The 68,253-nt window shown below is 50.9% G+C and overlaps 5 protein-coding genes across 7 annotated transcripts; 2 read left to right on the top strand and 3 right to left on the bottom strand.

The window, feature by feature from the left end:
- The first annotated feature begins 9,963 nt into the window (after nt 1-9,963).
- Nucleotides 9,964-19,168, top strand: FBXO41 (F-box protein 41). Its single transcript, XM_068564922.1, has 12 exons — nt 9,964-10,862; nt 12,386-12,611; nt 13,120-13,193; nt 13,461-13,819; nt 14,602-14,843; nt 15,077-15,192; nt 15,313-15,465; nt 15,631-15,726; nt 17,150-17,268; nt 17,427-17,585; nt 18,859-18,974; nt 19,106-19,168. Exons 1-12 carry the CDS (start codon nt 9,964-9,966, stop codon nt 19,166-19,168), a joined length of 2,622 nt encoding a protein of 873 aa, XP_068421023.1.
- A 5,616-nt stretch (nt 19,169-24,784) lies between these two features.
- Nucleotides 24,785-41,556, bottom strand: CCT7 (chaperonin containing TCP1 subunit 7). The gene is made up of 12 exons (XM_068563940.1): nt 41,419-41,556; nt 36,418-36,571; nt 35,654-35,760; nt 34,153-34,278; nt 33,223-33,275; nt 32,381-32,552; nt 29,025-29,189; nt 28,013-28,201; nt 27,283-27,380; nt 26,763-26,895; nt 26,059-26,265; nt 24,785-25,147 (listed from the first exon to the last, which is right to left on the bottom strand). The coding sequence occupies exons 1-12, from the start codon at nt 41,422-41,424 to the stop codon at nt 24,926-24,928; spliced, it is 1,632 nt and encodes a 543-aa protein (XP_068420041.1). The 5' UTR covers nt 41,425-41,556; the 3' UTR covers nt 24,785-24,925.
- A 961-nt stretch (nt 41,557-42,517) lies between these two features.
- Nucleotides 42,518-46,594, top strand: PRADC1 (protease associated domain containing 1). The gene is made up of 5 exons (XM_068564072.1): nt 42,518-42,708; nt 44,652-44,752; nt 45,280-45,389; nt 45,670-45,837; nt 46,063-46,594. Exons 1-5 carry the CDS (start codon nt 42,642-42,644, stop codon nt 46,181-46,183), a joined length of 567 nt encoding a protein of 188 aa, XP_068420173.1. The 5' UTR covers nt 42,518-42,641; the 3' UTR covers nt 46,184-46,594.
- A 477-nt stretch (nt 46,595-47,071) lies between these two features.
- On the bottom strand, nt 47,072-58,860 carry SMYD5 (SMYD family member 5). Of its 3 annotated transcripts, XM_068564070.1 has the most exons (13): nt 58,741-58,860; nt 54,926-55,034; nt 54,013-54,152; nt 53,450-53,571; nt 52,998-53,067; nt 52,298-52,402; nt 51,408-51,470; nt 51,130-51,200; nt 50,708-50,814; nt 50,258-50,314; nt 49,309-49,403; nt 48,571-48,641; nt 47,072-48,468 (listed from the first exon to the last, which is right to left on the bottom strand). In XM_068564070.1, exons 1-13 carry the CDS (start codon nt 58,834-58,836, stop codon nt 48,321-48,323), a joined length of 1,254 nt encoding a protein of 417 aa, XP_068420171.1. In that variant the 5' UTR covers nt 58,837-58,860; the 3' UTR covers nt 47,072-48,320. The 3 variants fall into 3 exon arrangements, 2 of the variants coding, with proteins under 2 accessions (XP_068420171.1, XP_068420172.1); XM_068564071.1 differs by lacking the exon at nt 50,258-50,314; XR_011076487.1 differs by lacking the exons at nt 47,072-48,468; nt 48,571-48,641 and adding an exon at nt 49,733-49,868 and having other exon boundaries at nt 49,327-49,403.
- Nucleotides 58,861-61,017: 2,157 nt separating this feature from the next.
- NOTO (notochord homeobox) lies at nt 61,018-66,098 on the bottom strand. The gene is made up of 3 exons (XM_068564165.1): nt 65,666-66,098; nt 62,987-63,201; nt 61,018-61,176 (listed from the first exon to the last, which is right to left on the bottom strand). Exons 1-3 carry the CDS (start codon nt 66,096-66,098, stop codon nt 61,018-61,020), a joined length of 807 nt encoding a protein of 268 aa, XP_068420266.1.
- Between the last annotated feature and the right edge of the window lie 2,155 nt (nt 66,099-68,253).

Here is a 68,253-nt window from a genome sequence, read left to right as displayed (position 1 = left end):
CATGCAGCCTCCTTCCCTTCACAGCTGAGCTTCATGCGTCTACTCACATCCTCACCTCACTCTCTTCTCAACCCACAGCAGCCAGGCTCATCAAAGTGGCCCTCTCTAAAGTCACTAGTGGACCTTTTCCACCTCTGCTCTGACCTGAGTTGTCAACTCCTGTTGTTTACACTGTTTTCTATACTCCTTCCCACTCCTTCCATCCATGACATCCTCTCTTCCCTAAGGTTTCCTGCCAGAATAACCATTTCTGCTGCTGGTTCTTAGGAACTTCTTGGTTCTTCTCCCTCCTCTGTCTCTCTGAGGGTCCACCTTTCCCCCCCTGCTCTCCTCTCTCTGCACCCTCTCCGTGGTCCTGTTCATCCACTTTTGTTTTTATGCTTAAATTGCCAAAAATGTATTTTCAGCTCCATATTGCATATTGCAAACTATGTACCAAATATCTCTATTTCCAAGGCCCACTGGAACCTCAAACTCATGGAATCTACAACCAAACTCACTCTCTCTCCCCCAAACCTGCCCTCATTCATTTTCCCTCCTTACTGAGCCTCATCCCCATCTACATAGAAGCTCAAACTCCAAACCTGAGCCTGAGCCTTGACTCCTCCCTTTCGTACCCACCGCAGTCATTCTGTCACCAAGCCTTCTCCCCTCTCCTTTCTTAATTGTTCCCAGATCCATCCTTCTCCCAATTTGCACTTCTGCTACCTTGGCTAACAATTTCCGTGTTGTGTTCCTGTAGCCTTCTTCCTGACATTGGCCCTCTGTAGTCCATTCTCTAAACTACATCTGATTAAGTCCTTGCCATCCCTTCATTCCACAAACATTTACTGAGCACTTAGCGGGCACTATTGTTAAGTGCTGGGGAAACAGCAGTGATCGAGAAAGACAATGTCTCTACCCTCATGGAGTTTACATTTTCCTTCCCTGTGAGAGGTATACTCTTTCTCAGTTCCTTGCCTTTGTATGTGCTCTTTCTGCTGCTCAGGATTGTTTCTTCCCCTCCCCAACCTTATAATTGCCCTTCCTCACCTGACAACTCTATTTTGCTCTTCAAGAGTCAGCCTGCAGTGGAGGCTAACACAACATCGTAAAGCAACCATACTCCAATAAAAATTAATAATAAAGAAAGAGTCAGCCTAGATGCTACTACATCTAGGGGTTCCCCAACCCCCCCCCCCAGTTCCTCAAGCTAAGTGTAGAATTCTGTGCCAGTCTCTGGCATAACATTTATCTCATGACTACACCATCCAATCCCTTAGTCTGCCCCAGATCACAGGCTGCTTGAAGGCAAGGATTGGATCTTGTAGGTCTGTGTGTCCTCAACATCCCTAGCACAGCACCTGGTATAGTTCATGGCACAGAGCAGGTACTCAGTAAATGTACGTTGAATGAATTCATGTTGGAATAGTGTTTAGGAGAGAATTCTAGGTTTGAAATACAGATTTATAAGGGTATTAGTTAAGACTTTTGATTGCAAATGACAGAAATCCAACCCAACCCAAATTATTTTAAGCAAAAAAAGGATATGTACCAATTCATATAACTGGAAAAAAGAGGGATGAGTGGACCTTGGGCATAACTGTACGCAGGTTCTCAAAAGTGGGTGAAGGACTTCCCTGGTGGTGCAGTGGTTAAGAGTTCACCTGCCAATGCAGGTTCAAGCCCTGGTCTGGGAAGATCCCACATGCCACGAAGCAGCTAAGCCCATGCGCCACAACTACTGAGCCTGCACTCTAGAGCCCGCGGGCCACAACTGCTGAGCCCGCATGCCACAACTACTGAGCCTGCATGCCACAACTACTGAAAACCTGCATGCCTAGAGCCTGTGCTCCGCAACAAGAGAAGCCACCGCAATGAGAAGCCCGTGCACTGCAACAAAGAGTAGCCCCTGCTCACTGCAACTAGAGAAAGCCCATGTGCCGCAACGAAGACCCAATGTAGCCAAATAAATAAATAAGAAAAATATTAAAAAAAAAAAAAAAGTGGGTGACGACTCTCTAACTCTTGACTCGGCTCCACTCTGAGTGTTGCCACATTTTCTCCCCACCAGTCGTGGGTTTTCTCCATGTGATGGGTGGAGGTTGCAAAAGGCCATAGACAGCTTCATCATCCCTAGCATGTGATCCCAGAGAGTCAAGAGGACTCCTCAGTCTTTCATATAAATTCTCAGTGAAGGATTCAGTTGGCTCAGCCTGAGGAATCATTATGGCCAAGAAGATGGGGGTACAGTGATTGGTCAGGTCTGGGTCCACCCTACTGGGATTGGCAGCCCTGTCAGAACCACATGGAGTGGGGAGAGGCAGCTCACCGAAGAGAAGATGAGATTTGCTATTACCAGAAGGTGAAGAAGACTTGCTGAGCAGATAAAAATAATAATGTTCACTGCAGGAACTCTCAGTGACTACGTGGTAGTGGAGGCCATGAAAATGCAAGACTATCTGTGTTTCTGGCAGAGTCAACATGTGAAAATATGACAGTAGACTGGAGCCAGAGAAGACACACATCTTGACATGGTTGGTCTTATTTGAGGAGATGAAACTCACACACTGGAAAGCCTTAAAAAAAAAAAAAAAAAAAAAAAAAGCTAATGCTTCTGATTGAGTCTTCTACCCAAAGAAAACAACCTTGGGCTGGACTTAAAAAAAAGCAGACTTGGACTTCGCTAGTGGCTCAGTGGTTAAGAATCCCCCTGCCAATGCAGGGGACACAGGTTCCAGCCCTAGTCCGGGAAGATCCCACATGCCGCGGAGCAGCTAAGCCCGTGTGCCACAACTACTGAGCCTGCACTCCAGAGCCGCGAACCACAACTACTGAGCCTGCATGCCACAACTACTGAAGCCCGTGTGCCTAGAGCCCATGCTCTGCAACAAGAGAAGCCACCACAATGAGAAGCCCACGCACCCCAACGAAGAGTGGCTCCCACTCACCGCCACTAGAGAAAGCCCGCGCATAGCGACAAAGACCCAACGCAGCCAAAAACAAATAAATTAATAAATTAAAAAAAAATTAGGTATTAATAGTATTGACTGGGGACTGGAGTCCCTGGAATCCCCCTAGATTTAAAAAAAAAAAAAAAAAGAAAGTAGACTTGAGATAGACGTCTGAGATGGGGGAAGGAGATAACAAGTTCTGAGGATGGCAAGGAGGCAGGGCCAGGCTGAAAAAGGAGGCAGGTCTTAGGTCTGCAGAGGTTGCTGATTTGGGGAGACTAGAATGCAAAGGAAAATCTCTGACTGTTCTGTCAAGGTGATCACAGTACAGGATTGTGACGGAATTTGAATAGACAACACTTCTATTTTGCCCATTCCTTCTCTCCCCTCCTCCCTCCATCACCTTCTTGCTTGCGTTCAGGCAAAGCTTCATGCTTATGCTGAGGAGGTGGGTAGATCTAGGCAGAAATATTCCTAAGAATGATTCATAGCCATTCCTCAGCTCCAGCAGATGGAGGGAAACTGTGGGGTGGGCTGGCCTCAGGTGAAGAGCCACCTGGATCCCAGAAGCCCCTTCCTTCCTCTAGCTTGCACATCCACACTCAGGCCTATACCCCCACGCCTCCCCCTTCCCCTGCTCTTCTAGAAGCCTGGCTAGCAAGGTGCTGTGTAGGCAGATACCCCCACAGGAAGGACGAGCGCTTAGCTGAGATGGACAGGCACACACAGGCGCTCAGAAAGCCGGCTGAACACGCATGAAGAATAACCCTGTTCCTGAACAGTTGTGTGTGTATGAACCAAGTTCTCCTTATAATATACACCTGGTCACTTTGCCAACTTCCTCAGTTTTATCTATAGCCATTAGTCTATTCAGGTTTTTTATTTCTTCTTGAGTCAATTTTGATAATTCATATTTTCCTAGAAAAGCATTCAGTTCATCCAGATTTTCAAAAATTTGGGCCAGGGGTTGTAACTGGTAGCATTTCAGTAATTTAAAAGAAATCTCTGTGTCAGTGGTTATATCCCTCTTTTCATTATAGTGTTATGTATTTGTTTTCTATCTTTTTCTCTTTAAATAGATTTGCCAGAGGGCTATTTATTTTGTTGGTCTTTTCAGAGAACCATCTTTTGGATTTACCCCTCAAGGCTACTGTTTGAGGGGTTTTTTTCCTCTCGCTTTTTTTTTTTTTTAATTTTTATTGTAGTATAGTTGCGTTACGATATTGTGTTTCTTTTTTTTTTTTTAAACTTTTTTTAAAATAAATTTATTTATTTTTGGCTGCACTGGGTCTGTTGCTGCGCTCAGGCTTTCTCTAGTTGTGGCGAGCAGGGGCTGCTCTTTGTTGCGGTGCATGGACTTCTCATTGAGGTGGCTTCTCTTGTTGCGGAGCACAGGCTCTAGGCGCGCGGGCTTCAGTAGTTGTGGCACACAGGCTCAGTAGTTGTGGCTCGCGGGCTCTAGAGCGCAGGCTCAGTAGTTGTGGCACACGGGCTTAGTTGCTCCGTGGCATGTGGGATCTTCCCGGACCAGGGCTCGAACCCGTGTCCCCTGCCTTGGCAGGCGGATTCTTAACCACTGCGCCACCAGGGATGTCCCCGATATTGTGTTTCTACTGTACAGCAAAGTATATCGACTATATGTATACATGTATCCTCTCTTTTTTTGGATTTCCTTCCCATTTAGCTCACCACAGAACATTGAGTAGAGTTCCCTGAGCTATACAGTAGGTTCTCATTAGTTATCTATTTTATACATAGTATCAATAGTGTATATATGTCAATTCCAATCTCCCAATTCATCCCACCCTCCCCTTTCCCCATTGGTATCCATACGTTTGTTGTGTATGTCTATGTCTCTATTTCTGCTTTGTAAATAAGATCGTCTATACCAACTTTTTCAGATTCTTGAGTGTTAATATACCTAAAAGATGGTGATGTTAGAACAGTGACTAATATTTAGTTTTTAAAAAGAAATTTAAGTCCCTATCTTATACATACTAATGTACTTTTAGATGAAATGATACAATAACTTGGATTTGCTCAAAATTATCCAGTGGTGGAGGTGGAGGAGGTGTGAAGCCGGAGGACAGTGTACAGATGAAAAAAACTGGCCACGAGTTGATAATTTCTGAAGCTAGATGATGGGTACATAGGAGTTCATCATCATATTCTCTCTATTTTGGAATATGTGTGAAAATCTCCATAACAAAAAAGTTGGGTTTTTTAAAATCCTTGTCTCACCATGCATACCAAAAATTTCTAGATGGATGAAAAGTCCAGTGTATAAAGGAAACCACACAGCCTGAAGTATTTGCATGCTACCAGTCATTGTCAGTTATAATATTATGGTTATTTGTTTAAAGCCCTTAATTTAAAAAACGTTCTGGACTCTTTAAAAAAGGGAGATCACAAAGTACTAAAAGTTTATATAATCCTTGGATAGGGATGGACTTCCTAAGCATGACAACAAAATGAGAAATCCTAAAGATTTTACTGAAGGAAACTTTAAAGCTTTAGTATATCAATAAAGACTGTAAACAAAAGTAGAAACTAATCAACACACTCGAGAAAAATATTTGTAGTATATAAATGACAAAAGATCAATATTATAAATAAGACTTCAAAAATCAACCAGAAAAGATGTATGTTCAGTATAAAAATGAGCAAAGTAGTACATAGTCAAGGCACCAAAGAGATATAAATGACTGATAAATTGTGAAAAAATGTCCAGCCATTAGTCATCAAAAATATGCAAGTGAAACAGCCAGGACATTTTTCAAATTGGCAAGAGTACATCAAGGCCAAAGCATGAAGCTGTGGAGTTTGGCTGCAGCTGACAGGTGATCGGCATCATTGAAGGATCACGAGCAGGAGTTATCTCCAGTCAGAGGCATCTGGTGCCTTATATAGGATGGTAGAGAGCTGTAAGACCAAAGGCTGCACTAGCAGTCCAGGGGTGGGGGGAACCACAAAGCATGAGACGAGAACAGTTGCGTTGAGAGAATTCAAAGGAAAAATCAGCTGGTCTTGATGGCTAGCAGACAGCAAAATCAAGATGGCCAGGGCTGTGGGGTGCCTGGGAGGACAGTCAGGGAAGTCCAAGGTTTGTTTTTTGACGCTGTGGGTCATTGTGGTAGTTTAGAGCCTCATTACTGGCAACCAATTCAAATGATTTAATCTCCAAAAAAATTTGCCGCCTCACACAATTGACAAGTCCTGGGTTAAAGTTTTTGGCACATCTGGATCTGGGTGCTCAAGGGTTGTCATGAGGAGTCTTTTTCTTCTTCTTACCCAGAGAGAGGACAGAAAGGGCCACCAGCAGCTCCAGCCTCACACTGTGCCGGCTGAGCACAGGTCTAGAGTGGCTGTATTGGCCTGGCCTAGGAAACTCGCCCAGTACACAGTGATAACTGTGACTGATGAACAGGCCAAGGTCACGTGAGCTCCCCTGGAGCCTGGGGGTGGGGTCAGCCCTACCCAAACAACATCAACTCAGAGTGGGGGGGGGGGAACGGTTCTCCAAGGGAAAACTGGGGTGTCTACCTACAAAGGGGGACCGGAGTTGAACAGCAAAACCAATAAATGTCCACTACCTTCCACCTCTGTCCAAGATCTAGACAGATCCCCCTTCTCGTATAATTTAAAAATTTTCTCTGTTTATCATAATGCAACTGTCCCTCACAAAACTTAAAACACACTTGTCCCACCTCCGGAAGGAGACGTTCCAAGTTCTCACCACTTACCATGCCCAGCTCCAATTCAAGATCTTATCTGTCGTGGTACTGAGCTAGCCCCTCATGGTCTTTCAATTTATGGCCAAACTACAATGATGGAAGAAAAATTGGATAACTGAAAGAACAAAACCCTCCCAGTTGAAGAGGGGAGGTGAGGGAGAACACTCAGGGGTCACAAGTCCATAGCCCAGTCCACATGCTTGACCAGTCGGCGTGGATGAGGTTCCCTGGCCCACCTATCGGCTGCTCTGGTTCTGCTGTCTCGGAGAGCATCCCTTATCCTTCATGCTCTGTGGCCATGTGCAAAAGGGGCTTTGAGGGGTCACCTCCCATTGGTGCAGGTTTGGGGGTGGGAAACTTTAGGGGCTGAGTAATCCCTGGCCTTTGTTTTCCAGGTTTGTGGGGTTTTCCTGGCAATACAATCCCTTTAATGATTAGAAAGCTCTCAGTCAGTTCGTATTCAGCCATCCCCAGAGCTATTAACCAAACTAGAGACCCATTGAAAGTTATAATTCTTGAATCAAGTCCCTGGTGATGGTGCTGGGGGAGGAGGAGCAGTTATCTCTTAGCAACAGGGCCTGGTGCTCTGCCTGTCCCAGGAGCCCGTGGTTCTGTGGCTCTAGCTAGGCCTCTGCCGCAGGGCAATGCAAACTCCCAGTCTATGATGAGAGGCAGAGTTCGTTTGCCCCTTCTCCCTGAAGCTGCATCCCACTGGAAGGCTGCTTGTATTGGAAGCAACGGTTGCCTCTGTTGAGCTGGGAGGGCACAGCAGGAGGGGTTCAAGAGGGCCTGAGGAGTCAAGAGCCTATCAGGCCCCAGGTTTGTCTCCCTCTGTGTTTCCAGCCTGCCTGTCTTTGCTTGAGCTGACTTTAGCTAGAAGCGGAGAACTGGCTCTTAATTATCTGACTCTCAGCCATATTGAATTACTGGCCTCAGGCAGAAAGGGCCTCTCTGGGCAAAGGAGCGTTTTCTTCCTCTCTGCTTTCAGATGGGCCCCTTTTAGCCAGAGTGTGTCTCTTTCTTGTTGGACATTTTTCTACAAGTCCGCTAAAGTTCCAGCCTTGGTAGGAACATCTGAGCTCTAGAGGCCGTGGGAGAGTTTAATCAGCTGCTTTGCTGCTGTGTAGCAGGCTTCACCAACTTCTGAGCAGGGGAAGCGGTACTGTCCCTCTTAGTTCAGCTAATTCCTTCTAAAATTTTTTCCCAAAAAAATTTGACTTCTGATTCTAATTTCTGAGTTTGGAATTTTTTCTGGTGCAGATAACACAGACCCAACTCCAGCTGGCTAAAGCAAAAGGAATTGATTGGCTCACACAATTGAACAGACCAGGATCTCAAACAGTGTGAGGAATCTTTCTCCATCTCACTTCTACCTGTCTGTGTTGCCTTCATTCCCAGGTGGTTCCTCCCAAAGGAGGCAAAGATGGCCCTCACAGCTCTGGCCCTCCCCATCAGCTTTGAAACCTGAGCCCAAAGAGGATGCTTTCCCCAGTAATGCCAGAGAAGTCCCGGAGAAATGACTCATTGACTCAAGTTGGGTGATCTGTGCCCATCTCAGGACTCTGATTGGCCAGGCCTATATCACATTCTTACCCATGGAGCAAGGGTGAACCATCAACTGCCACCCAGACCACATGGACTGAGAAAGTGGGGAAGGAAGGATGGTTCCCCAAGGTCAAAGCAGGGTGCTGTTGCCAGGGGGACGACTGGGTGCTGGGCTGGCAAAGGGAACAGGCATCCACCCATACATCCATGTGGAAAGCCAGAAGGCAAACGGAACTCAAGAGTAGGTCAGGATGGAGAGGTAGAGCTGAGAGTCAAGGCTTAAAGATGTGAGTAAACCAGACTGTGGGAGTGAACCAGATAGAGGCAAAGGGGGCTTGAAGGCAGACCTCCAATCAGGAGATAGGAAGATTAGGAAGACAGCAAGAAGAAAAGGTCAGAGAACCCAAACGGGGCAGCTTCATGGCAGCCTATGAACGTGGAGCAGTCAGTAGTATTATCCAAGGGACGAAGTAGGTGAGGACCCTTGATGACAACTACATTGTCTGATTAGCTGGTGGTCTGTGACTTGGAAGAGCACAGTGATAGCAGAGGTGGTTGAAGCCTGGTCACAGCCAGTTAGGAAGAGGAGGGCAGTGAAGAATAGGGTAGGGATCCCACAAGGCAGGGGAAGGGTGACCGGAAGCCAGAGATGAGGGGGGATGGGCAGCAGGCGTTCAGGGTGACCAGGAGTGGGATGCCAGGAAGGGTGGTGACTTGTGCCAGAAGGAACCTGGAGAAGACAAGTATCATGGCCCTTGAAGCAAAGGGCAGAGCAGGGATGGGAGGGAGTGGGACAGAAGCAGGAACGGGAACAGTGACATACATAGGTATCATCAGGTGAGGTGACATCTTGGTCACTGCAACATGGTACCAATAGTCCAGCTGGTCTAATGAGTGTGGTTTGCAAGACACGAAATAAGCATTTTTTTTTTTTTGAGATGTAACAAGCTAGTACATATAGTACACTAATCGTAAGTGTACATATGTATAAACTGTATAACCTTACATATACACCTGTATAACCACCACTCATATCAAGATAGAGAACATTTTCAGCATTACATGAAGTTCCCTCCTGCCCCTTTCCAGTCTGTACAGGCCCCAGGGGTAAACTCTATTCTGACTTCTATCATCATCAATTTAGTCTGTTCTTGAACTCCATATGTGTGGAATCCAGCAGTATGCAATCTAGTCTGGCTTCTTTCATGCAGCATAATATTAAATGGATTCACCCATGTTGTTGCATGTACCAGTGGTTCCTTTTCTTATTGCTGGGTAACATCCCATTATGAATATAACACAATTTATCCATTCTACTGGTGATGGGCACTTCGGTTATGTCCGGGTTGTAACTATTATAAATAAAACTAATGCTGTTTTTTTTTTTTCTGTCTTAGAGAATTCTCATTCTTTCTCACTCTCATACATGCACAGCCCTCACACAGGTACTGGAGCAGGCCAGTCCCCTCTGGGAGGTCTGGCCATTGGTCTCCCCTCGCCTCTCTCTTCTGGGCACGTGTTTTCTGGGGAAGTCAATTTTGTCATGGGTGGGGGATATGGGTTGGAGGTGGGGACGGATACCACCCTCCTAAGGCTTGCTCCCTCTCTTCTAGCCTCCTTGCCCCTGGCCGCCAGCGCCCTGAGTCTGCCTGACCCCTCAGGGGGGCTCGCCCGCGGCCCCCCATGAGCGCGCCCGGCTGACCCGCAGGGCGGCCGCGGTGGAGCCCGGGCGCAGCGGGTACGGCGGGACCATGGCCTCGCTGGACCTGCCCTACCGCTGCCCCCGCTGCGGGGAGCACAAGCGCTTCCGGAGCCTGTCGTCGCTGCGCGCGCACCTGGAGTACAGCCACACGTACGAGACGCTCTACATCCTCTCCAAGACCAACAGCATTTGCGACGGCGCCGCGGCGGCCGCGGCTGCCGCCGCCGCCGCCGCCGCCTCCGGTTTCCCTCTGGCGCCTGAGCCTGCCGCCCTGCTGGCCGTGCCAGGCGCCCGGCGCGAGGTCTTCGAGAGCACGTCCTTCCAGGGCAAGGAGCAGGCGGCCGGGCCGTCCCCCGCGGCGCCACACCTGCTGCACCACCATCACCACCACGCACCCCTCGCCCACTTCCCTGGCGACCTGGTGCCCGCCAGCCTGCCCTGCGAGGAGCTGGCTGAGCCGGGCCTCGTGCCCGCCGCCGCCGCGCGCTACGCGCTCCGCGAGATCGAGATCCCGCTGGGGGAGCTATTCGCCCGCAAGTCCGTGGCCTCCTCGGCGTGCTCGACGCCGCCGCCCGGGCCTGGCCCCGGGCCCGCCTCTGCCTCGCCCGCGTCTCCCTCGCCCGCCGATGTGGCTTACGAAGAGGGCCTGGCTCGCCTCAAGATCCGCGCGCTGGAGAAGCTGGAGGTGGACCGACGGCTGGAGCGGCTGAGCGAGGAGGTGGAGCAGAAAATCGCGGGCCAGGTGGGCCGGCTTCAGGCCGAGCTGGAGCGCAAGGCGGCGGAGCTGGAGACTGCGCGGCAGGAGAGCGCGCGGCTGGGGCGCGAGAAGGAGGAGCTGGAGGAGCGCGCTTCCGAGCTCTCGCGCCAGGTGGACGTGAGTGTGGAGCTGCTGGCCTCGCTCAAGCAGGACCTGGTGCACAAGGAACAGGAGCTGAGCCGCAAGCAGCAGTGAGTGGCCCGAAGGGCCTTGTGGGTGGGTGTGTCCTCGAATGTTCCTGAGTAGGTGACCACGCGTGTCACTGTGCCGCCGCCACCACCGTGGGTGTGGCTATGTATGTGGCCAAATTATATGGGATCGGTGGCCACTAGCATGTAAAGGTGGTGCGCGTGTGGCCAAGAGTGTCATGAAGGTGTGTGTTTAGGACTCTGAGTCCATGGCAGTGTGACCGCGTGTGTAAAGACGGTTTCTCTTCCTTTTCTATCCTCCTACCAAGGCCAGTTCCTGATTGTGACACCAGATCGTCTTCCCTTTTGCCTACTCAAAGACATGGCTCAATTCTCCCCTCTCCCTTTGCCCCCGTCAGGTTTTCCCTATCTACTGTATCATTACTAAAAACATACAGACATACGGTCCTTTCTCCACTCTGCCTAACCCTATCTCCCCCTTAAGCTACCGCCCCTTCTCTCCTCCTTACAGAAAAACTCCTTGAAAATATTGTTTCTACTCCTCGTCTTCAATTTCTTTCCCCGCTTTCTCTCTTGAACCCACTGTGATCAGTTGTCCACCTCCATCACTATCCTCCATGTCATAAATGACCTTCATGTTACCGAGGCCAAGTCATCTTCTTACTTGGCCCATTGGCAGCATTTGACACTGCTGATCCTTGAAACACCTCTTTAACTTGGCTTCTAAGACACTCTCCTTGGAATTACCGTCTCTCTTTCTATTGGCTTCTTTTCAGTCTTCTTTGCTGGCTTCTCCTCATTCCTCTGGTCTTTCAGTGTAGAATTATGAAGTACACAGATGTTATTTATTCGTCCCCATTGTGATATAAGCTCCGTGGGGGGCAGGAAGTTTTCTCTGCTTTGTTCACTGCTGGACACCCCAACACCTAGAATGGTGCCTGGCACCTAGAGGGTGCCTGTAAATGGTGAATGGATGCATGAACAACTGTGAATGCACTCGAGAGTAAATACTCACATGACTCTTAAGTGTACTGTGTGTCCGTGCAACTCCTGGAGGTTGGTGCAACTATAAGTGTGCTTTTCTGAATCTGAGACTGTTTCTGAAAGTGTGTGTGTTTGAATGTGTTGGTAGGACTGTGCCTCAGACTGTGTGCCTGTGAATGAACGGGATATGAGTACGTGTACATGAGCGTGGGGGGCTGTCTGCTGGGCTATGTGGACTCTAAGTGTGTGCCCGTGAGTGTTTCTGGAGGGAGGAGATGGCTGTGTGTGACTGAGCACGCCTGTGAGTATCTCTGTGGGGAGCAGGGTGTCTGGTTGTGTGTTTAGGGCTGGGTTGGTGGGGTGTACGTGTATGACTCGGAGTGTGCGCTTGCGTTTCTGTGTGTGCCGTTGTGTTGTGTGGGGCAGTGTTCCTGGGTGTGGTCTGTGTGTGCCCACGTGACCACGAGCGGACACTGCGGCCAGCTGTGCCCGTGTCTCTCCCTGCCGCTCAGGGTCTCCTCCGGAGGGTGGGTGGGCAGCCAGGCCACGGCACTGGGGTAAAGAGACTGCTCCGGGCCCAGGGAGGTGGTGCAGATTGACCAGTTCCTGAAGGAGACGGCAGCGCGGGAGGCCAGCGCCAAGCTGCGGCTGCAGCAGTTCATCGAGGAGCTCCTCGAGCGGGCCGACCGCGCCGAGCGGCAGCTGCAGGTCATCAGCAGCAGCTGTGGCAGCACTCCCAGTGCCAGCCTGGGCCGCGGAGGTGGGGGAAGTGGTGCTGGGCCCAGTACCCGGGGCCCAGGCAGGACGGTGAGTGCCCACCTGCCTTCCCTCCTCCACCTGCACACCTGACCCCCTACAACCATGCCTCATACATGGCCTGACAACCCCCCGCCCCACGATGTTCCGTGCTTCCTTCTTTGGCTCTTCCCCATGAGCAGATTCCAGGCCTGAAGTTGGGGTCCAGGAATAGGGGAGCCCCTCTGACAGCAGAAGTGCCAGCCCTGAGGCTGTAGTGAAATACCATCCAGCAACCCCAGTCCTCAGGCAGGGGTTTGCCTCTGCCCGTCCCTGCAAATGAGAGCCCAGGAGCCACAAGCCGGGGTCTGGGGTGCTTGGTGGGCGTGGGGAGGGGGCTGGTGAGCCTGCCTCTCTGGGCTGTCTATCTGTCTACTTGTCCATCTTTCCCAACTGTTCTCCTTCTTCTCTCTTCTCCACCCCCCCTTCTCTCCATCTTGTACCCTGTTTCTCCTGTTCCTTCTCATCCTCTGGCCTCCTCTGCCCCCCTGCCCTTCCTTCCCTCTCTGGGGGCCCACAGCGAGAACACCACGCGGGCCTGGCCATGCCTAGCACATACGCGGTGTCACGGCATGGCTCCTCTCCCAGCACAGGGTAAGCCGCGGGCCTGGCCCGCCCCACACAGCCCACCCTCCCCCTGGAAAGATCCACTGGCCCGCTGGCTGGCTGGCCCATCTGGGCCGTGGCTTCTCCTCCTCCCCCCGTCCTCCTCGGGTCACCTCTGTCTGGCTTTCCACACTCAGAGGGGACTCTTGGAAAGTAAGGTGGGTGGGTTGCCCTTGGCCAGTGGTGGGGTGGCATGGGGAGTTCAGGCAGGCCTAGGACCCCTTGCTCCTCACCATCTGGTCCACCCTACCCCAGGGCCTGCAGTCGCATCCCAGCTGCATCCCAGAGCTCAGGCTGCTATGACAGTGACAGTCTGGAGCTGCCCCGGCCAGAAGAGGGGGCCCCTGAGGACAGTGGCCCCGGGGGCTTGGGCACACGGGTCCAGGCTGCCAACGGCGGCTTGGAGCGGGCCCAGCCCCCTCGCAGCTCAGGCCTGCGGCGCCAGGCCATCCAGAACTGGCAGCGCAGACCTCGCCGACACAGCACGGAGGGGGAGGAAGGTGACGTCTCGGATGTGGGCTCCCGAACCACCGAGTCAGAGGCTGAGGGCCCCTCGGATGCCCCCCGCCCTGGGCCTGCTATGGCTGGGCCGTTGAGCAGCTGCCGGCTCTCTGGTGAGTCTTGGGAGGGGGACTGAGAGGCCAGTCTTTCCATGGTGCCAGGCACTCTCAGGGGACACAGGGCCGAGGCAGTAAATCTCCTGGGCTCCTGCACCGCCTTTCGCCTTGCCCCAGACTTCCCACAATGAGAATGACAAACTGCCTCCCACGCAGGGCCCAGCAAGTTTGGAGCAGGAGCTGCTGGGACAGGACGCTGCTGTAGCACAGGGGCACTCAGGTTGGGTATTGCACAAGGATGCCACAGCTCAGGGGGTCCCTTCACATGACATTCACAGGAGAGGAGTTGAGTGTTCAAACTGAAGCCTGGGGACAGCAGGGCGAACCCTCTCCTGTATCCACACAAAGCCATGTGCATATGTGAGTGGGTCGGGGTCAGGAGGCTGGAGAGTTCGGGTCAGGGTGCATGGCTGTGCCCCGGTGACTGCTCTGGGCAACCTCTCACCTGCATTCTGTTCACAGATGCAGAGTTTCTATCCAAGCCCCTTCCTTCTCCAGCCTTGACTCAGTCACCTCATCTAGGGGATGACTTTGGACTATGTGATGATATACGACCTTAAAAAGAAAGTTCCCTTGAGGAAGGGCCACCTTTTTCTAATTTGCAAAACTAGGAATGAGGGTGATGCAGAGGAGGGGGAAGCAGAGGCCCTTTGTCCCTCCTCCCAAGTTGCTGGTCCCCTGGCATGGTTCTGTCATGCCCATTCCTCCTGCAGCTCCTACCCTACCCCAGCTCCCCACCTATACCCCACACTGACCTTTGACCCCGTGATATTGTGCAGCCCGCCCTGAGGGAGGCAGTGGGCGGGGTCGGCGAGCCGAGAGGGGCAGCCCCTCACGCTCCAATGAGGTCATCAGCCCGGAGATCCTCAAGATGCGAGCCGCCCTGTTCTGCATCTTCACCTACCTGGACACGCGCACACTGCTACATGCCGCCGAGGTCTGCCGGGACTGGCGCTTTGTGGCCCGCCACCCTGCCGTCTGGACACGGGTGCTGCTTGAGAACGCCCGCGTCTGTTCCAAGGTGCCTGTCCCTGCCTGCCGCCCTGCCCTCCCAATCACCCATGCTGTGAACCCTCCTTTTCCCTGGCAGAGTCTGGCCCCGCAAGGTCTGGTCCTTGCAGCCTTTTACAGCACCCCAGCTCCAACCTGACTCCCCGAAATGCTCTCGTGAGGCCTCCTATCCTGGGGCTGGTCCACTTCCAGCCAACCAAACCCAGATCCCCTCATCCCCAGGTAACCCCTCTCTCCCTGCAGTTCTTGGCAATGCTGGCTCAGTGGTGCACCCAGGCCCACTCGCTGACACTGCAGAACCTGAAGCCCCGGCAGCGGGGCAAGAAGGAGAGCAAAGAAGAGTATGCCCGGAGTACCCGGTGAGGCCACGGTGGGTGGGTGGGGGTTGCTTCTGAGCTGCAGACCCAGAGTGATGTCGGGAAGCTTCCCAGAGGAGGAGCTGGCCACAAACAGTGCCCTGACCTCTTGGCTATCCCCAGGGGCTGTCTGGAAGCAGGGCTAGAGTCTCTGCTGAAGGCGGCTGGGGGGAATCTGCTGATCCTGCGCATCTCCCACTGTCCCAACATCCTCACTGACCGTTCGCTCTGGCTGGCCAGCTGCTACTGCCGTGCCCTGCAGGCTGTCACCTACAGGTGGGTCCACACTGCAAGAAGCAAGGCCTCGGGCCCCAGGGATCCCTGGGCTCTGCATATCCTTCCCCCAGGGCTCTCAGGCAAAGGGACCCAAGAGCTCTGTGGCCCAAGGGAAAGGAGCAGAGGCCACCAGAGTCGGTGGCCCCAGCTTTGTCTTTTCAACAGAAGCGCCACAGACCCGGTGGGCCATGAGGTCATTTGGGCCCTGGGCGCAGGCTGCAGAGAGATTGTCTCCCTCCAGGTGGCGCCACTTCACCCCTGGTGAGCCCAGGCAGGGGTGCGGAAGGGCAGGGTTGGGGCTGGGTGTGGGGCTGAGGACTGAGCAAATCTGGGCCCATTCCATATGCAGTTTGGGGTGACAGATTCACATTCATCAGTCTGTGTCTTCAGGCAACAGGAGCAGGGCTTCAGAATCAGACTTGGGATCATGTCCTGGCCGGCTAGCAGTGTGACTTTGGGCTACCCACTCGTGCCTTAGTTTCTCAACTGTAAAGTGAAGGGGGTATTAGATCTGTCGATCTTATTAGGACTATAGCTGGCTCAAATGAGATGTGTGCATAAAGGCTGCAGAGGCCACAGTGGGCTATTTACCACACTAGCTGGAAATAGCCAGGTTTGTTTGGCACATGAAAGGCAGTTCAGGGAGGTCATTGTATAATGTACAAAAGAGCTGGTTTTCCGAGAATCCAGGGTGTGAGATCATTCATCGCTTTACTTGGAATTCCTCAAACATACCAGGCTTTTTCACTCCCTGCACCTGCCCTGCAAGCCCCTCTCCACATGACACCTCCTTCCGGGTCCCCCAGTGTCCTGTCACTAACACCCTGGTAGAATTTGTCACTGCTCCCCTGTCTCCATTCCTCTTGCACCTTGTCCTGGCCCCTGCTGTAGTCCATTTTGCAAAAATTTCTCTATATTTCAGTCTACACCAGACTCATGTTTCTCAGGGCAGAGGCTGTGAATGTCCATTTCTGTATCCCTGGTACTGAGCACGTGGCAGATGCTGGGCGATTATTAAGTGATGAAGTGTTCAGGGAAGGAGAAAGTGTGGTGTGAGTGGTGGGCAGGGCCCAGCGAGCAATGAGTGTGGAAAGGAAGGTTTGGGCCAAGGTCAGAAGGCCTTGCCTAAGGGGTTTTAGATGTTTGCATTTTGTCTAGAAAGCACTGGGAAGCCACTGGGGGATTTTAGATCTTAAAAAACGGGATTACATCAGACTAGGAATGTTCTGTGTCATCCCCCCCACTGCCCATCTCTTGGAGGCAGGGACCATGTCTCTATGTCGCCACTGTGTCCCCAGGGCCCAGCTCAATTGTTCTTGGTCATGACAGGCACTTGAGAAGCTTTTGTTGAATGACTGAGTGAAAGGATATGGGAGTGAGGGGCTGGCTGTCAGCAGCCGCTGGATGAACTGGCAGGGAGACTAGTTGTATAATCAGATGAATATGGATGGTGGTCTGAACTGTGGGTTGAAAGTTATTCAGGAATCAGAATCTGCAGGTCTTGGCAGGAGGTGAGGGAGGGAAGGTGAGGTGAGGTCAGGGAAGATCCCAGGTTTCTGACTTGAACAGCTGGGTGGTTGGTGGGGCCTCGCCTTTGAGAGGCAGGTCCTGACAGAGAAGCAGGCTTAGGGTATCATGCAGCCAGGGGCTTCCCTGACAGCCCTCCCTCCACCCTGTTCTCCAGCCAGCAGCCCACGCGCTTCAGTAACCGCTGCCTACAGATGATCGGTCGCTGTTGGCCCCACCTCCGGGCCCTGGGCGTCGGGGGTGCCGGCTGTGGGGTGCAGGGCCTGGCATCACTCGGTGAGTCTTTCCTTGGGACTGGGGTAGGGGGTGATGGGAAGCAGGCGTGGATGCAACACTGAAATCCCAGAGGGACTCAGGGCTGCAGCCTGGGTGGTGGCAGGAGGTGACCTGGGGTGTTTGTCAGCAGGACCTTGCCTCTTCTTCCCTCTTCCTAGCGAGAAACTGCATGCGACTGCAGGTCCTGGAGCTGGACCACGTGTCGGAGATCACCCAAGAGGTGGCGGCTGAGGTCTGCCGGGAAGGCCTGAAGGGACTGGAGATGTTGGTGCTCACGGCCACCCCTGTCACCCCCAAGGCCCTGCTGCATTTCAACAGTGAGTGATGGGGAGCGTGGGGTGGGGTCCCACTGTTGCCTCTTACCATGTCTTGTCAGCAAGTAGCATAACCGACTCCCTCTCGCTCCTAGTCAGCAAACACCAGCACTGGGGTCAGATTGACCAGCGTTCTAGTCCTGGCTTTGCCACCAGTGCCTTCTGAGGCCAGTGTGGCATTTAAGGCCTGCCAGCATCTGACCCAAATGGTTCAGTTCAGTGGATATGTATTGCCTTGTGCTCTGTCCACGTTGGAGGCAGGAGCTGTTCAGCACCATCTACCATCTACCCCCACACGAGCCTCCAGCCAAGGGCAAAGGCAGAACAGGTGGGTTCTGGAACTGGCTGACCTAGGTCTCAGTTCTGGCTCTACTGATTATTAGCTGTGTGACTTTGGGCAAATTACTGTACTTCTCTTGGGTTCTGTATCCCCATCTTTTAAGCTGACTTCTAAACCGAATGAGTGGGAAGATTAATGAGATAATGTGTGTGAGCCCCCTAGAACACTTCTCAGAGGGCTCACACACACGCCTCCGCTGGCCCCTGCCTCCCTCCAGCCCCCGCTCCCCTCCCAGTCATTCCTCCACCTTCATTAAGGACACAGGTGCCCAGCTGGGGCTGCACACGCGCAAGGGTAGAGCATCATCCGGGACCATTTGGCCCCTGGCAGGACCTCACGTCCTGAGCACTGAAGGTTCCTCGACCTTCTTGTCATCTCCAGGATCCTCTTCTTACCCCACTTCAGCCTCAGGGCCCCACCCTGGACTGACCACCAGAACTAACTGCTTGGCCTCCAAAATCATAACCTTTAGAATCCTCTCAGCCTCCTGACCTTCTTGCTCCTCCTCCCCTGACCTCATGGCAACGTCCAGTCCCTTAAGCCCTCTGCTCCCCGCTTATTTGTTCCCTGCCTCCCTGCCTCCAGTGCTCCAGCCGAGATCCGTCAGCCTAACCTCAGCCACTCCGTCCTTGTAACTCATTTCCACATGCCCAGACCAGAGCACAGCGGTCCCCTCTGCCAGGGAAGGTGCTAGAGCCCCTGCGCATCTGGCTGTCGTCCACTCGGTCCTCCCAGAGTCCCCCACAGCCACTGCTCTTTGACCTCACCCTCCACCTTCTCCCCTTGCCCGGTTGAGCCCGGGGCAGCGTGGATCTGCTCCCAGTGCCTGGCACACAACTGTCTCTCAGAGGGTTCTGATTCTGTTAGTTAGTAAGAGGAGGGAAGACAGCCCCATTGCCCAGATCAGACATGGGCCCCCACCTTACCTTTTCCCAGGCATCTGCCGGAACCTCAAGTCCATTGTGGTCCAGGTTGGGATTGCCGATTATTTCAAAGAGCCCAGCAGCCCTGAGGCCCAGAAGCTGTTTGAGGACATGGTGACAAAACTCCAGGTGAGCAGCTGTCTCTGAGGCTGCCCAAGACCCCCAGTGGCATCCCTAGGTTGGGGCTGGTGACCTGGGTGTTTGAAGGGAGGGCTCCACCTGTCTGCCCTGAGGGGAACTAACGCAGGTTTGGTCTGCAGGCCCTACGGCGGAGGCCCGGATTCTCTAAGATCCTGCACATCAAGGTGGAAGGCGGCTGCTAACCCGGGTGGGGGGCGGCAGGGCCCCTGCCAGCCCCACACCAGGGCACTCTCTTTGGACCTCCAGAGGGACCCTGATTTGTACTAGACCTTTGGAGGCCTAGTGTTATCCCTGGCTTCTGGGGAGGGGTTGTCAGTCTCCTGTCCTGCTGGGACAGTGGAGCAACAGGCCTGACCCTGAGCACTGCCTCTCCAGGGCAGGGGCTTGGACAGCCGTCCCCCGACTCCCACCCCAACCCCAGCTGGAGCAGCCTTCTGGGCCCAGTCAGCGAAGAGCTGAGTCCCACCAGCACTTGGTGTCATCGCCCTGAGGATCTGCAATAACCACCAGTGGCGCCTCGGCCGCTCGGGCTGCTGGGGCAGGTCTCCCCTTTGTGAGGCCCAGCCTCCTGGTCGGGAGCCTCTGTTAAGCTCCATGCCAGTGGGTTGCTCCACAAGGCAGCTCAGACTTGGCAAGGAGGGCTCTTCTCTTCCCCCTGCCCTGTCCCAGCCTTCTGTGGGGCACCCCCTCCAGGCAGCCCGCCGGGGCTCTGAGTCCGTATTTTCCAGGGATAACCCTAGCGGTCTGGGGATGTGGCCAGCCGAAAGTGAGAGGTAGGGGTGCAGCGAGGTAGTGGGGTGGGCGTGGAAGGGCAAGACGTTCGTCCAGAACTTCTCCCCAGGACATCGAGACCACCCCTCCCAAGGTAGAGAAAACTTCGAGTTTTTATTGCTGTAGAAAAGACAAGATCCCTCCCAGCCACCACATACCCACGACACACCAGAACTAAATTCAGAGCTAAAAGGTGCATGTTTCTATAACTTCCACCAATCCCGAGCCTCTGGGAAACGGTGTCAGCAGTGAGAAGCAGTTCCTGTCCTCAAGGAATGTACTTCTAATCCGGGTGCTTGGGCAGGAATCTGATGGTCTTTGGGTCCCCAAGGCTACGTGAGAGGGAATCACTAGGCTGCCCTCTGTGCTAGGGCCTGGAGGAGTCCGGAAGGAGGGTGGTTTAGTTTGCTTCCTCGTCTGGCTAGCTTGCTTGAAGATGTGGCTTTGGTAGGGAGCCAGACCCATGGGGCCAAGAATGAGGAAGAGCCCCCCCCTCATTGGACTTTTCCCCCTCCTCAATCTCCACTGGCCCCACAGGCTGAGGGCTGTGTTGGGGGTCTTCTGCCGGGGGCAGTGCTGGGACCTGAGCCAGAACCACTGGCTTAAAATGCAAATGGGGGCTTTCACCGACCCTTGCACGGTTCCCAGAGGGCTAGCTCCTGTCACTATGGCTCTAAAGACTCAGGTCTCCCCAGTTCCGCCTCTCAGGACTCCCACAGTGGCGCAAAGGCCGTGGGTCCTGCCAACCTTCATTTGGAAAGTTCTTTCAAACATTGATCTAGGTCCATCTTAGGGTTTCCTTCTCTCCTGTTACAGGGTGGGCTCTCAGTCCTAATCATTAGGCCACTGGTTCTGGCTGGGGCTGGGCTCCTCTAGTTTCTCAATCCTTTCCAGGAACCCAACTTTCTGCCGCAACCTGGCACGGACATCAGCCCCGCTCTGGGTTACCCTGCAAGGAGGCCTCCAGAGCTGGGACCCCCATAGGATCAGAAGTGTACCCAGCTCTCCTGGCTCCCCACTCAGCTGTGTCCTGGCTGTTTTCATTGTTGATTTTCCTCCCGTGGCTTGTTCTGGCCCTGCCCTTTGAAGACCCCAAATACCAAGGGTGGCACGTTGGCAACTCCCTGTCCAGTCCTGCACGAAGCCTTGGCTGTGTGGCATCCCCACCCCAGAGCAGCTGGTTCCATTGGCTCTTACCTCTCCAGCCCTGTCCCCAGGAGTCACGAAGGAGAAGCACAACTTTCCTCTGTCTGGGGCCTGGAAGGGAGGTGGAGGTCCACTCGGCCTGGTTGCCCTGGGTGTGTCTGTTCTGCTTTGCCAACTGCATCCTCCCTCCATAGCACCTGCTCCCTGTGACCCTCTGTCTCCTGGACAAAGCACAAAGGGATGCCCTGCTTGGCCTGAGCCTGTCCTACTGAGGGGCTTTTTCTGCCCTAGGTAGCCTCCATCCCTGAGTACAAGGCTTTGGGCAATTTCTCCCTGGGAAGATGCCCGCTGGAATGCCTGGCATCAGTTCTGGGAGAGGTCAGGGTGCACAGGCAGCAGGCTTGAGTGGGAGAAAGGTGGTGCTGAAAGGCCTGACGGTTGTCGTAGGTTCCTTCTGTGCAGTAGCGCCGAGCACCGCCAGCACTGGGGCAGCAGAGTGAACAAGACTCCCTTCTCCTGCTGGTGGGAAGTTTGCTTCTCAACAAGTTTGGCTGTTTCCAGGAAACCCGCCAAGCCCCCCGCCCTGTATTTTCCAGCTGAGTGTGTGAGGGATGTATGGGGTGCATATTGCACAGGTCCAAGCCTCTGCCCATGGGAACGATGGGTCACAGCCTGTACCGCTGCACACCTGGGGCTGACAGACTTGTGTGCCCTGGCCTTCATATCTGCCCTGAGAACTGGCGGGTTTGTGGGCTCCCCACCAGCTTGATGCTATTTTTGCCTCTCCCCAGGGGGATGAGCCCTGCTGCTGAGTGGAGAGCTTTTGTTTACTTGGTCACTTCTCTGGCAAGCACACAGCTAGGGCTGAGGAGGGCGAACAGGGACGGAGGGCCTGGCCATCCCTAGGAGCACCTTATCCTTCACTCACCCACAGGAGAGCCCTCTTGCACATCTCACACCTGATGAGATGCAAAAGAGGAGTATCTGTGAGAGCAAACCAACACAGGCCCTGCTCCAGGGGTCCCAGCATGTGTAGAGGCCCCATGGGTGATGGCCACTTGGTGTCCTTACCACCTCTCCTTGCCAGCCCAGCACCTGGGAGGCTTGGGGTACTTGGCTTGAGTATATCATGCTTTATTCAGGCTGCCTCCCCACAGCACTGGCAGAGAACAAAGGAGATGCTGTATCTGCATCCCTGAGGGACAGAAAGTGGGCTGCCCAGAACCATGGCTTTTCACTGGCCAGGAGACCACCTAAGGACCAAGGCAGCTCACGTTTTCCTAGTCCCATGAGAGTGGAGTTTGAGCCAGTCCCTCAGCAATTGCTGGGAAAAAAAAAAAAAAAAGCGCCACCTCCTTCCCAAGGCGTGCTGCTCCAAGGTTTGACTCTGTCCTTTGCCTTTGGGTCCCGCCTGTCCGCCTGGTCCTGGTCTCTAGTCCTCTGGGCTGCCGGTGGGGAGCTGCCCATGCCCCAGTCCCTCTTGGGCGCTAAGTTGAAGATCTTTCCAGAGGGACTATTGGTGCCAAAGACCCAGTTCCTGGTGGACTTGGGGTGAAAACGGGAGAGACAGTGACTGGGTGCAGGGCCCAAGTGCCCAGAGGAGTTAACTCATACCAATGGGATGTGTCCCAGCCCATCAGTCCCTGATGAGTGTAACTTCCCTCCCCCAGGGGCCTGGCACTTCTCTTTTTACCCCTGGTGGCTGTGCTTTCTCACCCAGCCTTGTCCCAGGCCCCATTTCTGTATATATTGCTGTGTATCATGTGTGTATTTATTCCCGGACAAGTGTGTTCATCTACAGCCTTGCCTGAGGATAAGGTTTAGGATTGGGTAAAGATCAGAATACCAGGCCCAACTAAGGCAACCAGCTCCTAGTCTGACCCCAACCCCTTGGGACCCTGGCCAGTCCCAAGACTGCCCCGACAATCAGCCAGGCTTCCCCGCCACAAGTCCGAGCCTTGTCTGCCACTGCTGGCAGGGCCCCAGGCCTCAGCTTTGCCCTGGCAGGGGTCTTGCATGCAGGGGCAGACTCGCCTCATGGCTGGTGCCAGTAGGCCTGGCTCTAGTGAGCCCTGCTGGCGGGGACCTCCACAACTGGCCCCAGGCCCTGCCTTCCCTGCACAGCCAGGCTGCAGTGGGCCTGAGCTGTGAGAAGGGAGCTTCCCTCACCCCAAGCACATCAGGCAGAGGGGTGGAGAGCATTTTTTGGTTTTGTTTCTGAAGTGGCGCCAGTACCTCCAGCCCCCAGGGGGCCTTCCCTGGCCCCACTTTTCTGCCCCACCCAGGCATCACCATCCCAGCACTTTGCTCCACATCACCCATAGATGCCCTTTGCTTAATGTACCTGAGCGTATGTATTTAAAAGGACTCAAATGGGCATCAGAATTTGTGGCTCTGTATCCAATAAAAGATGGTGAAACTGGAATCATATCTGCCTCAGGGAAGTAAATGGCAGGTGGCCACATCTGCCAGTCACCAAACATTCCTTCAGCTGAAATGCACTGAGGTAGGAAGGAGGTGGATGATCTGAATGGCATCAGTGAGGTGAACTGCAGCATTAGGAAGACCTGTCTCAGGACAGTAGACATCATTGCTGGAGGAAGGCCATGCAGGTTACTGACCGTGCCATAGCTTTCAATGTGTGCAGGCAGATAGAGAGCCTCAGGGTGTCCTTTCTGACTCTCAGCCAGGAGAAGCCATCTTTAAGGGCAACCCCAGCACAAATATAGCAGGAACAGCACACACTTGCCCATCCCCTCACTGGCTTGGTAACCTTAGGATGCTCTGGACAGCCAATCCAACTTTGGCCTGATGGAGACCAGTTCCCCATCACGGTCTGGCTCAACTTTCCCATTTTACAAAATGGGGTTGCCCCACAGATTTGATTACTCAGGTCTTGAAATATTTAAAATCACAGAAAAGAACAGGTGTTTAGGCTTAAACTGTGTGTGGCTCTAGCATCAAACAAGTAGACGAGCACTTATCCCCACAACGCTCGAGTCAGCTATTACCGTTTTACAGGTAGAACAGCTGAAAAAAATTTACTTACAGACCATCAAGTTAGGAGGGATGCCAAACTCCGAAGTCTGGACCTGCCACCACCCCCATTCTGCTTTTGAGTTCATCTGACTTGGCTGGAACTCAGATTTTTAAAAAAATCACTTCCCAGATTTAGGGAGCAGAAGCTTCCTATTAATTACAGGTAGCTGCAGGCCAACTCTCAGAACTAGCAATAAACAAGGAGGCAGTTAGACTGCTGATTTTATCTGTGCTGGCCGTTCTAAACTTCCACTGGTCAGAAGAAAGCAGAAAGGACCACTGGTGGCTGAACTGAGAAGACCACGGTGGCTCCTTCAGCCTCCTCCTCAATGGACTTACTTCTAAGAAGTCACAAGAGTTTAGAAAGGATCTGTCCTCTCTGAAAGATTCCTCCGAAAGCCCTCCACCTCAAGATCTTGAAAAAGAGGGATGAAAAGACTGAGCCAAAAGAATACGGAAGTAGAAGGGGTAGACGAGGTAATGTAATGCATTTAACTCAAACCCAGAGGAACCCTGGGAGCAGAGCCAGGCGAGGCCAGGGCTAAATAAGGTGATGTCAGAAGAAAGGAAGCAACTCCACACCTCCCAGCCACTGCTAGGACTGAGAAAGCAACCAAAGCTAAACTTCCAGACAGGGGCCACTCAGGTGGAGCTCCTCCCCTGGCAGAGTGGACCTACACTCTGCCTAACAATGACTAGAGGCTGTGAAGCACTCAGCCCAAGAAGGACGATGATTTTCTCTTTTCTACCTGTTGGGTGAGTACATATAAAGCTACAATTCTGAGCTGCAGTCAAGACATTTATGAGTAAAACTCCTGTGCCCAAATAATTTGCAAAATGAATTCTAAGTCTTTTAAGTTTTATTTAAATAACCTCCAGTGAGAACAGAGTGGGCCAAATACTACCCCTTCCTCGTAATACCATTTCACCAAGACAGAGTAAGCACAGCCTGCCAGCCACTCCTGTGAGAGCTGGGGTGCCTCTCAATGGGGGTGGCCACGACCTCGGCCCCGGCCAGCAGCTGGGGGGACATCCACTGTTGAGCGAGGGTTCTTGATGGTTTCATCTACGGACACGATAAGGCATGCAGCCTCAGAGGCTGCAGTCAGGGCATTGATCCGCACCATAGCTGGCTCCCACACGAAGGCCTCAAAGTTGTCAGCTATGTCCTCATTGTTGATGTCCACACCGTACCACATGCCCCCCTGAAAGAGCAGAAAAAGAGGGAAAGTGACGTGGAACTGCTCTCAAATTTCTTCTTGCACACCCTCTGAACGACTCGGATTGTTAGGAATCTTCAGGCTCTCTGAACCCGCTGGCATCTCCCTGAGGAAGGTGGCATCACAACAGGAGCCTGGAAGCCTCTTCCCGCCCCTCCCCCACCCCCAACCTGAGAAGTGCTGACCACAGAAGACCTCCGGGCCCTCTCCTAGGCAAGCTGCTGGCTTTTAGGGAGGCCCCATCCTCAGGTCACCTGAGGACTGCGTATGTCAAACCAGGCTTCTCAAGAGGAACACTTTCCAATCCCTTATCTCATTTCATCATCTCACTGCTTCCATTAGTCCTGATTTTACAGACAAGGAAATAGTCAAAGTGACTTACTTAAAGTTCTAACACAAGTCAGAAACTAAGTCACTCACTAAATGCTGCTGTCACCACACTGAGCATTTAACAGACAGCATTTAAGAAACATCTCTAAATGAGTATTTGCTAAACAGCAGATGAACAAATTAAATTCTCAGAGAGATCCCAACTTGGAGGTGGTAGAGCCATGGCCGGACTGCTGTCAGCAGGGCCCTGGAGTGCTTCACCACCAAGGAACCCAGTACACATGGTATGTGCTTCCAGGCAGGAGGCCACAGGGTTCCTTTGGTTCCTCTCACTGCACCGTGAGGAGTGATCAGACTCTTGGAAGAAGCACTGAACAAACCCTGGAACCACCAGTCCCAGCACTGGTCTTTCCTTCTGACCTCAGAGGAGGCAGGCAGTTGGTACTGGGTTTGGTTCCAGCACTATCACCTGGGCTGACCACACAGAGCTTGAGTAAGCACAACACACACTCAGAGTCTAGCCCCGTCCACCCAGTCCCTGGACACGGAGGAGAGGAATAACCCACCTGGGCATGCCGAGCCCGCAGCTTGTTGAGGATGTTTGTGGCATCAAAGCCAGCGTTGTCACACAGCTGGCGTGGGATAATTTCCAACGCCTTGGCATAGGCCCCAATCAATAGCTGCTGTTTTCCTGGAATGGTCCTTGAGTAATCTCGCAGGTACTTGGAGAGCTCCATCTCAATGGCACCGCCACCAGCCACCACTGAATCATTCTGCAGAGACCAGACCCACCACTAAATGCAAGGGGTCCCCCGGTCTAAGCTCCAGCCATGGCCAAATTGGGCCGTTCAGTCAATAGGCCCTCTAGCCCAGAAAGAGGGCTGGTTCCACATTCCCCCCCTCAGCCCAAGCCCCAGGAAGCCCAGACATGGACCGTGTCTAGCACATCCCAACTTCAATCTGGTGAACCTTATGGTTTCTGACCATCTTCAAGGTCACCTGTAGCTTGAGGGCACTGGCACAATCCCTGGGATGGCTGACTCCATCAGCTCCACAGCTGCTCACAAGAACAAGTCTTAGCTTTTAAGGCAGCATGACTTATTTTGAGAGACTGAGGCTGTTTCTTTATCATCTGTGAGACAAATCAGGGCCCACATGCCCCACATGGAAGGACAGGTTATACAGGGAAGGAATCACCACACAAATCCAGGGTCTCATCAGCTCAAGAGACAGAGTGAGCTGTGCAGGCTGGAAGCTCCCAGCCTAGTACCTTGATGGCCCTTCTGACAATCATGATGGCGTCGTGCAGGGACCGCTCTGTCTCCTCCATAAACTGCTCAGCGCCACCACGGAGGATGATAGTACAAGTCTTGGCCTTGGGGCAGCCTTTGAAGAAATTGTACCTACACCCAGGGTCAAATCATACTTGTGAACTCCTTTCTGCTGCCAACCCGCTGTGTTCTAACCTCACCAAGTCCTCCCAACACTCAGCAGCTGCTCTTCTGTTCCTCACTAAGGTTCTCCAAGCCCACCCTTAAAGACATGTTCTTGGGAAGGTCTAGGGCTGTACCACAGGGGCATAAAAGATTGTGGAATCAGACTTCAGACCCAACTTGATCTTCTTCCCTCCCAAATCACTCTATATATCTGAGCTCTTTATGCCCCAAGAGATATAAGACCTCAGAAGAGAAGAGCATGTGCTATACATACACCACAACCCAAAGATGGCAGAAGGCCATCAGGCAAGTCTCGTGAGCTAGGCACACAGGGAGCCCAGGCCTACTGCTCACCTCTCGCCTCCAATCTGGGTCTCTTCAAAGACCTGGCAGCGGCCCAGAACATCTGATGACAGAGCGTTCACACTGGTCTGGATGGAGCCTCCGCAAGCCTGAAGAACACAAGACAACATCATCTAGCAGTGAAGGCTCACACGAGGCCAGAAGTGAGCTTCCTGACCCTTAGTCTTAAAGCCAATTCCCATGTTAGACTGCCATGGTGCCCCGGAGCTCTCCTCACTGGATGACCCACTCTCACCCTTGACCTCCAGGCTCCCTCTGGAAGAGGAGAAAACAAAACAGAACTAAGACACACGAAGGGCAAACAAGCCTGGTTAAAAGGAGATGGTGACCCTTTGTTTCACCCAATACCTCCTCCCCTAAACTAGGGTGCTTTGGGCCCAGCGACTGAAGTCAGGATCAGTGCTTTAGACCTGAAGCATCTTTGGTGAGATGCTCAAGAAGAAAGGGAGGAAACCTGGCCGGAAGCATCCAGACTGGAGTTTAGCCAGCTAATCATAGCCCTACTGCTAGGTTTCCTTACAAATTAGCTTTCCTGACTTGTTTGGTTAGATTAACTCTTGTATACTGAGCATATACACACTGGAACTGGAGTGTTTCATGGCAAAAAGAGTTAAGAAGACAGGTCTAGATTCACATACCAACCACTCCGGTACACCAGGGGTAAGTGAAAACCCCCCTGGGGCCACAAAGACCAAGAAGCAGCCTGTGAAAGTTTGGTTACCATCATTGTCCTCTTCAGGTCCTCCTCCGGCACTCGGCCAGCACAGAACATGTCCCTGTCAGCAAAGTACTGGGTGGCCACGTCCCCAATGGGGAGTTTGGACAAGACGACTTTGGCTCCGGAGTGATGGATCCTCTCTAACTTGTCATAAAGAATGTTCCATTCAGCATCAACAATTGCCTGATAATCCTGAAGAGACCCAGAAAAGGATGAGGATGCTTTGGGATGGAGGTTAGCCTATATGGTATGTTAAAACATAACACACCCCCGCCAAATAAAATATACTGATTTATTTGGGAATTAACAGGGGTAAACAGAATAGCCTCCTCTCAGTCCAAATATACAAGGACCCTATAAGGTAACTTAGGAATCACCTAAAACTTTCAAGCACAAAGGCAGAAAGTAACCCCAGGACTGGGAGCTACTCCAGAGCTAGCACTTGCTACGGTGTGAGACATACTTTAGCCCGGCTAAGTTCTAGCTCCTCTGAGGCACTGCACCCATGGAGTTACCAATGACAAGACCCTTTCCCCCAAAGGCCATTCTGTGTTGGGGACACATTTTCCAAGAATACTTGCTTACAGATGGGTGACACTGCTACCTCCAGAGACAGCCTTGGTGATATCAATGTTGGGAGCACACCTGTCCTTGCAACACGGGACCCAGTATAGAAGGGGCAGAGTTCACATCTGCTCAAATAAGAGGAATCAAAATACTGGGCTCACTATATAGCTGAGAGGCCCCTGCAAGCCCCTTCCCTGGGGCCAGAGGATAATATTTCAGCATGTTTGCCCTATCCAAACCTCCTCAGGTCCAGGTCACTGAGAGAGAGCATAGAGTGAGAAAAGAAGTGGGCCCAGTATTTAGACATTAATATTTAGGGGGATAGGAGGAGAAAGGAGCCCATAAGGTACCTGAGAAACAAAGATAAGCCCAAGATGGCCACAAAGGCCCGAGGCTGTGGCCCAGAATGTTGCCCATCTCCATGCCACTGCCAGCTGGTAGGGCCTACCTCAACCGTGTGGACTCTGATTTCCGCATTATCCTTCTCAGCTTTCAGCTCGAGCTCAACATTTAAAAGGGCAATCATTGGATTATGGTACTTTTTGGGTTGCATTTCAAACCCAGCATAAGAGAAAGTCTTCTTGAATGCAACACCAGCTACAAGTTGGGACTCCTGTTTAAAAAAACAAACAGTTCAACAGTTCAGTACTGGCATGAAATGAAATCAAGTTAGTGGTGTGCTGGACTAATAATGCATGTCCATTTCTGTGAACCTGAAGGAGTTAACCATGTTTTTATTTCACTGTTGTAACAAAGTTTTTCCATCATCCTAAAAGCTAGGAAAAATACAGAACATATTTTGGTTGTGCCTTCCGTATAAGGAAAACCAGTTTGCTTGCAGAGACTAAGCATGGTAAAGGCCTGTTTGGGCTGTTCTCTAAAACTGACTTCCAAAGCAGGTGCCAAGGGATGCACTTTGATCCCAATTCCCCACCTCCCAGTCTTCTACACATACGTACACATACCCCTCCCTACCTGTACTGCACACGAGCACACACATACCTGTGAGCTGTAGCCTAGGTGCTTCCTCTTTCCAGATGAAAACAAAAGGTCCTAAGCGTCAGAAATTTCCTGCGGTTCCCAAGCTATCATTGTGGCTACTCCCATCTTGATCCCTCAAAATATGAACTACTACCACTTGTTCCATAACAGAGCTTGCTGTGGGGTGGATTTAACAGCAGGGCATAATAGAAAGCATGCTGCACTTGGGAGTGGCTTCAGCAGTATCAGAAGGCAGGTTCAAATCTCAGATCTCTTTCTTACTAAAAAACCTAGTCATTTCCCACTCCGTAAAGAAGGGTGTATTCAGTAAGTGAAGTAAGTCAGAAAGAGAAAGACAAATACCATATGATATCACTTACATGTGGAATCTAAAATATGACACAAACGAACTCATCTATGAAACAGAAACACTCACAGAAACAGACTTGTGGCTGCCAAGGGATGGGGGCGATGGACTGAGAATTTGGGATTAGCAGATGCAAACTATTATATATACAATGGATAAACAACAAGGTCCTACTATATAGCACAGGAAAAAATATCCAGTATCCCGTGGTAAACCATAACGGAAAAGAGTATGAAAAAGAATATATACATATATATGTATAACTGAATCACTTTGTTGTACAGCAGAAATTAACACAACACTGTAAATCAACTATACGTCAAAAAAATAAATCTTTTTAAATAGTGTATTCAGTTCAACGACCTATATGTTCTCTGCCACTGCTAATCTACAATCCTAGCCTATAATACTGTAGCCTATCGGTGAAACAAATTCCTACATCATTCAAATCCACAGCCTCCTAAAGGGGGTGATGCCTGAGCTGACTCAAGATGGATGAGCAGAAATTAGTCAAACAGAAAAAAGAAAGAGATGTTCCCAAGAGACAGAGGCAGTGTGGTGCAATCAGGGGATGAAAAGCTACCTGCAGTTGCTGGAATACAAAACAAGAGGGCAGGGACCAGTTTAGGAGAATCTTAAAGGCTCTGCTAAGGCCTGACTCTTATCCTGTACACAATGTGGAAGCCCAATATGCTTTACGCACAGAGTGTAAATTGGGGAACTTCACGCTGCAACAAAAAATAGAATGGACTTAGGGGATGCAAGACTGGAGGAAGAGTGACCACTACCAGGACAATGGTCTAGTAAAAGAGACAGACTTAAGAAACAACAAATTGGTAGGTAAAATGAAACAACAGTGATCAACAGGTTGTGGGGAATTGGAAATATTTTTAAGGATGACCGTAGGCTTCTGGGTTGAGTGACTGAATAGTGGTGGTGATACCAGCTATGTCAAGGGATACAGAAAATATTACAGGTCTGGAGGACAACATAATGAGTGCAGTAGCAGTGAGATCCAGGAATGTGAAGCTCGAGAGAGCTAAGGGCTGAAGATATAGATCAGGAAGTTTTCAGTTAATCCTGAGAATAAGTAAATAATTACTACCAACATTTACTGAATTGTGTGTGTCAAGTATTGTGTTAAGGGTTTTACATGCATTTAAGAGATGTGGGACAGTCTGAAGAACATATGTGTGGCCTGGAGCCCCTGGCTCTCTCGCCAGATAAGATTATTAGTTCTGATCCCTAGTTTAGTGAATGCCAATCTAATCTCAAGGGTTTACGGAAGTAGGAAGGCCCAGGAGAAAGTGGAATATTGCTACCAAAGCAGTGTGTAAAGACAAAGTCGGCAAGCCATGATGCAAAGAATGGGCGGAAACATGAGTGGTAGTGGGGGCTGAAGATGGGGAATAGCTCAGATGACCTCCAGATTCCTCACAGCTTTATTATATAAAAAGAACCTCATCCCACTGACATGTGCCATGACAGGAGGAAGAGGAGGGAGGTGGACAGAATGAAAATGCAATTTGGAGGGGTAGAAGTCCCTCCAAAGACTTCAAAGAACAAGGGCCAGGATATAATATTTCAAGCAGGTCTTGTCCTGTCCAAATCACCTCAGGCTGAGGTCACCAAGGAAGAGTAAAGTAAGAAGTAGAGCAGGCCAAAGACTAGAAAAGGTCCAACATGGAGACACCAACATCAAAGAAGGTTTCCAGACAGATACTTGGGTGTTAAAAAAGAACAAAGTTATAGTTATGCTGTGCAATATAGTGGCCACTAGCCAACATGTCTCTATTTAAATTTAAATAAGTGAAAAAATATGTTAAGTAGACAAAAGCAAGTTGCAGAACACTATGTATTACAACTGAGCATTTGTTTAAGAAAACAGTATTTACATTTGCACTTATAGATGCAGAGTACTTCTGGAAGGATGGGGACATGGACGGACGGGGACACACACACACACACACACACACACACACAACAGTGGCTGTATCCGGGGCAAGAGTGGTGTAGGGAACATTTGTTTTTTCCTTTAGGAATTCTATACAGTTTGAATTATGTATTATCTATTCAAAATAAATGAATAAAAGAAGGGAGAGGTTGGCCGTATCACTTGGAGAAGAATGGACTGAAATGTACTTCTCATATTTATTGAGGGTTTTAGACGATTTATCAGAGCTAGTCCTATCCCCCTCCCACATTAACAATGAGATTCTTAAAATCAGCCAGTTCAATCTTCCATTCTGCTGACAAGTAAATATAGGTCTGCAGAGGTTACAAAATGCACCTACAGGAGAAGCCTGTAGCAGCAGTATGGGGAACAGCTCCAGTCTGCCTTCCAGCCCAACATGCGTTCTCTCTGTTCCTGTACCGTGTGCTCTCCTCCTACACCAAGCTGTCTGAAGGGTCAATGCGAAAGCAAGAGCCTCCTAGGGAGGCCACGGCAGGCTCACCTCTAGGGCTCCACCCTGAACCTTCTTGATTCCAATCATCTTAAGCTGCAGCAAGTCATCGAGCATCATCACCGCATCCACCACCATCTTAGCGAAGAAGGCTTTCTGCTGGGAGATCAGCTTGGAGCTCAGAGCAGTCACGGCACATTTCTCTAGCAGCTTCCTCTGCTCCCTGGGACACAAGGGTGGGACTTGCATCAGGCCTTGAAAGCCCCTCTTACCTGACTCTACTGCAATGTGGAGATAGTTTCTGTTCTGGTCTCTAAACTCAGCCCTCAACAACTTCACCTTCTGTATCTTTAGGGCAGATTATCAGTGACAGGCGGTGACTGCAATCAAAGATGTTATGAGTGATAGCTTTTAAACTACAACCTACAGGGCTTCCCTGGTGGTGCAGTGGTTGGGAGTCTGCCTGCCAATGCAGGGGACGCGGGTTCGAGCCCTGGTCTGGGAGGATCCCGCATGCCACGGAGCAACTGGGCCCGTGAGCCACAATTGCTGAGCCTGCGCGTCTGGAGCCTGTGCTCCGCGACAAGAGAGGCCGCGATGGTGAGAGGCCCGCGCACCGCGATGAGGAGTGGTCCCCACTTGCCGCAACTGGAGAGGGCCCTCGCAGGGAAACGAGGACTCAACACAGTCATAAATAAATAAATAAAAGAACGCGAATTTCTTAAAAAAAAAAAACTACAACCTACAGCCTCTCTTGTAATGCATGGGCTGGGGCACAGCCAGAGGTCTAGCAAGAGCCAAACAGCCCCAGGCCATGCAGGGATTCCACATGCTTCTGCATTCAATTTGGTCAGGGGAAGTCAAGGTTCTGACAAAGCTCACTGCAAACTTACACTTTATCTTCCTTCTTCACAGTCACGGCGATCTCTTTGATCTTGTTAACTGCCTGCCAAGAACAGAAGCTGGGTGAGTATCTCAGGCTAAAAACAAACTGGAGAAGTGGATCCCAATAGCTCCTGCTAGCCCCTAATCTGTTTGCTCCCAAATCTCAAGCATTTCTACTCTACAGCTGAAACAACATTTCTAAGTCTTGTAGCTGCCCAGAAAAATATAAATCTCTATAGTTTAGAAAATGCCCAAAGTTAGAAATGTAGAGTAGGTATAGTTCTGAAGAATCATCAGGGTACATCAGGATTCAGCTCTGGATCTGCAGGTAACACACTAAAACAAATGAATGGAAACACACTATGACACTAAATTAGGCCAAATTTTCTGGCTTACAAACAGCACCTGTGACAACTTCTAGCACTTTATATATTAATTAGGTATGTTACATGATATACGATACACATATTTGTACGTTAAACATGGTATCTTTTCAAAGCCATCTTTTTCAAAAGATATCCGTTCATACTTACTTCTCATGTATGATTTCATTTTAATGCCACCACCCCAAAACAGAGAGAGTAAAGAGACAAAGTAAGGCACAGAGGAACTGACTTACCCCAGGTTACAGAATGAAAGTCAAAGGTCAATAAAAGCAAGGTCTCAAGATATGCCATGATGAAGTACTTGATAAAAACAAAAATAGCTCTCACCAAGAGCTTATTATCATAGTCTATCAGGAAAACTGAGGCTTAAAGAGATTAAGTAATATACCTAGTCAAAAGCTACTGAATGGTAGAACTGAGATTCCTAGGCAGTAGAATTCAGAAAATGTCCAAAGAACCTTGTTCCCAGTCCCTCCACACCCCAATAAAGATAGTATCCTAAGAGAAATACAAAGGTGCACAAAGCACCCAAGTTCACCAGCACTCCCATACCAACTGAGTGGCAGTGCGGAAAGCTCGGATGATGATCTGTGGGTGCAAACCTTCCTCCACATAGGGTTTCACCTGCTTCAGAAACTCTGCAGCCAGCAGGGTCACTGAGGTGGTGCCATCACCGACCTGGAAGAGGATGACAGTAAATTCACGTTTTCTCACGTTCAGGGATAAAGCCCCAAAACTCCACTTTTTAAGCAATCTACCCATTTAAACTGGGGACTGTTTAAATGGATATTAAGCCTTTTCTGGGAAGCACAGCTTTTTGCAACAAGTAGAAGAAAGGTGTTGGTGGATAGGTATTCATCCCATCTAATGGTCCTGGGCCACAGAATTAATTCCCCAGCCAGGCCATTCTCCAAAGAGGGCTGATTTGGACAAATTTCCCCAGACTATGAAATCATATATGTATATTAGCCAAGAACTTATTTATTACGGACAAGGTACTATGATAAGTAAGACAGTTCCAGAGATGCTTATAATACAATGCTCACATGTCACAAATAACCACAGTAGCAAGAGATATGAGATAAATATTCTTTAAGGAGCACAAAATACTACAGGAGTTTACAAAACAAACCTCTAAGGACCAGCTAAGGTCCTTTTTATTTTAAACACTATTTGGAATTAGCAGATCACTAGTCTGCTAATCTTTCTTACATGGCTATTTTCTATGATAGGATCTAAACCTTATTTTTAATGAAGGAGAAAAAGAATACGAGCTTTCTCTCTCTCTCTCTCTTTTTTAAGAATAAGAGCTTTTAAAAAAACTGGCTAACCTCTGATTTAGAAGATACTTATTTTTTACTCACTTATGTCCACTGTATAATATAAGGGACTTCAGGGAGAAAAAAAGGTTACTGTGGCGAAGGGTTTAAGCTGCCAAATTCCTGGACAGAAAGGTATTCCTTTGTTGAAAATATTAACCAATCAAATCTAGACTCTTCTCACTTTAATTTTATATAAGCCATACTGTTTTATAGGCTACTGGGTCCTAACAGACCTTTTGATATAACTTCAGGACATATCTGTAATACTCTGATATGCAAACTTGTCTCTCTCAACATTTATTATCAAGACTCCAGTGTCAGAAATGGTCTTTAAAAAGGCAGACGAGTTAATGTCACTGACTTGCACACATTAAGATGGTAAATTTTATGCTAAGTATATTTTACCATCATAAAAAAATTTTCTTTTAAAAAGAAAGGTAAACTGGAAACAGTCTCCAGCCCCATCTTATAACGCAACCAACAGATGAGAGGTTAAATTATTTACCGAGCAATTCAAATGAATGACAGCACACAGGCCTGATCTTAAGATCTCAGCCACACAGTGGAAGAGCAGGAATATTAAAAGACTATTAATTCCACCTAAATATTTTCCCAAGCAATTACTTGTGAAATTATAATTTTAGACATAAAATCAAAATTTTTAAAGAAAGGACAGCAAAGGAGCAAGCAGGCATGTGTTTCACTGAAACACATAGGCTTGATTTTCCTACCTCAGCATCTTGGGATTTGGCAATGTCCACTAAAGTCTTTGCTGCAGGATGGACAACATCAAGGAGTTTCAGAATTGTGGCCCCATCATTAGAAATTGTTGCTTTGCCTTAAAAGGAACAAACACAAAGTAAAAATGTAAAGCCCTTTTCTTAAATTCTGTCTTCTAGTTGGACTTGGAGCCCATATACACATTATTGGGATGGGACAGAGGGGCTCATGGTGGGAATGAACTGATCTTTTTACAGAGTTAGCTCTGTGCGAAAAGGGCCACCTAAAATCACACATTCCAAAGACCATGAACTCCTGATTTTCCTTGAAATGAACAAATGAGCAAATGTGCAAAGAGCACACCTCTACTGGATGTAGAAAACATTTTTAAAAATAAGAATAAATAATCATTTAGATATTCTTAACAGTTGATACCCTAGTATTTCACTTGTAAATTAATACACTAAAACATAAGGGGGAATTTGTCTTGGCAACATGATACAATGGAAGTGACCACAGGCAACTCCAGAAGGTTCTATAGTGTTTCTAGGCTAAATCTCTCTACAAAGCAACAGGCTCCTGAGCCGGGATTCTCCCACATATTCCCAGGGGGCTCAGCATTCAGGACAATGTCTGAAAAGAAACTGCTTCACAGTGAGCAATCCTTCAGAGATCTTCAGAGCACTGAGATTTCTAATGCCAACCTCTGCTAGCCCCAAACACTCTGGGGGAGCCTCCTCTTCTGCAACTGGCCTGAGGAACTCTGCAGACTTACCTCGGCCATCCACAATGAGCTTGTCCATACCACGGGGGCCCAGGGTAGTTCTTACAGCCTCAGCAATCACCTGGCAGGCACTGATGTTACTTACAAGCTGGGGGATGCCTTGGGAGCTATCAGTCCCCTCTTTCAACAGGATAACTGGTGTGGGCTAGAGAAGAAAGAGCAATTGAATGTTTTTTTTTTGTTTTTGAAAAATAATCATTCATTACATAAGACTTGAGGGAGAGGAAAAATGCTCTCATCTCCCCAGTAACAGAAATACCTGGAGGCCCTTTTAAACCACATTCCTCCAATGTCCATCCACTATATCCATTCCTTAAACTGCCTCTACCTCCAGAGATGGCATACTTGCAGGTGTGCCAGAAAATGGTTTGAGAAGCACTGATTTAGTCAAAAAGAACAAATCAAAGAATGTGTTCTCCAGTGCCCAAATGCATAAGCATAGCCCTTTCAACTGCTGACCTTATTCCCTGTTTTAAGGAATTAGGCCACGCTCAGTGTTCACCCTCCAGCAAACATCCATTTATCTGCATTAGAGCTTAATCGTAGAGAAGTATATGGGGCACTGATGCAAAACATAAGGTGCTAACAGCTTCAGATGTTGTCCTGGAGATGCCCAGGCAGACAGCTTTACCAATGATGTTTAGCTGGAGTGTAGAGAAATGGCTAGGCAGAGAAACAAATGGCACCTTTGTCCGCCTCACAAAATGACAACAAATCTAATTTGCACAGCAATGTTTCCCTCTCTCATGCTGGTTCCATAAAGCCTCCTTGTACCTAATCTCCAACCAGATACCCTAAACAAGTTTTTCTCTATTTTGCATTGGTCTCCAGAACAGTCACTGTTCTCGCAGAGGCTTAATCTGTGGAACTGCTTTAGAAACTCTGGGAAGACAGGGATATCTGCTTATTTTAAAGCGCCTGCTTAGGTACCTTTGCTCCAGTGACCATTAGCAGACAGTAATTCCTTACCTTAGCACACAAGACTGCTTTCTCTCTGCATCCAAGGCTGTGCCTTCAGAGATGAGCTCATGAACCAGGCCCAGTCTTCCCTGCATTTGTGACTTATTTTATGTGTGTAAAACAAATTAAGGATAAATACCGTTGCAACATTTTTGCTATGTTAGTTATGCGTGTGCTATTACGCTATGCTTTGAAATTTATTTTTTCCTGTGGATTGCAATATAAAGTTTGAAAATCACTGCCCATGTCCACTCCTAGGGGGTACTTCAGGTGTCCGAGCAGGGAAGGCATAGGAAAGCACAGGGCTTTCTCAGCCCAACAAAAAGGAACCAGGAATTCACACCCTACAAAGTCGAGCAACCCATGAGGCTGACTCCACATTAACTGAGCAGTTTCTTTAAAAATTCGACTCCTTTGGCCAGTGTAGCTGGAGGGTAGTGAGTAAGTGGAAGACTGGAATGAGGCTGAAGAAGCAGGCAGGAACCAGGTCACTACTCACTTATAGACTATCGTTAAGTTTAGATTTTAGTCCTACAAAGAAGGGAAGCCCTGGAAAGGCTTTTAGCAGAGGAATGGCATAGTCTAATTTACATTGGGAAAAACCCAAAAAACAACTATAGAAAATGGGTAAGAAGAGGCAAGATATAATGTGCAAATGCATAAAAACAGGCTGGAAAAATGTACAACAAACTCTAATGAGTAAGAGTGGTAAGTAAAGAAAGTTTTGACACTTGGATATTTTGTTTTGTTTCAACTTTTTCTAACAAACATATCACACATTACTTTTTTTTTAAAGAATACTGGAAGGAAAATTCCTTCCTTTTCATGGTAGTATCCCAGGTTTAGTGGCAAGAAATGGCTTCTCCATACTCTCAGCCTTCCTTCAGGTTCCTCACAAGGAAAGCTGTGTCCCCCAAAAGGCCCCACCTTCTCCCAGTCCTGCTAAATCATTCCTCAGGGCAACCTCAAGTCACCTCTGGTCCAACCCTGCCCCGGATGAAGCCTTAGGTTTTAAATCAAAAACCAACTTGAGTCTTAATCCCTTCCTATTTCCTTCGACAGATTCTTTCACCTCTCCAAGGCTAACTTATCCAATGTTTTTATAAACTTTTTCTCCCTCTACCTCCAAATTGTACCCCCACCAACAAGAGCCACACTGCCCTGTTCTACCAAAACCACTTTCTTTCCACTAGGCCAGCAACTCCTCAGAGCCTCCATTCTTCCAAGTTTTCTCAACAGCCGTTAACATGAGCATTGGGAACAGGGGATCCCAACACTCTCTCTGCTCCTTCTTGAGCATAACGTTTATATTGCCATCCATCTTAAAGTACAAGCTTCCCAATGGTAAGGAGTACACTAATCTCAATGTGCAGAATGCCTAGATTTGGTCACATACAAAGCAATATACAGAAGCTTTTGGTGCTGAAAATTGAACTGTTACATATCAATTGACCCTTGAAGAGCATGGGTTTGAACTGTGTGGCTCCATTTATACCTGGATGTTTTTTCAATAGTAAATACTACAGTGTTACACTATCTGAGGTTGGTTGAATCCTCGGATACAGAGGAACCCCGGATATGGAGGGCTGACTAAATCATATGCAAATTTCCAACTGAGCGGCGTCAGGTCCCCTAACCCCCGAGCTCTTCAAGGGTCAACTACACTTGAAAATGCTTTATACAAGCCGTGAAATAAGGTAGCAGTCAGTTATTTTTGGAAAAGCATCGGCAGCATGGTGATACTAAATTCACTGAAAATTCTTAAGTACAAAGCAAAGAGGGCTTGGAAGCAGCTCACCACGTTGTCCCCAAGTTCCCTACGCTTTAAAGGCCCTACAGAAATGGCAGGCTGGGTACAGAGATCATTTAAGGAGGGAAAGGTGGCAGGGCTGGATTGAGCCAAGCCAGGTCAATCAGGATGGGTCCTCTTCTATCCGTTTCAGGGGGGCAAGCACTACTATGGAAAGCCCAGCTTCTGTCCCTAAGTTACCTTCCAACCGCATTTTTACTCAAGTAAAGAAACAACAGCAGAATCCAGTAATCTGCCAAGGGTATCATGGAAGGCTTGGTAATTTCAGCTTAATAGTCTTCTTCTTCATCCTCCTTAAAAACTTTTATTAAGCATTATTAAGCTTGATGCTCTATAAAACAACAGGTGTTCATATGCTAAGGCATGTAGTTCTCAATACCACAAAGGCAAGCATACATTCTGTACGGCTGTACCAAAGACTGAGCTTTCTGGGGAACCCTTTTACCTCTCTTTCAATCACAGAAGGCTTCCAGAATATCAGGTACCAATTCAATAACAGCAAGGAGAATTCTTGGTGACTGAAGTTTCACACACCAAAAGGAGAGCTATAAATGGTCAATACAGCAAAGAAACAGAACAGACGTCAGTTCAGGAAAAACCCAAGGTGGTGGTCTGGAGCCTCTTGGCGAAGGGTTTTATCACCAGTCAGAAGAATCTTGGTTCTGATCCCCAGTTCTTTAAAGGCCAACCAAAACTCTTATGGTAGCCTTGGCAGGAAAGTGGATTACAAGGACGAAAGGGCAAGCAACCACCTAGCAGACTAGCTAACACGCTGAGTGTTACTACCTGATGGGCACTTCATACGTATTCATTCATTTAATCCTCTTTAACAGACTGAGGGCCAGAAATGTAACACCATGCTCAAAGTCACACACCTAGTAAGTGGCAGAGCTAGTTACGAACCTAGGCATTCAGTGTAGCTCCAGAGCCCTTACTCTCCACTGCTCTACTATGCTGCCTCTGCACACAAGATGAAGATGACTTCAGGAATAGTAACGTTGAAGATGGACTGAAAAAGGCGGTACTGGAGGCATGAAAGGGAGAGGGAATACAGATTAGTGCCAGGTTCCTTCTATCTTGGGTACAGGCGGGATTCACAGGGCATGTGGCCATAATGAACACCTCATAAGTGTCAGTTTGACATCTACTAGGTCAGCGATAAGCTGAGGAAGCAGGAAAAGAACAGAGAACTGAGTTGGACTGGTAGGCTAGAATGAACGAGTGAACTGCCAAGTGCACAGGGAGCAGTATCTTAGGGCTTTGCTTCAAACACTTAAAAGCTGACCCTGTTCAACAGCAACTCAGGAGACACCACCGAGGTGCTTTGGGACCCACGTAAGGTTTCTGCAGCTCTGAGATGGAAAAAGGGACGCCGTGAAGCGCGGAGGGGAGGAGGGCTACAGAGACACTCCAGGATTCACCAACCTCCCTAACTTAAGAAAACGAGAACCAGAGTTAGGTGGCCAACTAGAAAAGCCGCCTAATGTCACATCTGGAGGCGCAGACAGGGTCGGAGTCAGAGGCCGGGTCTTCCCACCTCTGATGCAGTGTCCCCATCTGCCCTACCTATTCTCCTGGCTGAAGAGTTGGACCTCCGACAACCAGCGGAGCCTGGTACGTTCAGGTACATTATTTAAACGTAATAAATATGTGTTTACTTTATGAACGAGTGAGTTAATTAAAGTACGAGCGGAGAGGTCTGTTTCCATTTACGCAGCAAGTGAGCGACCATAGTTGAGACCTTGGGCTCGGCCCAACATAAGGTCCCCATGCTGCCTCTGCAGGTTCTAGGAAGCACCCGCTTCACATCCGCATTTTCCAGGGCAGCCAGAGCTTCCAAGTCTGGCCCTCGACCGCGTATGCACGCTCAACCCGCAGTCATTTAACCCATGTCATGATTATGGGGGCTCAGAAAACCGGGTGGCCGACGCGGGTTCGCGGCCCCGAAGCACCCTGGGATTCGTAATCCCCAGCCGGCCAGACCAGAGCCTCCTCTTGAACCCCACACAACCCTCGCCGAGGGCCCCTGCTCCGTGCCCGGGCCCACCAGGCGGCGGCGGGCCGGGATCACCCACAGACAGGGCTCGGGGGAAGGACCGAGGCAGTAGGCTGGCGGCGGGTGGGGGGGGTGGGGGGGTCCTACTGTACCGGCCCCGGCCAGGCGGCGCCAGCTACCGACCAGATGGCAGCGGATGGAGCCAGATGCGCAAGACACCACTCACCATCATCTTGGAAGCCTATTCAGCGGCCCGCTACTCCTCTTCTCTGCGCCCGGGCCGCCCAGCAACCCCACAATGCTCCGCGCCAGAGAAACCCCCAGAAGCTTCGCCAAGTCTTTGGACCGGGAGAGGAAGGGGATGGGCCGCTTCCGCCACTCTATGGTTCGCTACCACAGAGTCGGCGTGGCTAGAAGGGCCAGAGGCTGGGCCTCCGCTGGCGCTCTTACGATAAGCAGTGGTTAAGGAATAGTCGCCGGTTTTCGATGGTGCCATTCTTTTTGAGCATGTAGGATCCTTGCTTGGCCCGCGTCACCCACTAACTCTAATTCCATTTCCCTTCTCCCCTCAAACGCCAGCCCAAGGAATGCAATAAACGCAAGTATTTACTGAACGCTGACTGCGAAACAGGCTTTTGCTAAGTAAGCATTTGACGTGAGCTCATTTAACCCTCACAACGCTATCGCGATGGTACTGAAATCATGACCAATTTACAGATGAGAGAACTGAGGCTGTGAGGTTAGGTGTCCAAAATCACAGTTGTACAGTAAATGGTAGGTAAACAGGCGCGGGCACCTGGCCCCAGTGCTCGTTTTCTGGCTGGGCACTGGGCAGAGCTTCCTCGAAGGTCGTGTACATCAGTCTATGTCCCCAGAGCCTACTGACTATGAGAGCGCAAGCGCGGGTGGAACTAGGCGGGGGTCGCCGGAGACCACCTGGGCGCTAGACGAATGCCTTCCCAAAGAGGGGATGGGAAGGAGGAAAGCACAACTAGGGGAAGGTAAATCGTCGTCTTGCGAAGCGGCCACAGGAAGGATCCGGCCGAGACCGCACGAGCTGATTGGCCAAGACTTTCGGCGGCGGAGGCGAGTCCTGCGGGTCTCCCACCTGCAGTTCTCCCGCCCCGCCAGCCAGCGAGGTCCTACGGAGTCGCATCCAATCTGAGAAATGCTGGGGCGGGGACGGCAGTTGCAGTTAAGAGTTTAAACAAATCATTCCTCGGCCCCATTTCGCTCCACCAATAGGAAGTGGGCGGGCACAGGGGCGAAAAATGTGGCTACACGAGCAGGCGTCAGAACCAATCAGCCCTGGGCCTCGTTCCGGTGCGCCAACCGGCGGCGTGAGCGGGTCTGGGGGCGGTAGTCCAGAGCAGCTGTCAGGCCGAAGTCCGGCGAGCTACGCGCTGCAGGGCGGCTGGAGGAAGCGCGGCGCCGGGCCGGGCCCTGGAGATGGTCGCCGGCGCCGCGGGCTGGTGTTGTCTCGTGCTCTGGCTCCCCGCGTGCGTCGCGGCCCACGGTGAGCGGCAACGGGCGGGGCTGCGCTTCAGGGCGGGGCTGGCGGTCTCGGGCCGGGGGCCACGGGTCACCTTGGGGACCCCGGGAATTCGGAGCAGGGCAGGTTCAGAGACGGGCGCCTGGAGTGGGTGGGTAGTGGTTCCCCAGGGACATGAACTGGGTGCGGCCTGAGGCTGGGCTGTGAGTCCTCAGCCCCCCACGTCGAAGTAAGACTCCCGCTACCCCCACTAGCGCTGACTTAGGTGGCGAAGGGGGCGAGCAACAAGGAGCAACTAGCGATACTACAAGCTGGAGATAACGTGAGCACTCACATACATAAACGGGGCCACACGTTGCTACACGTGGGTTCACAGGCACTAGCACATACGTACACACCCAACTTGTTTGCACCTACACGAGAACATAAACATACACCCATATACGTACGTGAGCACATGTGTATACCTACACTTGATTTATACAGATCAGCAGATGCAAAGGCCAGGCAAAGATGTGTGTGGGGAGGATGGGGAAGTTTAGTGCTAATCCAGGAAAGCTTCCTTGGGAGTGTATCTGTACCCGATGGGAAGTCTCCACTCCCGGGATAAAAGGCCATATATGTAGCCCAGTGCCAAGCCAGTGGAGCTCTACCTGGCGGCTGATTTTGGACAGTAGAAAAGGACAGCTAAAGCCACAATCCATCCCAACGCTCTGGCACACAGTAGCGACTTGATAGTTTGTTGATTGACTAACAGACCTGTGGCAGCAACTTCCACCCTTTCACATTCCTCAGTCTCTCTGGGCTAAGGAAACCAGGGACTTAAGTTCAGGTAAAACATTACACTTTGGTGCTGAAGAGATCCACACCCCAGAAATATCTGGTTATTCTGGCAATTCCCTTCCTCAAAGCAGTGGAGCTGGAAATAGTTGTTCATTCATTCAACAACCTTTTTGAGCACCAACTGTATCCTAGCCACTATGTTAGATAGTGTGGATACAGTAATGAATGAAGGTACAAACTTAGGTCCTTGTCCTAGTGCAGGAGATAGACAATAAACAAAAAATTATAAATACTGTATAATTACAAATGATGTTAGACGTGTCATTGGAGAAAAAGTACATTTTGAATGGGCATAAGGGGAGAGCAGTCACAGGGCAGGTTTCTCTGAGAAAGTGACATTTAAGCTATGACCTGGTGGATGAATAGAAGTGAGCCATATAAAGGGGTAGAGGTGGGGATAGGGTGAGGGAACTTGCAAGAAGCCTTGGAGATGTGAAGAAACTGAAAGGAGGGCAGTGTAGCTTGAACATAGGAAGAGATGAGGTTGAAGGGCCAGATCAAGCAGGGCCTTGCAGACCAGAGTTAAGTTTAGATTTTAAGTGCAAAGGGAAGTCATTGAAGGGTACTGAAGTGGTGACATGATATTTGCTTTAAGATGTTTTAAGAAAATCCCTGGCAGCTATTGGGTGAATGGACCGTAGGGAGCAAAAATGGAGGCTAAGATAGACCAGTTAAAAAGCTGCAACAGCCAGGACAAGAAATGATAGTGGCTGGACTAGGGGGATGGCAGTGGAACCAGAGTCAACTTTTAAGTTTTGGTGACAGCTGGTTTGTACGCAGGCTACCACATCTCCATCTTGAAATTCCCAAGTCTGCTTCAGAGCAAAGATCAATGAATTAACCCTCAGAGAGGTTAACACTGGAGTTCTGTCTTCCTGGCTCACCTGTGTAAGCAGCAGCAGCAATAGCTGTAAATCTCTGGGGTTACTAACTCTGTCTGCATCAACTCTATCCTCTCCAGGGCAGAGACCATCTATCCTACCCACCTGGAAGACCCAACTGGCTGAAGCTGGGTCTCTGGGCCCAGACCTTAACCAGCCCCGTTGAAGGCATGGGGTCCATGATCTGAACCTGAACCAGCTTTTTTCCCTGGAGCCTTCTCACCTGTACATTTTACCTTTCAGGCTTACGCATCCATGATTATTTGTACTTTCAAGTGCTGAGTCCTGGGGACATTCGATACATCTTCACAGCCACACCTGCCAAGGACTTTGGTGGTATCTTTGTAAGTTCAGGGAGGCCCCCTCATCTCTGATCCTGTCTCCACATTCCCCACACTAAGTTGAGGTGACCCTCATCGCTTCAACCCATACCTGAGTGCTGGGACAGAGAAGGGGGCAGAATCCAGCTCTGTCTTCCAGGGGCTACAGAGCCAGGAAGGGCTTCCAGCTATTCCTCTGGGTATAATACAGACCTGGGCACCACAGAGGGAAAAGCTGTTTTCTTAGGGACACGAAGTAGTGAAAAATCAAGGGCTCTGCTAGCTCCACCTCTGAACAACATGACTCAAGGCAAGTTACTTCCCCTCTCTGGGTCCATACCAACTTCCCTACCTATGTCTGGGAAAGGCAGGGTGGGATAGGACTAGACAGACCTTTGTGAGAATTAAGTAAAAATGCTCAAGTGTCCAGTACACAGAAATCGTTCCTCATTTCCCTCACACTTTGTGAGAAGCTGATAACATGGGATGGTCAGCCCAGTCCTAAAGCAGGTGTGTCTCCCCACACTCTCACCTGTCTAAATGTCTTTCAGCATACAAGGTATGAGCAGATTCACCTTGTCCCTGCTGAACCTTCAGAGGCCTGCGGGGAACTCAGCAACGGTTTCTTCATCCAGGACCAGATCGCTCTGGTGGAGAGGGGGTAAGGAGCGGACAGGCATGGGCACAAGGGGAAGGCAGGCATAGGGTAGATTCTGAGATCAATGTTGGTGGTGATGCTTTGAAATAGCTGCTTTTAAATAATTCATCTTTTTAAGGGTCTTTAAGAAACATCTTAAGATTATCCAAGCCTTTGGCCATTTACTTGTGAGCCTTTATAGAAAAGCCTCCAGGGCCCTCCTTTCATCTTCCCAGGGTGGTGGTCTGGGGAACAGAGAGCTAGGACCCCGCCTTTCCTTTGGTCTCATCACCACCTCTTCCAGGGGCTGCTCCTTCCTCTCCAAGACCCGGGTGGTGCAGGAGCATGGTGGGCGGGCAGTGATCATCTCTGACAACGCAGTTGACAATGACAGCTTCTACGTGGAGATGATCCAAGACAGTACCCAGCGCACAGCTGACATCCCTGCCCTCTTCCTGCTTGGCCGAGATGGGTGAGGGCTCTTTGTCTCTGGCTGTATCAGCACCAAGCTGGGTGCCATGACTCGGGGAGGTCAAGGGCAATCACCAGTCCCTACCCACAAGCCTCATCTTGGGATGCCCTGGTTGGAGGGCCAAAAAAGTCCTCAGGCTCTGGAACTCCCAGAGTAATGGGGACAGTGGGGCAGGATGGGGTGCCAGGAAAGTGACCATCACCACCTCTCTTCATGCTCTCCCAGCTACATGATCCGCCGCTCCCTGGAACAGCATGGGCTGCCATGGGCCATCATTTCCATCCCAGTCAATGTCACCAGCATCCCCACCTTTGAGCTGCTGCAACCGCCCTGGACCTTCTGGTAGAAGAGTTGGTCCTACATTCCAGCCATAAGCAACTCTGGGCTGGGAAGGGGAAAATCCAGGAATTCTGCTGTTTGGGACTTGGGGATAGCATTTGGGGACTGGGGGAGCCAAGTAGAGGAAAAGGGCTTGGGCCTTGGCTAAGTTGAAGGAAGCCACACCGCTGGCCTTCCCTCCCCTGGGCTCCTAAGTTGTCTCATGCTATGGGAAGAGGCAAGAGCCAGGCCCCAGGTCTTATGGGCTAGGGTCTGGAACTAAAGGGGCCAACAGCAGGCGGTGCCATCTGAGACCTGTCACATCCCACCTGGCTTCAGCCTCCCCACCCAGGGTCTTTCACAGCAGTTGCTGGAATGGTATAAGGAGCTGGTGTTTGAGGACTACATAATAAACCCTCACTGACTTTTTAGCAATAAAGCCTCTCATCAGGGTTGTAACTGTGTCCTAGAGTAAAAGCACACAGGGGTGGGAGGGGCCTTCAAACACTTATCTGGTCCCATGCTCTTGTTTTGAAGGGAGGAAATTGAGGCCCAGAGAGGATACATGACTTGCCCAAGGCCCTTTAGGACCAGTGCTCAGATTGCTAATCTTGGATCACAACAGCCTCCTGCTCAAAAATTTGGGAAGCTGTAGTTCAGTCCCTGAGCAAAAGCCCCATCTTGTAGCCTGGTACTGAGGACCCACATTGGGCCTCAGAGGAGCCCTGCTCTTGGACTTTAGAAACATTTGCACAGCAGAGTATAGGCAAGACCAGGGATGACCCCAAACTGGGGAGCTGGAGCTCCCATCTCCTGCCGTCACCTGCTCTGTCCTATGCACTTTTGCACCACCTGTGTGACTGCTGCCTTCCTGGAGCAGCTTGTCAAGCCATTCTCCACAAAGCATTCCTGCAAAGGCCTGTCACCACTCATATTTTATTGAGAACAGTGGGCAGGTGGGGAGGAGGGGGCGCTGGCTGCTGTGAAGGATTAAGAACCCAATAGGCCAGACAGGCAGATTCCACCTGGCTCATGACACAGGAAAGGGCCTGTGGGGCGGCACCTGCCCTCCCTGGGATCCCTCAGCAGGGGCATGTGGCAGGCCCCTCAGGAAAGGTAGGCAGAAAGGAATTGCAGGTGATGGGTTATAACTTCCACAGCTTCCAACCCAAGAGTAAGGGGCAGTGCTAATCTGGGGAGGAGAGGGACACAGTCAGGGCTAATCTGAGTATCTAGCCTAGCTCTCCTAGGTTTCTGGAAGACTTCAATGTTCCTCTGCAGGGATCCTAAAGACGGAGATTGAGACTAGGAGAGCCCCTTACTGACCCATGCTCTAGAAGACTCTATGACATCCTAAATTAAGGAGCACAGGTCTTTCATCCCCCAGAGCTCAGCCATGCTGCTAGAGTCCTCAGTGGGAGGAGGGGGCAGGAAGGGGTGATGATGTCCCTCCCAAGGGAGGCAGAGACCTCTTCCATACCCTGTGAGCACAGCCACTGTGCCAGGGCCTGAGAGGCAAGGCATAAGGACAGAGTCTGTTGTCTGGGGAGATTCTCTACTCCCCAGATGTCTAAATGGTGGGTGTGGGGAGGTGAGCAGAGGGAGGTAATCCCCCTGGTTCGGTGTTCTCCCGCAGAAAGCCTTAGGGAAGGTACTCTGGAGGCCCAGTTCCTCCCTCCTGCCTCTCCCAGCTGTGCTAGTGGGGAAGAGGGTAAGGGTGTCTAACCCCCTCTCTTCTTCAATGGAGTCAGGCTGTTCTCAGGTTGCCACTTTGTGACCCAACCGCCCCCCCACCAACAGTGAGTTGAGGAGGGTGAAGCCTCAGGTGGATGAGTAAGCGGGGCCATGGGGCCAAGGGGAAGAAACACTGTTAGGCCGTGACCTTGGTTCCAGCCACTTACACCCGTACCTCAGGGGGAGGCCAGTTCTGAGAGGCTCAGTGACAACGCAGAGCCTGAGCCGCTCAGCAGCAGTGTCCTGGGCATGAGGTCTGGCGGGAGATGGAGGGCCTAGGGTCCAGCCTGTCTTACCCTCTGGAAGAAACAGAGCTGGCATGGGGGGAAAGCAGGCAACAGGAGTGGGAGTTCCTTCCAAGCCTCTGCTCTGGGGCAAGGCCCCCTCTTCTGGCAGGGTCTGGGGTAGGACCACTTCTAGGCAGGGTGACATCACACATCAGTCATCTCATCCCCCAGCTCAGCATCTTCCGGCTCTCCTTCCTCGTCCTCTTCCTCGTCCTCCTCCTCAGAGGTCATGTTGGGTTCATCAGCCTCTGCCAGACATTTGGGGCAGGAACAGACGAACAGATAGTTCTCCCTGCAGAGGGTTGGGGGGGTTGATGGTGAGGGTACAAAGTCAGGCAGCCACCAGCACGGAGAAGCCCAGAGCCCGGCAGCCCAGCACACCCCCAGCTGGCACCTGAGGATCTTGTGGCGGCTGTGGCGGCTGCGCTCCCGCTGACAGCAGTCTAAGTAGCTGATGCAGATTTCCTAACGGGCAGAAGAGAGGTGGGCTCTGACAGTCTGTGCTTTCTAACAGATGGGATTAGGGCCTCCCCAGCCTCTGCCCTATGTCCAACCATTGCCCCATCCCCAGGAGCCAGAGCTGCCCTTCAGCGAAGGAGCAGGCCACCCTGATCCATTCCCCTGTGCTCACAGCAGAGGCCACTATGAGGCTTTCACAATCTGTGTCTGAGACAGGGGGCTATGGTTGGCCTCGGGCCATGGCCAAGGTCTGTGGCTGGGGCAGACGTTATCTTGGTGTGAAGCTACTTGCCCTGAAAGAAGTTTCAGCCAGGCTCCGTGCACAGCTCTAAGAGCCAGGGCCCCAAACCCACACTAGCACCCCACAGTCCAAGCTACAAAGGGCCGTGTCCTGCTTCCTTAGATGCTGCAGATTCCTTGATCAAAAGATAGCTGGGGACAAGAACTTAGGCACACAGCTGTCTCTGAAACACTGCTCTGAGGCTTTCTGGAGTTATTTTTTGAAGTGGGGTGGGGTTAGAGTATACTCATGGGGAAGACTCATGTCCTGGAGCATGTGGGGATTCAACCCAACAGCCTGAACTTGGGACTGTAGCCACTGCTGCTCCCAATTCCTGGAGAGAACTTGCAAGGCCCACTGCCCACCCACCCCGACAGCTACTGGCCCCCTCACCTCTCCTGGCTTAATATCCTCCAGGGCGGTGACATGCAAAAGGAAGTTGTTTTCTGGGAAGGAGGTCTCTGCATTGGGGACACAGCTGTGGTTGCCTGGGTCATGAGAGGCAGGTAATGAGGACTGTTGACTAATAAAAATAACAGCCTTAACTGTGCAGAGCACTGGGTCCCATCTTTCCTTGTTCTCTGATCCCTGCTAGGGCTAGGCAGGTCTTGGGACCCCAGTTTCCTATATCCCTGTCCAGTGCTCTTTCCGGAAGAGCACAGGCACTAATGCACTCCCGCATCGCTCCCCTCCCCTCCTGCCATGACTGCCCCTTCTCTCCTCACTGGTCAACTTGATCCTCAGATGCGTTCCCAGTGTCTCACAAAGGGAGGAGGGACAGGGCTGTGAAAGGGATGCCCGTGCCAGGCCACTTAACTCAGTCCTGTCTGTTATTGGATGTCTGGTAACAGCTGAGCCAGGCCCTCTGAGAGCCTAGTTTGGGAGGAGTAGTGTCCCCAGAGCCTGGGAGGAAGGTTTTGCAGTGAGGAGAGCAGAGGGTGGGAGGCTGGGATCTGGAAAAGACAACAGTCTGAGCTGGCTCTGCCCCCTCCATCAGGTGCTGATGAGACTGCCTTCCAGCCTGAGCTCCTCCCGGGCTATCACAAAACTCTCCTACCAAAGCTCACAGGGCAGTGGTGGGGCAAAACCCAGGCTCCCCTTTGCAAGAATCAGAGCTCTGTGCCCTGCCTTAGCACTGGGCCTAGCCCACTGGAAGGTTTTATATCAAGGCACAAGAGTCCAATAAATGAATGAAAAAATAATGGAAGGAGAAGGCTGAGGGGAAATCCCCAAGGAAGCTCAGCCCTAACCCCACTCCCAGACTCAACTCTACCAGCCCAGAAGGGGCCAAGAGAGATGAACTGCAGCTGTGACGCTACCCCTTCTCAATGCCGGGACTCACAGCAGCTCTGCAGCACAAAGAGGCCAGATCCTTCACAGTTAAGAAACTCACCAGTTGCTGTAAGACAGTAATATGCAGATGTTATTGCATCCACGTTATAGGTGGGAAAAGGGAACTAGGCTTATAAGGACAGGCAGCGGCTCCACTGTCTTGCCACCCAATCACTACTATTTTACCTGAAATTGCCTCTCTGAGGCGCAAGCCTTGCTTTCCTATAAATGGTACCACCTTACTGTCCGGCCCTCCCCCACCCCCAGCATCAAGCCTCTGCACAGATCGCGGAGCCATTTCTCGTGTATGTCCTGCAGACAGATCTGAAGCTTCCCATAGGCACACAGGGATTACCTTCCCCAACCACGAACTCAGAGCTCCCTGGGGGAAGACTGTGTCCACTGCCTAACTGATGGATGTCTCCAAAGTTGGGTGAGGCCAAGGCTCCATCTCACCAACCTGCCTCGATGTCCTTGTACAGCTGGTCAATGAAGGCGTCCAGCTGCTCACGGTCCTGAGGCTTCAGCTCCAGAGCGTCACAGGCATGGACCCACTGGCTCAGGGAGCTGGGGGTCCCAGGCAGCCATGGTTGGAGAGGAAGAGGCCCAGCTCACAGGGCTCTCCCACTCCAAGCAAGTTAAGTCCATTTCTTTCTCCGGGGGGAGGGTGGGGGTGGGTGGGTGTGTCCTTCCCCAACAGACCAAGTGCTCCCAAGACTCAGTCTTTCTGACCCCCACCACTGAGTTTAGTCCAGCATTCTGGCCAGAGTCACACCCTGCCCCACCCTAGTCTTGAAAAGAGATGTGGCTACCTTCCTCAGTCCATCTCCCACCCCAGCCCTGAGGGACAAGTCCAACAGCTCTGGAACATTCCCTCCTAACCTGGTCCCAATTCCTTGGCCATTGGTCCCAACAAGAGCAAAGAGAGACCGGAATCCATCCGGAGTGAACCACTGTGGGGAGAAAGGGAGAAGAGCACTCGGGTTACAGCCACTAGCTTTTCTTCCTGTTGTGGAAGTCTGCTGTGAGTCAGTCCCATCCCAACTCCAGAAGACCAGGTCTGCTCTGGCTTAGCTGTCCCAGTAGGAGACGCTGACCTGGTTGCTCCTGGAGAGCTGGAGTGCCTGGGAGGCCACTGGTCCCACCTTCCCCACACTCACCTGGCTGAGTGCTTCCTCATAAAGGGCCTCTGTGAAGAGTCTCCGCAGAAGCTCCAGCTGGCCCTGGTTTAGGGGAAGCAGGGAGAGACTTGCATCCCTGGGGATTTCCCATTAGCACCCAGGCAGGGCCCAGAAGACCACGTAAGGGAAGGAAAAGGGCGAGCTCTGTAGACCGAGCTTTCCCTGGGGGCAAACGAAAGCCACAGAATCCTTATCTCCAAGAGACTTGGCAGTCTGCTGGCCTGTTCCAACCCAGGGTAGCGAACCCCAAACTCCTCCCTATTTTCTAGCCCTTGTACCAGCAGGGCGGAGGCAGCCTGGCTTAGAATTTCTGTCCTCACCACCACCCTCCAGGCTCCCTGCCCCAGCCTCCAGACCAGCTTGACCCTCCCCCTCCTTTCCCCAGATTCAGTGCAGGAAGGCCCACCCCAGATGCCCTTTCACACACCTACCTCCACCTTCAGGCAGCTCCTGCATGGAAGTCTGCTATTCTCAGGGAGAATGTGTAACTCTGATTTGAAGCAAGTGCTCAGTACACTGGCAACTAAAATTGTTTCACACCGCTCCCTGACCCTGTGGAACCCCCAGCCCTCCATTTTCCATTACACTTGATTCGCCCACTGCAAATCCTATCATGGGGTCCTGCCTTCCCACATCAGGGCACCCAGCCCTTCCGTCCTCTGTCATCACCCCACTTCCCAATTTTAAGTCCACATTTGGTCATGAAGTTAAATAGCGGCAGGAATACAAGTCTCTGAACAGATTTTTGGACCCAGGCTCTAACTTCTTCCTGTGGCTGGGAAGGCAGCAAATGTGGAGCTTCCCTTAGGTAGCCACGGACATCCCCAGGCTACTGGGGGGCGGTGGGAGGGTCATGTGGGGAGACCAACCTTGAATTTGTCCCCCAGGAGTTTGTGGACAATTTCCTCCTCCTCATTGGCCGTTTTATTACAGAACTGGGAGAAGAGCCTGATCCAACGATCCTTATCCTTCGCCTGCAGTGAACAAATATACTTCAGGGTCAGGTTCACACATGCTCACGCATGCATGTGCACACATGGACTCACGGATACCCTCCTCTTTACTGCCACTCCTGCCCATGTGGGAGGAGTAAGCTGTCATTCTAAAGCCCCTGCCCTCAGAGAAACACCATCACACATGAGCTTCTAAGTAGACCCTTCCTCCACACCTTGCCCACACCCAACCATCTTTGCAGCTGGTGCCAACCTAGCCAGTTCACGACACTTGGGAAAATAGAATGAGGCTGAGGAGCAACAATACTAAAGGGGTCAGAGTGGCTTCTCTCGCTTTATCTAAGAGACACAATCCTGAAAAGGTGGTGCTTATATATGAATTGCTGCTGCACAGGAAGTCACCCATAGGTCACAGACCACAGGCAAGATGAGCCCCCACTGCCCCTGCTAGATCTATGGTTAGCTACTCCTAAGGTTTACACAGCAAGCAGCTCTCCTTTGGGAAGCCCAGAAGGAACTCTGTATCCAAGCCAGAGTGTTAAGGTGAGAAGAAAACTGAGGCCAAGGGTTGAATGAGGCCGGAGTCAGCTTCCCTGAGAAGATCAGGTGGGCTCACCTGTTTCACTGTGGCCACCATCCGGGCCATCAACATGATGCTTGCAGTCTCAGGTGGGTAGTGAACACTCCTGGGGAGAAAGAAAAAGGTTTGGCCTAGAAATTCCCTCCCCAGTAGCTGAATTCAGGGAAGCCCAGTCTGATTACTACAGAGAATCTTTCCTACCAATCTCATTTATAACCAAAGAGAGAAAGTCATTGGCAAGGACTTGGGCAGGATTTTATACCCCTATGGGCTTAATGGGGCTCTTTCTGGGAGTGCGTAAAATGTTGAGAATGGTGGGACTGGCGGCTCAGATTTAAGGCAGGGGGAATTGGGTGATAGTTCAGCCCTAAGAATGGAGGAAAAATCTAGGGGGTGGTAACTTAACAAAGATGGCTGCATCCACTAAGCACGGGGCAGGCAGGCAGGGAGGGAAGGATAAAGGAAAGAAGAGAGGAAATGCTACCTACCTCCATGCCTCCTGCAGCTTATTGAGAGGATGCAGGGGGTCATCCTGGGAGGGGCCTGGGCACAGGACCTGATGGTATTGCTCAGCTGCGGCTAGTAGACATTCTGTACTGCAGTACGTCACCTGTTAGGGGAGGTGGAGGTCAGCACCCTAGGATCTGGCAGTGGGGTGAGGCACAGACACCCATGTGGTCTCACCTCCTCTAACTGCACTCCTTCCACAAATACCCCCTGAGCAGTAGTCAGTGGTATTATGAGATGAAAAAGCACACAGTGTTCTGGGGGCATGTGAGAGGGGCACCTGACCCAGGCTTGTAAAACCATGGGAAGGAGAGACTGCTTCTCAGGTACAGGGAAGGGCCCCTGCCAGGCTCCTAGGAAGAGGGCAAGCTCCCACCAAGCCTATTTTCTACACAATGGGACTGGAACAGAGAGGACGAAACTGGAACAGTAATGTCTTTTTAATGTCTTTCCCTATATTCGGGCTCTCAAGGGCCATGACCAAGTCTGTCCTCACTCCTGTCTCCCCAGAGAGGACTTCAGCTTAGCCCCCAGGGATATTCACCTGGCAGTGGGGACAATTCTGGTGCAGGTCCTTGCGCACAGTGCACAGCTCAGGGTGAGGCAAAACCTGGCCTGGTTTCCCAGTCAGTCTCTGGGCGTTCTCCTCTGCCTTCTCCAGTGCCCGAAGGCAGTGGTCACAGGCTGGGGGAGAGAGCCAGACATGACAATTAAGTGTCTTGAGAGCAGGGGCCGCATTTGTCCTTTTCACAGCAATATCCCCAGGGCTAACATAGCACCTAGCTCAGAGAAGGTGTTCAATAAAAGTTTGAGAAGTGAGTGAATGAATGACTATGTTAAATGAATGAATTTCACACGCATTATAGATGATGCCTTCTTCCCTCTCCGGAGTCCCCACCCATCCCGGCAGACTCCCTCTGCTTCTTGATGGGACTTAGTCTACGGGGCTCCCCACCCAGCCCCCAAACCGGGCTTTCCCCACATTCTGGAGCCGAGTGACCCTCCTTTCACAGATTTTTCTCTAGCCCAAGAAAAGTGTGAAAAAAGCACGTGACTGGCAAAGCTAAGAGCGTCCTATTTGTCTCCGACCCCTAACACAGCCTTTTTTGACCAAGGGGCATGGGGTCTCCTCTTGGTAGGGGGCTCCACTTTGGCACAGAGCCCTTCAGCACGACATCTAGTACCTTACAGTATAGGCCACACTGAGTTCCACCTGAGTGACAGTCCTCCCCCAGGGAGCACTTTGGAAGAACCTCTCTGCAGCAGGCTTACAGCCGCAAATGGCCTGAGATTAGACAGAGGCATGGTTCTCAGGCGCAGCTCTCCAAGGGAAGTCGCACTTTCCTCCCAACACCTGGAGTCCTAGAGACGTCAGCCGGTAGGGATGTACGTACTCTCTTCCATGCGCAAACGCTGCTGGGCCCAACAGCCCTCAGGAGTAGGTGAGATGTGCTCACCTCGGTAGCGATAAAGTGCATTCCAGAGAAACTGTGCAGCCACCAGGGGCCGTTCGATGAATATGGTCTCCCCCTTCTGGATCAGCTGTGTGGCAAACAACCCCTTTCCCTAAGAGGGCAGAGAAGGAATAGGATGGCCATAAGAAGAGACAGAGGACATGGCTTCAGGGGCTCCTCACCCCCACGTCAGAAGCCTCTGCCTCAGGAGGGTTCATGGAGTGTGGTCGGCACCCTCCGTGACTGCCTCCTCTGGAAATGCAGCTCTGCCCAGTTTCAGTCGCACTTCTACCCGCCTGTCCAGAGCAGAGGGCCTGGGATGGGAAGAGAGCCACCACATCAGCCGTGTCAGACTAATGAGAGGAGGATTTTTAGGATGGCCAGAGCAGGGCCAAGGTTCACAGCAGGCTGGAGCCTCCAGTACCAGGAACTGGTACAGGGCGGCCTTCTCTGAGTCACCCACGTGCCCCTCCAGGATCCTGGTCGTGAAGCTGCTCCTCAGGGTTGCAGAGAAATCCTACACCACGGGAGGGAGAGGCCTATGCGGGAGAATATGCCCTTCTTCCCTGGTCAGCTGGGTGCTCACAGCATCTAGCGTACATAGTACCTGGTACCCAACAAGTTCTCAGGTGTTACACTGGAAGGAATGACTAACCCTAGCGCCAGTCCTGATGCTAACTTGCTGTGAAACTTTGAGCCAGTTGCTCCACTTTTTGACCAAGTGAAAAGTGGGTATTATAATAATACCTACCAGGTAGTTTCCAGGGTGCAATGATATAGCACAGCTGAAGGAATTTCATGAACTCTAGCTCCTTACTACTCAAAGTGAAGTGATGGACTGGGCAGCGTGGGTATTGCCTGGGAGATGTTAGAAATGCAGAATCTCAGGCCCCACTCCACACCTGCTGAATCAGAATCTGCATTGTTAAAATCAGCTGCAGATGCCCAGGTGATTCATATGCACATTAAATGAGAAGTACTGGTCTAAAGCACTGTAGATATGTACGAGACGAAGGATGAGAAAACAACTGTTGAATTGCCATCTCTCACATGTGCAAAGGGACTCAGGAGACAGCTTCAGAACCTAGGCAGTTACTGGCCCAGCTGGGCACTTTCTCCCACTATACAGAGGAGTGGTGCCCCTGCCAACAGTGAACTGTCATGAAAAGAGAGAGAAAGGAAGTGATTGACACAGCAGTGAAGTGTCCTGTCATGTGGCCTCCTGGGTAGCTCCCGGTTTCCTTCTGCACTGGCACTCTGGATAGACAGGGGCACCTCCCAAAATCAGAGCAGCAGGATGTATAGACCTGGACAGGCCCTGAGCACCCCGTGAGCCACAAATCTCAATCCTGTGAATAACTCTGGGAGCTCTAATATGGTACAGTGGGACAGCTGGAACGAAACCACTGGCAAAGCCGTGGATGCAGCCTGGTTGTCTTTCTAGAAGCCCACCTCCATGCCTAGTAGCCCCTGGGACCCACCCAGCAAAATGAAAACCTGGCCTTCCTCTGTGGGACAACAAGATATAGACAGGTATCCACATTACTTCTGACAATCTCAAATCTCAATATTGAATAAATATTGATCTCTTTCTCCCTCTTTCTGGAGGACCAAATGTAGGAAATATTTAGTAAAGCAAAGGAAAGAATCAGAGCTGTTCCTCTATGAAACCACTTATCCCCCAAACATATAAAGTATTTCAAGAAAAACAACTCTAATTCATATTACCAAGAAGACTGGAGAGAACGGAACCTGAATGGAAAGGGTACAAACTATGCAAAGTTATCTCCAATTTGAAAAGTTTAAGTTTAAAAAAAAAAAAAAAGATTGTCCCAAAAAATCTAAGACTATGTAGTAAATTAATTCTTTATTAAATTATTTTCTAGAAAAATATTAAGTGCCAAAATTGAATTCAAAAGGAAGAAAGCCAAGACAGACTTGCAATGCCAATACCTGCCTGATGTGCATTAGTACAGCATCCCGGTTGACATCTACCATATTTGGTCAGGTTTCTGTTCTGACTGGTCATGTCCCTGGCATAGCAATTGGTAAGATTTTGGAAATCATTCCTGCCAATACCCATAGAGGCAATAGAGAAAGTGGTCAAAAACTACCCCCATGTGACGCCCCTATATGGTTTCATGAGCCAGCTCTCTCAAACCAAATAAGTAATTCTTGTGCTATTTAAACTATTCAATAACAGAGAAAAAATGGAAAGCTTCTCTATTAAAAAAACAAAAACAAAAACAAAAAACAAACAAGCATAATTTTGATGTGGTAACCTAAGGAAGATACCATAAAGGAAAAAAAAAAAATCACAAACCAATCTCACTTGACGAATGTACAGGCAAAAAGCCCAGGATAAGCCATCTTGTCACCAGGTCTGGGTATATGATTATTCTGCAGCAGCAGATCAGTTGTAGGCATGGAGAGGGAAGCCAGCTCATTCTTCCAGAGCTGGGGTTTTGATAGACGGCTAGGACAGGACAATTGGGCAAGGAGAGTGGCTGAAGTGATGAAGTAAGAGGGAAGAAGTAAAAAAAGGAGGGGCCTGAGAGATAGGGGTGAAGTGAAAGTAAAGGTGAATATCTCTGCAGGCTAGGAGCGATGGAACTGAGACACCATCAAACTGTGAGCCAATGACGAGCACTGGAGGCCTCGGGGTGGAGATGGAGTTGTGGGCAGCTGAGGAGGCCAAGGATATGGGAGCTGATTTATCACGGAAAGAGAGTAATGCTCCAGATACCGCTGCAGTGAAAAGAGGACAGTGGAAGGTTAGGTTCGGGAACTGAATGAGTACGATGATGTTGAGAGCAGGAGACAGATGACTAGAAGGCTGACATCTAGGGCAAGGACCAAGGATACACACAGCCACTACACATGACAAACTGTTCAACCTCATTAGTAAACAAATATAAATGAGAACAAAGCGATATCATTTTGCACATATCAACCAGCAAAGATAACCAAGAAAGAAAATACTCAGTGCTGGTGAGAACAAAAGGATGTGTGCACAGACACTGAGCTCCAATATCTTTGACCTCAGGATTGAAAAACAAGATACAACATAAGGGTCCATAAATGAGCAGTTGTTGAGTGAACAGTGGTCCTCCCATAAAACAGACTATTACTCAACTCTTAAAAATTAATACGTAGCATTATTGATATTGAAATATTTACTGCTGCATCAAAAAGCAGTTTCTAGAAATACCGTCTTAATATGCACATATTTGCACAAATATAAGATTCTGAGTGTTTTACCTTCTCTTTCCTTACATGCGCTTGTTTTTCTACAATGAACTTCTAAAACACGATAATAAAACAACAAAATGTCACCCTCTTGATTTAAACCCTTCAATGCTACTACGGGCTTCAGTCCAAACTCCTTAACACTCCAAGACCCTTCGTGAAGTGTCCTGGCCTTTTCCCTCAACCCCCACCCAAATCTCACTCAGAAAGTTCCCTGAGGACCCACGCTTTTTTGTACTGCAGCTCCCCCTGCCCAGCACGTCCCGCCCACAGCTCCCAGGACCCAGAAGTAATGTCCCCCGGCCTGGCGCTCCCCGGCCCCACTGGCGGAAAGGCCCGGTTCCACGGGGGCAGGGGACGCGCACGGAAACTCAGCGGGCTCGGGCCCACCGCATGACCGCCCCGGAACCCTGCGCGCGGGGACAGGGAGCCCCCGGGCCCCGAGCCGGGAACGGGCCGCAGCGTCCGAGAGGCAGAGGAGCCTCTAGATTCCAGGCATGGGGTCCGGTGGGGCTGTCTCCAACGCCGGGCGGGGTGGGGGACCCCGGCACGGTCCGCCGCGGCCTCACCTTGGCGCTGCTCACGAAGCGCACTTCCACGGCGACCCGGGCTCGGCCCGCCACGCCCACGCAGAAGGAGAACACGTCGCACATGGAGGCCGCCATCTTGGGCGTACCTCCGCCTGCTGACCCTTGACCCCGCCTCGGCCCGGGAGGCCCCGCCCCTCACCGGCCCCGACCCCAGCGTGAGTGTCCCCGAGGCTGCGAGGGTTTGCGCGCTAGCCGGTCTTAATTTGGATCTTTTTGGTTTCTGTATCTGTAGGTTAAGTAGTTCGTTTACTGGGTGTAGCTAGGCCTGCCTTTGCGCAGTTTTGCCTCTGTCTCTATCTTCGTGGCCAGTACCAGAGCTTGTGTGTGCGTGTAGTTTTGATCTGTGTACCTGTATCCGAGTTCACGTTTGTGTCTGTTGTCTCTGCCACCCAGTGGTCCGTCTTGAGTAAAGCGCTCTCTGGACCCAGTCATGGGGTGGGACAGCAACGGGCTGACTTACTGCTATCCTCTCTGACCCTCAACCTGAAGGGAAGAACTAGCTTACTCCACCTATCCATCCTACAAAGTCCGGCGCAAGATTTCCTATTTCCTTAGGCAGTCTGGCAGCGGGGCAGACTGTCCTACGACAGATCAAGCTGGACGTGTGTCTTCCTCAGACTCTTCAGGGCGTAGGGACCTTGTAGCCTGGGGGTGCTGGAGGGTCTAAGGACCCGTGAAATTGTATGCAGAAGTGAGTCCGCAGATGCACATTGTCCTGACAACAGGAGAGGAACCTATTCTCTTGTTCAGGACTGACCTGAACATTTGTCCCCACAGCCAAGCCTGACCACCATGTCTCAGTTTGTTCCCCCGTGCTCCAGTTGATTCTGTGCTACTTGAAAAGGGACCTGTGTCTGCATCTCCTGCGGTCTCATGGTGACATTTAGGGATTTGATAGAGCCCAGTAACTGCTGAATAGGTCACTGCTGGTGATTTAAAAAAAAAAAAAAAAAAAAAGTGAGCCAGTGGTTCCTGGAAGAGGCAGATGTAGCTGTGTTCCTTTAATAGAGCTGACTGGGTCCAGCATTAGGAAGGAATTCCCGGAAGACAGGAACAGGAGGGTTCTTGAAGCTGGACCCTGGCCTCCCTCCAGCTGCAGCTTGGTCCTGGAGACGATGGTCAACTGCCTTGGCGGCAGGTGGTTTTCCAAGGCCACCCCTGCTCCCTGCCTTTCCTTCCTCCCTCAGAAAACTCTGGAGAGCAGTGTGGACCATGCCCTCTCTCACCACTAGGTGGCAGGGCAGTCCTCCTTCCACCAGTTCATCTCCACACCCAGAAGTCATTCTGTGTTTTAAATGAATACCCTCAACGGGAGCCCGCCAGGGAATGTGGAGTGCTAGAGAAATTAGCTCTGGAAATGTTGGTGGCAGGCTTCACAAGAGTAGGCTATCAGCTACGCTTCTTGGAAAGAAACTGAGTAGATTCCTGGGAAGGAATGGGAGCCATGAGAACTGGTTGTGAAGCAGGGGAATAATAATACAGCAGAGTTTATGACAAAATGCCAGTTTTGGCAAAGGCAGAGTTAAATCTCTCTACTCTGTATGAAGATGGATAGGGGGTCAAGTCAAGTAGCTAGACGGAAAAAGATGGTGTTCAGGGTAGCATGTCTGCTCCAAGGAGGCAGCTGGGCCTGAGCTCCTTCTGAGAGTGTTAACGGTTCAGACAAAATAAGAAAACTTTGGGAAATTCTGCGAGAGGAAGTGGGCTAAATGGTCTGCCCTTCCTTCTTTGCTCTCAACTCCACCATCTCCAATGGGGAAGAGTCTTCTAGGCCCAGATACTGATTCAAGGAGGCCCTCTCTCTTCTACAGCCAGGCCAGGCAAAGATTAATCCCTGGAGAAGCCAGGGGTGAGGTATTACTCCCACAGGTGAAGGGGACCTATAAGCCTTAATAGTTACTGCACACTTAGTACTGAGCCTGGCACACTATAAGTGTTTTACAGACATCATCTCAGCCGTGGGAGGTCTACGTTATCAACATACCCATTATACGGGTGGGGAAAAAAAAACTTCAGAAGTTTGGTAACTTAGCCAAGGACATAGCTGAAGGCGAAAGTCTGTACCCATGATCATTTGCATTATTACAGCTCCCAGGGGTAGATATAGAAAAGGGGGGCCCCTACTTGACAGTTCAGATTCCCCTGATGCCCTTTGACCTGACAAGCTCTTCATTAAGAATTGGAACAGGGAGGTCCAGTTGGTGCCCCCAGGAAGAACTAGCCCAAACAGCTTGGGTTGAGCCTCCGTCCCAGTCCTCAGCTGTCCGCTCCTGACTCTGCGTCTTCTCTCTGGATGGTGGTGTTGGAGCGGCTGGAGGGCTCGTCCGGGGAGGCAGCCATGGCAGATGCAGCTGGCAGTCTCAGCCTTTGCTGCTTCTGATACTTAACCCTGCGGTTTTGGAACCAGACCCTCACCTGTAATTGAGGCAGTGAGAAGAGATCAGAATGTGACCAGCAGTTCCCACTGCTTCCCCCATTCCCACAGTGCCCACTCCTTTCTGGCCAAAATTTACTCTTCATTCTAAGGGAAGCACACCCTTCCCTCTAATTCCAGTCACCACTCATTCACTCAACAAATATTTATTGAGCTCCTGATATGAACTAGGCATCACCCTAGGTGATGGTGATAATAGTGAGCAGTAGAGGCATGGTCTCTGCCCTCATGGAGCTCATAGTCCAGTGGAGGGAGACTAATAACAAACATGGAGACAAATGTATAAACACAAATGGGGGTATGAACAGGGGTTGAGCCTCCCTGGAGAACCAGCACTTAAGCTGAGGCTCAGAGGATGAGAGGCCAGCCCGATGGGGACAGAGAAAAAAGCAAGCCAGGGCAGGGGAACCAAGCTTGGAGCGTCTGAGGACCAAAAAGGAGGAGAGCATGGCAGACACATCTGAGAGAGGGGAAAGCAAAGGAAGGGAAACTGTGAAGGCCAAGGGTTAGAAGTGTCAACTTCGAGCTTTTAAGTGGGATGCAACACAGTCCTATTTACATGTCAAGTAAATTGCACATCTGGCAGTTGTGTGAAGAATGGATATAAACAGATTTGGGGAGACAGCTGGGGAGACTATTGCAGGGATCCAGCGAGAGCTGGGTCTGCACGCTCCCTTCCCTGTGTGATGAGAAAAACAGTCCCATTTGGAACTGGGGGCAATGGAGAGAAATGAAATGATTCCAGTTGTATTTTGGAGGTAGAAGTGAAAAGGCTGGCTGATGGATTGGAAGTGGGAGAGAAAGAGGAATCTAGGATGACTAAGTATTTTGAGCAACTGGGTGGACAGTGGTGCCATGTGTGGGAAAAGGAAGAGATTTGGGGAGAAAAATAAAATCAAGAATTGAGGTTCTGACTGAAGTTTAAAATGGCTACCCACAAGACATCCAAGTGGAGGCCTCAAGAAGGTAGTTAGATGTACAAGTCAGGAAAGAGAGGTGGGCTGAAGATAAAAATTATGGAGTCATTGGCTTCCAGATAGTATTTAAAACCCATGGGGATAGATTAAATCAGCTAGGGAGGAAAATTTGAGGTCACTTAGAGAAGAGTTGCCTACAAAGGCAACCAAGAAGAAAGGACCAAAAAGCCAGAAGAAAAACCAAGAGAGTGTGGTGTCTTGGTGTGGAAGCCAAGAGAAGAGTGTATTTCATAAGAGAAGGAGTGGTTGACTGTACTGAGTGGTGGGGTAAGATGAGGAAAGGAAAGCATCTGTTGACTTTGGCAACATGGAGGACATTAGAGACCTTGATGAGAAGGTTCAATGAAATGGTAGGGAAAGAATTCACATTGCAATGAGTTAAGGAGTAGATGGGAGGTGAGGACATAGAGAGAACATAGCCAGTTCTTGATAGGTTTGCCTCTGAAAAGAGCAGAGAGATGATGCAGTAGCCAGAGGGGAATATGGGGTCAAGGGAATGTTTATTATTTTTAATATTTAGTCCCTTGAATACCTACTTAATTTCACTGTCAGCTCCTTATTTAGCATGGAAACATTACGTTATAAAGTTCTAGATTAACACCATGTGTTGTTTCCATAATGTGATTTCAAATAGGACTATTTTTCTCATCATACAGGGAAGGGAGTGTGCCAGTGGTTAGGGCCTGTCTCCCCCATCGGCCTGGCACAGAGGATGAAGGCCCATAAATTCCTCCCAGCCCCCACTCAGGGTCTTTGAGAGAGTAGTATCTGTCCCTAGGTGCAGCCCGGGCCCCACAGGAGTCCCTGCTCTCACCTGGTTCTCTGTAAGGTTGAGCTGGGCTGCCAGCTGGGCTCTCTTCTTCCCCACTAGGTTGTGCTGTTTTGCAAACACTTTCTCCAACTCTTCCAACTGCTCCAAGTTAAACATGGTTCGAACCCTCTTTTGGGATCTCTCAGTGTCCTGAAGGTCCTGAGTTTGGGCCCAGTCTCGAGGACCCCAGAGGCCTAGGCAGTGAGCCAGCTCCAAGCCTGAAGAGCAATTAGCAGGAGGAGAGGTTAGCCAGTAAGCCCCTAGCTTCTCATCTTAGAGGAGAGAGGACAAGCTCACAGCTCCACTGCCCTGTCTTACCCTTGGCCAGGTAACACAGCAAGAAGGCAGAGTGGGAAGAGACTGCGCAGAAGTAAAACAAATGAGAAAGAAGGGACAGTGTTGTGAGACCGCTTCGGCCTCCATTATTCTTCAAGTGAGTGGCATAATCTTTGGCCCTAAGAGGAGATGCCAAACCTCCATCTCTCCTTTCCTTTCCTTGGCTACTTCAGGAAAACCCTATGGGATGAGCAGAGAAGAGACCTGCTTCTCAACAAAGAGTGAGGGTTCATCCTTTTCGTTCATTCAACTTTTTGAATGTCTACTATGTTTCAGGCATGGTTCCAGGACAAAACAGAAAATCCCTAACAGTAAAAAAGGCAAATAAGTAAAATGTTGAGTATGTCAGAAAGGGAGTAGCGCCAGTGAGAAGAATAAAGCAGGGAAGGACAGGGTTAAGTGTGTGGGAGGGGGAGGGGGGATAGTTTGTATCTTTAGAAAGGTAGGCACCTCACTAAGTTGACACTTGAACAGGGCCACTATGTATAGCTTATGCCCTGCACACAGGTACCCAGCTGAGAGGGTAAGTGGAGTCTGAAATTCTGCCCACTCTCCACAGGCCAATTCTTCCTGCCTGACAAGGTGTTGTGCCAGCTTGAAGTTAGGGGGTGACCTTTTCTAATGCACACAAGGGTGCTTTTCAGCTCATAGAGCTGTGGGCCAGCAGAGATGGAGATTGGTCTGCCAAGGGGCAGTACCTGAGTCATAACTCCAAAGGAGTGAGGAAGTGAGCCCTTGGGCTAGCTTGGAGAGAAGTGTTCCAGACAGAGGCCTGGCAAGCGCAGTGCTAAGACTGCTCAGCTCCCACTAGCCTTGGGGAGGCTCCAGGGCTGGCAAACGAAACTGCCCCAGTGAAGGGAGAGAGGCCTGGCTGCCCAAGACCCAAACCACTGGGCTCACCTGGCTTACCATAAACATAAGCATTAATAGCAAACTATGAAAAATAATCAATGGGGCCAGATTTAAAATATGGTACAGCCTTACAATGGACCATTCTGTGGCAAAGAAGCTCTGCATGGACTTACAAGGAAAAATCTCTGATACATGGTCAAGTGAAAAGAGTAAGGTGCAGAGCAGTGTGTCTAGTATGGGGGTTAGAAGAATGTGTGTGTGTGTATGTATGTATATATGTATTTATTTTCACACATATATACGTGTGTGCAGGTATTAAACATGTATAAAATACCACTGGAAGGATAAAGAAACTGGTGTCTGGCTGCCTGTGGTGTGGGGAGAACCAGGTGGCTGGGGGACAGGAGTGGTAAAGGGAACTCTCCTCCATACTATATCTTAGTTAACATTTTGAAGTTTGAACTGTGTGGATGTAACACCCATGCAAAAACTAACTTGAAAATGAGACAACCATATACAAAGTAGTAAACTGCAATTCAAACCTCAGGGGATGTTAGAAAAAGGTGGCTTGGAGTGAGGGCTGTGGCTCTCATTCAGCGGCACGAATCTGGATGGGGTTGGGAGACCAGTGTTTCTCTCCCACATGGTTAGGAGAAATGCCAGCTGAAGGGAGTTGAGGAGATGCAGGATAGGGGGAACCCAGGAAGTAGGAACCAGGTAAGATTGTCTTACAAGGATCTTGGTATGGGTCAATAAGGCTTGCACTAACTTCGCTTCTGTTTTCCTTCATGGGAACCACGCGGATACATGAACCAGATAGCCAAAAACGGCAGAAACTCGTGTAGATGGATGTTAATGCTAGAGGAGAAAGTTACCTCAATGGTTAAAGTCTCGCTGGGATTTAAGTGACTGCGCTCCAGGGCCCAGAGCCCCAAGGTACCACTCTAGGAGCTATAAGCAAGCAGGCGCAGAGCAGTGAAGTGCGGAACCTAAGCTCCCACAGAGGTGAGCAGCAGAGGCCGTAAGCGGGTCGGCTAACTCCCAACGGCTCCTCGCTGGAGGGTACCAGCGGCAGCATCCACTTCTCCCGTCTAAGACCGGGCCCTGGGTTCGCGACGAGAGCCGCTTTGGGCAAGAGCCTCCGCCACCAAGCGTTATCCAAAGCGGGTGTGGGAGACAGCAAGGACCTCTACCAATCCCTCGTCCAGGGACGCGGGGCTGGGCCCCCTGCAACCCTGCGCTGGCCCTGGTTGTCTGCCGAGCCCCCTCTGGCCCGCCCTCACCTCCCGCTCCGCACCCGCCTCACCACACACACCTTCTCCCACCTCAGCGGCGGGCCGGGCAGCCTCCCACCCGGTCCCTCTCTCCGCCCAGTATCAACGGCAGGCTCAAGGGTCATAGCGTTTCCACCCACTCTAACCGTGTGTGGCTCTCAAACTCGGGGACTTCTCCTCTACCCTGTGCCCACCGTCGCGGCCGTCCGCCACCTCGTACCTGGGACGCCGAGGCCCTGGAGGCCGCAGAAGTGGGCGGCGCGCAGCCGCAGCACCGGGAGCTGGGGGCACGGCTGGTGGAGCCCCGCGCTCAGGTAGGCGGGCAGCCACGTCGCCGGGCACGCGCCGGGCAGAACCGGAGCGGGAGGCCGGGAGGGCGCGGTCCAGAGGCCCCCGGCGGCGCCGGCGGAGACAGACAGAGGGGAGATGGCGGGCGCACGGTGGTCGGGTCTGGCCAGGATGGCCTCGACGGAGAAGGAGGACTCGAGGCGTCCGGTTGCACGGGGTGGGCCTGGGCCTGCCGAGCGGCGCGGCAGCGCGGGGGACGCGGGCGCGGGGGACGCGGGCGCGGGAGAGCAGCTGGAGCGCGGGCGCTGGACCTGGGCGCCCGAGGTAGCGGGCGGCCGGCAGCCTCGCTGCCCGGGGCTGGGCATGGCGCGGCCCTTGCCCGGACGGGCGCAGAAAGGGGAGCCGGGGGCCTCTGGGCTGTGTGGGCAGCGCGGGCAGCGCGAGAAGCGAGTGAGGACACCTGCTTTAAATAAGGGAGCGAGCCTTGCTGTCCAGGAACGGCCTCAGCTGCCGGCGAGGGCTCTTAAATTGGACAGGGCGGGGCCGGACTGGCCGGGCCTTTTCTTCCCGCAGCCCAGGCGCCGCCTCCCGGGCGCAGCCGACCCCGCGAAGTTCCAAAGTTCGGTGTGCCCCAGCGCCCTCCCTCCTTATGCATTAAAAAAATCCCACCCCTAACCCCGGCCCGTGCTGTCGGGTAAAGGGCCCTGAGCTCGCTGTGACTTGCTGTTGATCCCGGGCGAGTCACCCTGCCAGTGTAGATGGATGTTAAGCTTTGCCTTCAAGCTTTGGCTCATCCTCTCACTGTCTGTGAAGCAGAAGCCCTGGCCACACTCACCTGTGACTGCGCAAGCCCTTAAATTTTTAAAAAAATTTAATTTAAATATCTTGTTTAACCACTGTGAAGTGTTAATTTCCCACCTTTCCCTGACTGGAGACACTGCTGTAGTTACCAATTTCTTTTGGGTCTTTCCAGGAACTTTCTGCACCCCCATTACTTAGGCCCCACTGGAAAAATCTTTCCTGTATACAAAAAAGTAGAAGGGTAAAAACATTAATGGTTCCAGATTAAGAAATACTAATTTATTGCAAATGCATGAGAGTTGATGTCCTACAAAACCTGAATTATGTAGGTGTAAGGCAGGCACTTGTATCCCGTTTTACAGTTGGATAATCAGTATTTACCCATGTCCTTGGGCAAGTTACAAGTGACTGTTTGAATTTCTTCACCTGTAAAATGGATAACGATGGTAGGTACCTCATGGAGTTGCTGTGTGATTACATGAGTTAATGCATGTAAATCATTTAGAATTGGCCGGTGAGCACTATGCTGTGATTGCAGAGTTCTGAGGGATTCCTGCCTTCCAGCCTCCCAGCCTCCCCAAATCAATGCCTAACATTGAAACCACTCTACCAGGTCGAGGTGCAGTTCAGTGGCATTGTCCATAGGTGTCAGCTGTTTGGAACACCAACATGCCCTGTCTGCTCTGCAAAGTAAGGGCTGGAGGAACCTTGCTGGGTTCCTGCCCTCCCCCACTTCCCACTTCAGCAACTATCGGCCCTGCCTTCTGAGCAACCCCCCAGGCAGCCTGGAATGTGAGATTGTGGGCAAAATGATGCGCAAGCGTCCAGTCTGATCCCAGGTCTAGGCTTACTGTGTTCTGACCAGAGTACGCAGGGTCAGAGATGAGTATACAGGAATGAGAGCCCTAGGGATGGGGCATGGGTGGGAAGGACTCTCTCTCTCTCTTACGTGAGGTCAGACCCACTGGGATTTGGAAAGTTCTAGATGCTCCCCGGCCCCCCCCCCCCCATAACTCCCAAATCTTACCCACACCATTCCATTTCTCAACGTGTTTCTTTTTGAGGAGCTTTTCTTCCAAGAAGGAGGGGCTGTGTTACACCCCCACCCCACCCAGGACCCACCCAGAACCCACCCAGACTGCAGTGCCAAGGCACCAGAAGCAGGCCTTGTGAGCCTGGATACACACACCCACTTTTTCGGGCCCACAAAGACAGCAGCTTATGCAGTCAGGGAACAGTGGAGCAAGATGATGGAAAATGTGGATTTTGGAGTTGGACAAACCTGGCTTCAAATCCCAACTTTGTCACTGAACTTTTCTGTGACTTCAGATAAGTGGCCTATTCACTCTAAGCCTCAATTTCTTATAAAATGGGAATGGTCTCTTAAGTGAGAAAATAATACCTAATGGGATTCTTACAAGAGTTGAATGAGATTGAATTTTTAGCTACATGCTAGCTATTTTGGGGAAGAGAGAGGCTATTTACAATAACAGCATGCACCCTGGAATCCGGGGAAGTTGACAAAGAACAAGAAAAAGCTTGTAAGATGGAAGGTGTATGAACATTTTGTTAAGTATGTTTGTGCTGATTTTTAGGTAAAAAATATGGTCACTGTGTCTCTAGGTCTGGATTTTCCATACATAATTACTGTATTTCAGTACATAGTTATCTATATTCTGTTGTTTCACTTATTTCTCCTCAAACTGTAAGCTCCTGAGG

Source organism: Eschrichtius robustus, chromosome 15 (genome assembly GCF_028021215.1).
Source record: "Eschrichtius robustus isolate mEscRob2 chromosome 15, mEscRob2.pri, whole genome shotgun sequence".
NCBI lineage: Eukaryota > Metazoa > Chordata > Mammalia > Artiodactyla > Eschrichtiidae > Eschrichtius > Eschrichtius robustus.
Note: the sequence above shows the minus strand (reverse complement) of the source record. Positions and strands in the feature narration are given on the sequence as shown.

Bases quoted from the DNA above. Each gene is read 5' to 3' on its own strand.
- FBXO41 (XM_068564922.1), top strand. From the start codon at position 9,964: ATGGCCTCGCTGGACCTGCCCTACCGCTGCCCCCGCTGCGGGGAGCAC. The intron at 12,612-13,119 runs GTGAGTGCCCAC...GGGGGCCCACAG, and splicing joins CCCGGGGCCCAGGCAGGACG to CGAGAACACCACGCGGGCCT. The intron at 13,820-14,601 runs GTGAGTCTTGGG...GATATTGTGCAG, and splicing joins GAGCAGCTGCCGGCTCTCTG to CCCGCCCTGAGGGAGGCAGT.
- SMYD5 (XM_068564070.1), bottom strand. From the start codon at position 58,836: ATGGCGGCCTCCATGTGCGACGTGTTCTCCTTCTGCGTGGGCGTGGCG. The intron at 53,068-53,449 runs GTAGGTAGCATT...CTTTCTCCCCAG, and splicing joins AAGCTGCAGGAGGCATGGAG to GAGTGTTCACTACCCACCTG. The intron at 50,315-50,707 runs GTTGGTGAGATG...ACTGTCTTACAG, and splicing joins GTACAAGGACATCGAGGCAG to CAACTGGTGAGTTTCTTAAC.
- NOTO (XM_068564165.1), bottom strand. From the start codon at position 66,098: ATGCCCAGCCCCGGGCAGCGAGGCTGCCGGCCGCCCGCTACCTCGGGC. The intron at 63,202-65,665 runs GTACGAGGTGGC...ATTGCTCTTCAG, and splicing joins CCAGGGCCTCGGCGTCCCAG to GCTTGGAGCTGGCTCACTGC. The intron at 61,177-62,986 runs GTGAGAGCAGGG...CCTCAATTACAG, and splicing joins TCAACCTTACAGAGAACCAG to GTGAGGGTCTGGTTCCAAAA.
- PRADC1 (XM_068564072.1), top strand. From the start codon at position 42,642: ATGGTCGCCGGCGCCGCGGGCTGGTGTTGTCTCGTGCTCTGGCTCCCC. The intron at 44,753-45,279 runs GTAAGTTCAGGG...AATGTCTTTCAG, and splicing joins AGGACTTTGGTGGTATCTTT to CATACAAGGTATGAGCAGAT. The intron at 45,838-46,062 runs GTGAGGGCTCTT...ATGCTCTCCCAG, and splicing joins TTCCTGCTTGGCCGAGATGG to CTACATGATCCGCCGCTCCC.
- CCT7 (XM_068563940.1), bottom strand. The intron at 32,553-33,222 runs GTAAGTTTGCAG...CTTGTGTCCCAG, and splicing joins GTGAAGAAGGAAGATAAAGT to GGAGCAGAGGAAGCTGCTAG. The intron at 25,148-26,058 runs GTGGGTTATTCC...CTGCTCTTTCAG, and splicing joins TGCGGGCTCGGCATGCCCAG to GGGGGCATGTGGTACGGTGT.